General features: G+C 41.2%; 4 protein-coding genes across 4 annotated transcripts in view; all 4 read right to left on the reverse strand.

Annotated features, from left to right (window-relative positions):
- Nucleotides 1–13194: 13194 nt before the first annotated feature.
- CTBS (chitobiase) lies at nt 13195–33307 on the reverse strand. Its single transcript, XM_060232124.1, has 7 exons — nt 33001–33307; nt 28261–28399; nt 25818–26026; nt 20259–20430; nt 19628–19725; nt 17891–18052; nt 13195–14851 (listed from the first exon to the last, which is right to left on the reverse strand). Exons 1-7 carry the CDS (start codon nt 33136–33138, stop codon nt 14663–14665), a joined length of 1107 nt encoding a protein of 368 aa, XP_060088107.1. The 5' UTR covers nt 33139–33307; the 3' UTR covers nt 13195–14662.
- A 13356-nt stretch (nt 33308–46663) lies between these two features.
- Nucleotides 46664–54527, reverse strand: LOC132567352 (vitellogenin-2-like). Its single transcript, XM_060233028.1, has 10 exons — nt 54432–54527; nt 54191–54321; nt 53484–53622; nt 52942–53056; nt 51836–52016; nt 50410–50507; nt 49410–49501; nt 47726–47882; nt 47353–47514; nt 46664–47009 (listed from the first exon to the last, which is right to left on the reverse strand). The coding sequence occupies exons 1-10, from the start codon at nt 54525–54527 to the stop codon at nt 46891–46893; spliced, it is 1290 nt and encodes a 429-aa protein (XP_060089011.1). The 3' UTR covers nt 46664–46890.
- Nucleotides 54528–61757: 7230 nt separating this feature from the next.
- Nucleotides 61758–69270, reverse strand: LOC132567353 (vitellogenin-2-like). The gene is made up of 12 exons (XM_060233029.1): nt 69234–69270; nt 68930–69055; nt 68159–68365; nt 67199–67416; nt 66227–66324; nt 64625–64749; nt 64426–64509; nt 63972–64058; nt 63699–63885; nt 62515–62602; nt 62181–62366; nt 61758–61938 (listed from the first exon to the last, which is right to left on the reverse strand). Exons 2-12 carry the CDS (start codon nt 69047–69049, stop codon nt 61758–61760), a joined length of 1581 nt encoding a protein of 526 aa, XP_060089012.1. The 5' UTR covers nt 69050–69055; nt 69234–69270.
- Nucleotides 69271–69843: 573 nt separating this feature from the next.
- LOC132567354 (vitellogenin-2-like) overlaps nt 69844–71527 on the reverse strand; it is a 7471-nt gene continuing 5787 nt past the window's right edge. The window contains exon 7 of the mRNA XM_060233030.1: nt 69844–70051. Within this exon, the coding sequence (XP_060089013.1) occupies nt 69844–70051 (208 nt within the window). The remainder of the gene's footprint in view (nt 70052–71527) is intronic.

The following is a 71527-nucleotide window of genomic DNA, read 5'->3' on the forward strand; positions in this document are numbered from 1 at the left end:
AGACAGTGCTGGGAAGGAGCCAGTGGTCGTGGTGCATGTTGGCACCAACGATGTGGGGAAATGCAGTCATGAGGTCCTGGAGGAAAAATTTAGGCTGCTAGACAGGAGACTTAAGGCCAGGACCTCCAAGGTAGCCTTCTCAGAAGTGCTGCCTGTTCCACGTGCAGGGCTGGAGAGACAGGCACAAATTAGAAGTCTCAATGTGTGGATAAGACGATGATGTAAGGAGGAAGGGTTTAAGGTTGTTAGGCACTGGGATGCTTTCTGGAACAAGCGGGAGCTGTACAAAAGAGACAGTCTCTACTTGTCCCCAGATGGAACCAAGCTGCTGGCACTTAAAATCAAAAAGGTGGCAGAGCAGTTTTTAAACTAAATCTTGGGGGAAAGCCGACAGGAGATGAAACGTCTTTGGTTCGGGAGGACTCATCTCAAAGAGATGAAGGGTTAGCTGTTACTTTTCTACAGGGTAATGGATCAGAGTTGTCCACTGAGATGGTGACAAACAGTATGGAGTGTCTGCCAAAGTCTCAAGGTAGCAAGAGGAAGGTTACGGGCCTAACTTGCCTGGGAAATTGTAAATGTTTGTATACAAATGCTAGAAGTGTTCGAAGTAAAATTAGTGAGCTGGAATGTTTAGTGTTGGGGGAAAACATAGACATTGTGCAGATTTCAGAAACTTGGTGGAATGAGGAGAATCAGTGGGACACAGGGATTCCTGGATATGTTATATCAGAAGGATAGGGAGGGAAGGTTGGAGATAGGGTGGCTCTGTATGTCAGAGAGGGTATACAGTCCAGTAAGACTGAGGTCAAAGAATTAGATTCCCTTCTAGAAATGCTTTGGGTCAAAATAGAGGGCCCAAAAGGAAATTTAACTATGGGAGTTTGTTATCACCCACCAAATCAAAAGATAGAGAACAATTATAATATGATGGAAGGATTAAAGATAGTGGCTAAACGTAAAAACTGTGTCATAAGAGGTGATTTTAACTACCCGCAGATTGATTGGGTCAATATGTGTTCAGGTTGAGAGAAAGAGATTGAGTTTCTAGATGCTCTCAGTGACTGTGCTATGGAGCAGATGGTCACAGAACCTACCAAGGGTGGGGCGATCCTGGATTTGGTCCTAAGTAATGCCCAAGACTTGGTGAGAGATGTAAAAGTGATCACACCGCTTGGGAGCAGTGACCGTAACGTTATTGATTTCACCATTTGTATAAATAGAGAGTTGCCCCAAAAGACAAGCACAACCACGTTTAACTTTAAAAGGGATAAATTCTCTGAGATGAGGAGGCATGTGAAGAGGAAACTGAAAGGAAAGGTAAATGCAGTCAAAACCCTTGGGAAAGCTTGGAGGCTATTTAAAACTACAATCCTAGAAGCTCAGATAAAATATATACCACAAGTTAGGAAAGGCACAAACAGGTATAAGAAAAGGCCTGCATGGTTAACAAACAAAGTAATGGAACACAGGCTGTGGCAAATCAAATGCAAGACTGTGATCAGGCAGGCAAATAGGGACGATGAGGAGCATATTGCAAAAAACATAAAGACCAACAATAAAGATTTCTTCAAATATATTAGAAGCAGGAAACCAGCCAGGGAGGCAGTGGGGCCCTTGAATGACCAAGGGGTCAAAGGATTACTGAAAGAGGATAGGGAAATGGCTGAGAAGCTGAATGCATTTTTTGCCTCAGTCTTCACTGTGGAAGATGAGAAGTGTTTGCCCGCTCCAGAACCACTAATTTTGGAAAGGGTGTTGAAAGACCTGAGTCAAATTGAGGTGACAAGAGAGGAGGTCCTACAACTGATTGACGAATTAAAAACTAATAAGTCACCAGGTCCGGATGGCATACATCCAAGAGTTCTGAAAGAACTCAAAGTTGAACTTGTGGATCTTCTAACAAAAATCTGTAATCTTTCATTGAAATTTGCCTCCATTCCTGAGGACTGGAAAGTAGCAAATGTCACCCCCATCTTTAAAAAGGGTTCCAGAGGAGATCCGAGAAATTACAGGCCAGTCAGTCTGACTTCCAATACCGGGAAAGTTGGTAGAAAGCATTATCAAGGACAGAATGAGTAGGCACATTGATTAACACAAGTTATTGAGGAACACTCAGCATGAGTTCTGTAAGGGAAGATCTTGCCTCACTAAGCTGTTACAGTTCTTTGAGGGGGTGAACAAACATGTGGACAAAGGGGACCCAATAGATGTTGTTTACCTTGACTTCCAGAAAGCTTTTGATAAGGTTCCTCATCAAAGGCTCCTTAGTAAGTATCACACTGCTATGGCGATGCCAGCCTATCGCCTCCTGCCTCAGCGAGGGCAGCTAAATATACGTTAGTCTCTTCGGGGGTCTGATACGGTAGATGAGCAGGGGACCACTGCAGATTTGAAGTCTTTCCCAATCACACAGGCACCAGAGAACGTAACAGCAAACTATACTTTATTTACAAAATAGGCTTTAACTGGGGGATGGGCTAGTTTGTATCTTGTAGGAATAACATTTGCTATACAGTATGTCGGCTAGACCCTCAAGCAATGCTCTGAGATATTTCAGGGTACACAATTCTTCTATTAATCCACTCTCCTAAACTTTAATCCGGCTGGCCTCTTGGGCTTTGAGTGCCTGGTCCCTCGAGTTGTCTGGTTTGACAAGCCCCAGCTCTCCTGACTCCCTCAGACCCACGGCTCTCCCTCAGCCACCTTATAAACTCTTAGGAGCAGTGTATCATATGTCTGTGACCACTAAGGTCTTCCACTTAGACACTCTCTGTCACCTTCCTCTTCCTTAGAGGGCACTCATGACCTAGAGATATGCCTCACGCTCAGCCACCTGGCTGATTTCACAGAGTGTATATAGAGCTTCACTTTACACCAAGCCTCTCTCACACACTCTGAGTCCAACTCCCTCTTTCTGACCGTTTTTTCCTTCCTGACAGTTAACCTCTGAGCCGTTAGCTGTCACTCAGGACTTGAGAGTTCTGAGCACCCCTGGCCCCCACCTTCGGGTCACATGACTCAGGGCTCTCTTGAGTCCTCGGCTTCTCAATTAACCCTTTGATTCCGTCACAGTAAGCTCGAGAATCATGGAGTAAAAGGACAGGTCCTCTTGTGGATCAAAAACTGGCTAATTAATATGAAGCAGAGAGTGAGTATAAATGGTTCACAGTGGAGGATGGTAAGCAGTGGGGTGCTACAGGGCTCAGTACTGGGTCCCATGCTCTTTAACTTGTTCATTAATGATCTGAAGTTCGGAGTAAGCAGTGAAGTGACCAACTTTGCTGATGACACTAAATTGTTCAGGGTGGTGAGAACCAGAGAGGATTGTGAGGCACGCCAAAGGGATCTGTTGAGGCTTGGTGAGTGGCCGTCAACGTGGCAGATGAGGTTCAATGTGGCGTAGTGCAAAGTAATGCACATTGGGGCCAAGAATTCCAGCTACAAATACAAGTTGATGGGTTGTGAACTGGCAGAGACTGACCAAGAGAAAGATCTTGGGTTCATGGTAGATAACTCACTGCAAATGTCAAGGCAGTGTGCGATTGCAATAAAAAAGGCCAACGCCATGCTGGGAATTATTAGGAAGGGAACTGAAAACAAATCAGCCAGTATCATAATGCCCCCGTATAAATCGATGGTGCGGTCTCATTTGGAATACTGTGTACAATTCTGGTCACTGCACTTCAAAAAAAATATTATAGCATTGGAAAAAGTCCAGAAAAGGGCAACTAGAATGATTAAAGATTTGGAACATTTTCCCTATGAAAAAAGGTTAAAACGCTTGGGGCTCATTAGCTTGGAGAAACATTGACTGCGGGGTGACATGATAGAGGTTTACAAGATTATGCATGGGATGGAGAAAGTAGAGAAAGAAGTACTTTTCTCCCTTTCTCACAATACAAGAACTTGTGGGCATTCAATGAAATTGCTGAGCAGTCAGGTTAAAACGGATATATAACAAAAGTGTGGTGTTATAATATAGTGTAACCCAAGCAACTGTGCCCATGTCCCATTGCTCAGCAAAAGGCTGAGACCTTTCGCCTTGCGCAATGTCTCAAAAGGGGGAGGGACAGGCACCTCACAGTAGAACAAAAGAAATTCCCTAAGTACCAAAAAGGGGATGATGTGGAAGCTTTTTTGTTTAATTTTGAAAGAACCTGTAAAGATTTAAGAGTTGCTGATGAGGACAGAATGATTTATTTGAGACCTCAGATCTGTGGAGAGTTGAGTGAAATCTACTCTGAACTGAGGGATGAGGAAACTTCTGATTATCAATTGTACAAGGAAAGGGTCAGAGTCCGCTTTGGCTTAACAGCAGAGCAAAGCAGGAAAAAATTTAGAGAAATCAGAAGAAAGCCTGGAGAAACATACTCTCAACTAGGTTGTCGGTTAGACAGAGCCCTTAACAGATGGGTAGAAGGGAGTAAAGTTTCCACTTTGGAAGACCTGAAAAACTTAGTGGGCTTGGAACAGTTTTATAACCAAGTCCCCTCTCAGTATAGGTGGGTTCTGAGAGACAAGAAATTGAAGACAGTAGAAGAAGCAGCTATGATTCTAGATGAGATTGAATCAGATCTAGGGAGATCAATGTGGACTGCTCCAACTAAAAAACCCCGAGTCTGGAACTCTCCAGAGAAGTCTGGGGCGGGTAACAACAGCCCTGCAAAGCGGTCCAGTCCGCCTCCTTACAGAAAGACTCAGGCTGCTTGTTTCCAATGTGGGGGCATAGGGCACTATGCCAGGTTTTGCCCAGAAAAAGGAAAAAAGACCCCACCAGCTAAGACAGTTAAAATGGTGCAGAGTCAACAGAAAGAAGCAGAAACAAACCCCTCACTTCCAGAGAACACACCACCAGAAAGACCCGCTAGTGTTCTGAAAGTGTGGAAGGTACAGGAAAGCTTGGATGAGGAATATACTGAGACTGTGACAGTAAATGACAAGGAAGTCAAGGCTTATAGGGACACAGGGGCGCGTGTTACCCTAATACAGCCAGAATTAGTAAAAAGTCATCAGTATTTGCCTGGGAAAACTTACACCATAAAAGGCATTAAAGGACCTACATTTGAAGTGGCCCTAGCAGAAGTTCCTATCAAGTATAGAGAGTTCCAAGGTGATTGGATTGTGGGAGTCCTGAGTGACATAGGAACATCGCTTTTATTGGGCAATGATTTAGCTGCTGAGTTAAAGAGACAGCAAGCTAATCCTGTAAACATTGTTACCAGAAGCAGGCCAGAAGCAGCTCCTGAGGTGTGTGTACAGCAACCAGCAGAAGAAGAGGAAACAATGTTGCAGACCATCCCTGCTGCAGAATTCCTCAGAGAGCAGCAACAAGATGACAGCCTGAAGGAACTATGGCAGAGAACTGGGGAGATGACAGGAAAAGAAGGGGAGAGCATGTTTGGCTCTTTGGAACCCTTTGAGGTGGCCCAACCAGTGAGCAGAGGACACAGCCAAGCAACAGAGCAAGAAACCGTCCAGACCAGCGAGCCTTTTCGATCAGAGTCGTCAGTTGGCAGGTGTGCTCCTTTGTCATCCTCTCCCAAGACAACTAATGGAACTGTTGTCCAAGCTAGGAAACCAACTGTACAAGTTTTGAGCAGTATGGCTTCCCCATCCACAGACCAGCTATGCATCACAACTGATGAAACAGAATTGCAGCGGCTCATTCAGCAGAAGCAAGAACAATGCACCGCCGGAAGAATTGCCAAGCAGATGACGGAGACTGCAGACAACATGAGAAGATCGCAACGACGGCAGAAGCAGTGGTACGACTCCAAGTCCAGAGACAGAGAGTTCAAGTCAGGAGACAGAGTACTGGTGTTGAAGCCCAGGAAGAAGAACAAGTTAGATGTGGCCTGGGAGGGACCTTATACCATCGCCCATAAGGTCTCCAACGTGAACTATGTAGTGAATTTAAGTGAAGATGGTGAACAATGTAAAGTGTTCCATGTAAATATGTTAAAACCTTATTTTGACAGGGGTAATTTGGTTTTAATTGCAAAGAAGGGAGAGTGTGCGGGAACTGAATTGTCGGGTTGGGGGAAAATATCCCAGGAAGAGACCCTTAAGGAGGTTCAGTTCGCCCCTTCTCTTAATGGAGAACAAAGAGGCCAGTTACAAACAATATTGGGAGGGTACAAAACAATTTTTTCAGATGTACCAGTAAGACAAACCTAGCGTGTCACAAGATTGACACAGGGGATTCGAGGCCTGTAGCACTCCAACCATATAGAGTGACCGGCCCGAATGCCAAGTATGTACAGCAGAAGGTAGAAGAAATGTTGAAATTGGGTTTGATTGTACCATCAGAAAGTCCGTGGGCCTCACCTGTAGTCCTAGTACCCAAACCGGACAAAACTATGAGGTTTTGTGTGGACTACAGGAGGTTGAATAAAATCACAGTACCGGATGTGTATCCAATGCCTCGCATAGACGAGTTGGTCGAGACAATTGGAGCTGCCAATTTTATTACCACCTTAGATTTGACAAAAGGTTATTGGCAGGTAGCTATGGATCCTAAAGATCAGCAGAAAACAGCTTTTGTAACCAAAGAGGGACTCTTTGAGTTTACTGTGTTACCATTTGGGTTAAGGAATGCTCCCTCCACATTCCAGAGAGTAATTGATAAGATGTTAGTGGGACTGAAAGAATTTGCTCTTGCATATATTGACGATATTGCTATTTACAGTGCTACATGGAAGGAACATTTGCAGCATGTGGCCATTGTGTTACAACGAGTGAAAGATGCGGGTCTCACCATCAAAGCATCTAAGTGTCAACTAGCCATGGCCGAGGTTAAGTATTTAGGGCATGTGCTAGGAGGAGGTAAGATCAAAGCAGATTGGGGAAAGGTGCAAGCCATACATGAGTGGCCTAGACCCCAAACCAAGAAACAAATTCGAGCGTTTTTGGGCGTAGTAGGATACTACAGAAGGTTCATACCTGAGTTTAGCACGATAGCAGCACCGCTATGTGAGTGCACCAAGAAGAAGAACCCTGATCCAGTAAACTGGAATGCAGAGTGTCAAAAAGCGTATGAACATCTGAAAGTGGTTCTGACCACTGAACCAGTGTTGAGAACTCCAGAGTTTTCAAAGGAGTTTACCCTCTTTACTGATGCATCTAATGTGGGGGTAGGTGCAACTTTGAGTCAGCAAGGAGAGGAAGGACTGTATCATCCAGTTCTGTATCTGAGTAGGAAGTTATTGGACCGAGAGCAACACCTCTCAGTAATTGAAAAAGAGTGTTTAGCGATTGTGTGGGCAATAGGTAAACTGAAACCATACCTATGGGGAAGGAAGTTTACATTATGTACAGATCATTCTCGGATCTTTCACAGTTACACAGTTCACCGTTCCCTTTAACTCACTCTCCACCTCTAGCCAAGGTCTGGCCTCTTGGGATTGATGTGTCTAGTCTCACCCCTCGACTGGAGTCTCTCCTCTCAGCCCTTCTTGGTGTCTCAGACCCACATCCACTCCCTCAACCTCCTCACTAGATCTTTAGAGTTGTCTCCGGTGTCTGTGACCGTTCCGGTCTTAACTGACTCACACACACACACAGCCCTCCTGGCTGGTTTCGTCCAGCTGGCAGTCTCTGGAAGACTTCCCCGTCTCCGTCTCCAGCTTCTTCACAGGATCAGCTGCCCTCTCAGCCCTTCTGGCCGGCTCGAACTGACCCTCTCAGTCTCTGTCAGGCCCCAACACTGACAGACTTCTCTGACAGGCCTCCACTCTGTCAGACTCCAACTGACTGAACTCCTGCCTCAGCAGTTTCCCTCACTAAACTAACTTTTTTTCCCTCCCTGAGAGCTCAGAGCACTTTGCCCCCACCCTCAGGTCACCTGACGCAGCCCTGTGCGTCTTCAGTTTATGCTTAACCCATTGCTTTCCGTCACAGGATAAAAGGAAGTACTTCTTCACCCAAAGGGTGATTAACATGTGGAATTCACTGCCACAGGAGGTGGTGGCAGCTACAAGCATAGCCAGCTTTAAGAGGGGATTGGATAAAAATATGGAACAGAGGTCCATCAGTGGCTATTAGCCACAGTGTGTGTGTGTGTGTATGTGTGTGTGTGCGCACACACATATATTGGCCACTGTGTGACACAGAGGTCGTTTTCGCACTCACCTTCCGCCGGCGCGACCCCCCTCTTCACCACGCAGGATCTGCGCGGATTTCGCACTAAACGCTGCGGAGCAGCCAGAAAAGCCAGAAGCTCCCGTCGCAAAAGCCACGCAAACGCCAAACTGCTTTTTGGCGGTTTCAGTTTGAGAGGCTTTTGCGCCGGGAGCTTCCGGCTTTTCGGGCTGCTCCGCAGCGTTTAGTGCGAAATCCGCGCAGATCCTGCACGGTGAAGAGGGGGGTCGCGCCGGCGGAAGGTGAGTGCGAAAACGACCAGAGTGTTGGACTGGATGGGCCATTGGCCTGATCCAACATGGCTTCTTTTATGTTCTTACTGCTGACTCATGTTCAATGAATGGTCTACTAAGACCAAAGTCACATTTGCCTTTTTAGCCACCATGTTATACTGCTGACTCATGTTCAATGAATGGTCTACTAAGACCCCCAGATCCTTTTTGCATGTACTACTGCCAAGACAAGTCTTCCCTATCCTATTATTATGCTTCTGATTTTTCCTACCTAAATGCAGAACTTGACATATATCTCTGTTGAAATTCATGTGGTTAACTTTAGTTCAGTTTTACAGTGTATCAGTATCATCTTGTGTCTTGATTCTGTCTTCTATTGCAGGGGTGGCCAATGGTAGCTCTCCAGGTGTTTTTTGCCTACAACTCCCATCAGCTGCAGCCATTGGCCATGCTGGAGAGCTACCGTTGGCCACCCCTGTTCTATTGCATTTTGTGTCCTTCCCAATTTAGTATCAACTGCAAATTTAATGAGCATCACCTCTATTCTTTCATTCAAGTCATTTATAAAGATGAACAAGCCATGGCCTAGGATAGATCCCTGAGGCACTCTATACTCTTCAAGAGGATGAGAAACCATTAACTAGCACTATGGGAATGCAATCAGTCAACCAGTTACAAATCCACCGAACAGTAGCAGAATCCAAACCATGTTTTACCATCATGTGAACAAGGATATCACTTTACTGAAATCAAGACAAACTCTATCCACAGCATTCCTCTGATCAAAAAAGAGAGTAGATTTCTCAAAAAAGGAGATAAGATTAGTCTGAAATGACTTGTTCTTAAGGGACCCATTCCGGTCCCTTAAAAGTTCCCTCACATTTTAGGTTGCTGACTCCTGAACTAGGACATGGAAACTAAATAGCTTCCCTGGGTGCAGCAGGCTAGATGTGGCTTTGAATATTAATAAAGGGCATTCAATTACTTAGCTGATGGTATTTGTATCATTTGAAAGAGAACTTATGTGTGCTTATGACGACAGCTGTTTATATGGATAAGTGTAAACAAATTCCCCTTTCAGTGTTACAGCTCAGCCCAATACAAAAGTGACTGAGTGTGGGTGATAGCCTTTCTTCACTAACAACCAACGCTAATGACAGAACTGCTTTTTAGCAGCAAATAGGGCATTGCCAGTCCTGTAGTTACTGCTGAACTTCCGATGTGTGTGTACATGTGCAGGGTGCACAGAGAGGCTTTATTTGAAAGAAATAATAAAGAGCCAATCTGTCATTTCTCCCAAATAAAGCTCCCCACACACCTGAACAGTACACACCCCTCCTTTTTCCTCCCCTTACTGTGGGAATGTAGACTTCAAAGATTCATAACTTCATTTACACAATTCCTTTCCATCTGAACTCTTCCCTGTAATCTAATCCATTAAGAATTCCCAGTATAATTTCCCTCTCAGCAGTCATGAACTTGTGAACAGTCACATTGATATAAATGTAGTCACTTTACAGAGCCCATCCCTTGTTTTATTTTGTATTCTACTGAAGTCCCTTAACTCCCATAAAACATTCTTGAATCCTACTTGATCTATGAGCTTTTGAGGACAGACTATCCTGATGCATCTACCATCCTTGCACAACTGGGCAGTCAAATCCAAACCTAGGTTAACATACCTCAGTGATCTGACAAAGACCCAATCACTAATTCCCAACTTTCAAATCAATATTTTCAATAAAGAGACACAATAAACAGACATGTATGGTATTCTTCTATGAAGTTCATTGTTGTATTTTATTGATCTATATTGAGCAAGGGATCTCCTTCCTTATCTTTCTTGGGATACATATTTTAAATCAAGTGATGAACTTCAACGATAGCCATTTGTAATTTTTATTAAAAGTATTTATATGCTACTTTACTAGTGATTACTGTTCAAAACAGTCACATAATTTAAAATAACATCAAAATCAACAAATAGATACACATTACAAACCAAGTTAATAACAACAGATCAGTTCACTAGCAGAAGCATACATAACCATCATCAACCCCAAACCAAAAAGGTTAGTCAATGGCTTTTGTAAAACAAAAGTGCCTAATGGCACTAGACTGACCTCTCCAGGGGACAGAACTCCACAGATGTGAGGACACACATTACCAAGAATGGCCTATCTCTGGTAACTATATAACAGCCCCTGCATGCCCCATAATGGAAGACATCTACAATGCTTGAGTTTATGTGCAACTTTACCTACAGGATAACACAGGGCACCTGAGCAACAGGTACCCACCATGTCTGTTTCTAAAACAGGCATGGACATAATGTAACCCGAAAACATGGGCTCTGAGAAGCAACATGACAGGAAGACTTCACAGCTGACGTCCCAAATGCTGTACTCAACCTCCTCCTGTAAGCAGAGCTTCTTTTGTAACAGGAACTCCTTTGCATATTAGGCCACACTCTGATGTAGCCAATTCTATAAGAGCCCTGTAAGTTCTTGGAGGAGTGTGTGGCCTAACATGCAAAGGAGTTCCTGCTGAGTCCTAGTGGCTTACTCTCTGGGTTATAAAACTTCTCTCATGACAAGCTCCTGTCCTTTAGCTCTAAGACCCTTCACCTCTTCTATCATAAATAATTATCCCTTCTGGTAGACAGGTTTATGATTTTTTCAGGGATACCTATCTCTCTCTCTCTGTTCAAGTATTTACACCTGCACCCCAAAGACTTCTTCCAACATACGTATAAAATGTGTATCCTTGCACATTCTGTAACTCTGTTAGCTAAGAAAACTGCAGAGCTCACCCTCAAGCATATAGCTTGAATCCCCTTCTCTTATAGCATGCTGGCCATCACGATTCCCTCCATGGACATCTGAATGCAACTATTACCTCTAAAAATCCTATACGTCTCTGAACTTTTCCTGTAGTCTTGATTGAATGTAATATTTGATTGCTCCTCTTTGTGTGTTTAGCCAGTACTTCTCCAAATAAAGCAAATATTCTCTTTTAAATTGGGTCTCAGTTATTGAGAGTTTTCCTCCTGAAACAAAACTTGATATACATCAGGCCCGTAGCTACGAGGGGGCCTGTGGGGACATAGCCCCCCGACTTCTGGGTGAGGCCCCCTGACTGGATGCCCCAACCAGTCCCCGGGGCCTCTGCCATAGCTCCGGGGGCTGCCGCTGGCCCCACCAGCAATTTGGCCGGCTGGGGGCAGAAGCAGTCTCAGCCTCCCCCTGGAGTTAAAGGGCCAGCAGATCAGCTGTTTCGTGGGCCCTTTAATTCCAGGGGGGAGCTGGGGGTTGCTTTTGTTGCGGCTCCACCGGCTGTTTTCGTGCTTGGAAAGAAAGGGAGGGTTGTGGCCAGAGTGACAGGGAGGGAAAAGAAGGGTCTTCTCTTCCCTCCCTGCTGCTCTTGCGGCTGCCCTTCCTTCGTCGCCATTAAAATAGCTGCCCTTTCCCCTCCCTCCCAGCCCCGATCACAGCCACTTCTCCTGCCCTTTCCCCTCCCTCCCAGCCCCAATCGCAGCCACTTCTCTTGCCCTTTCCCCTCCCTCCCAACCCCAATCACAGACACTTCTCCTGCCCTTTCCCCTCCCACCTAGCCCCGATTGTCACTGCTCGCCCTTTCCCCTCCCACCAAGCCCCATCGCAGCGGCTTCTCCTGCCCCTTCCCCTCCCTCCCAGCCCCATTGCAGCACCTTCTCCTTGCCTCTTCCCTCCCACCCAGCATCAATCATAACCACTTGCTTGCCCCTTCCCCTCCCTCCCAGCCCCGATTGCCTCTGCTTCTTCTTGCCTCTGGTGCCTGCCTCTTCCCCCCCCCAAACTGTTCCCACGAGTAGCCCCATGCCTGCCACCTACTCGGAGGGCTACTCATGAGTAGGCAGCAGATCCAGTGACTGGGGCAGGGCGGAGCTGTGCTGCCTAGCCAGAAGGGCTAGGGCCGGCCCTGCCTGTCACTAGAGGAAAGGTCGTGTGGGGCACTGGGGGGCATCAGTGCCCCCCAACCTTCCAAATTCTGGCTACTGCCCTGGTATACATAGGTCCAAAAATCTTGCCTGCTTGCCCATTCTGCCAGTTCTGTCTCTCAAGCTAAATTCCTCATCATCTTGAGAGAGGCAGTTTGGGTAACAACTATCCACCCTTCCTCACAAAGTTACACAGAAAGGGTTCTAATGAAGATCAAAGAGAATGGTTAACTTTGTGGGAGAGCAGACAGTCCTTCCCCTGCATACCATGGGTTTTAAAAGTTACAAGCAGCACTCTAAATTGCACAAAGCTACCATCAGTCTCAAAATACTGTGACTCCATCTACGCACTACAAAGTCCTCATGTTTATTGGAAAACAATCTGAAGACTTTATATAACATGTGTGATGGAAGTTTTGTGCCTGTCCGTTTTGAGACCACAGTACACACAAGGAAAAGCAGCCTTAGCTCCCTACCCCTCCCACTATTTTTATATCCCATGGAGCCACTATTGGCTTAGGTGTAGCCACATAAGTATCGTTAACTTTACTATGGAGCCAACAGCAGATCCACAGAGTGGTTTACAAATGTGAAAACTGCAGGTTGGGAGAGGAGCTGATATTGTTTCTCCCTGTGTACTGTGGTTGCAAGCAGAAGAGAGCTGATGTGCCTCCATTGCACATGTGAGACAAAGTCTTTGTATTGTTTCCTAAAAAACATAAGGACTTTGTAAATGTGAAGATAAAGCCTGTGAAAAGCCCTTGCTAATACTCTTGCTGCAGCTGAACTATAGAAAAATATAGCAATTAGAATTTTTAAATAAGGATTCATTATAACGTATTTTCTTGTGTAAAAATAATGCAATGAGAAAAGGGCAAGATAAAAGATAAATTTCAAGATTTTTGGTGCCTTTAGTTATGCTTGTAAAGAAACTAGATGATGATGATAATGGATTTATACCCTGCCCTACACTCCGAATCTGACACCGATTTCGCACTCAGCTTATCCCGCTGTCACATTCCTCTTCTCCCTGCAGTGTCCTTTGGATTTCCCACTATCTACTCCGGAGCTGCAGCAAACATTGCGGTTTTCGCAGGGCAAACAGAAACTGGTTTTTAGTGGTTTCTGTTTGCCTCGCAGAAACCGCAATGTTTCCTGCAGCTCCGGAACAGTTAGTGGAAAATCTGAAGGACACTGTGCGGAGAAGAGGAATGTGACAGCAGGGTAAGCTGAGTGCAAAATGGGTCTGAGTCTCATAACGGCTTACAATCTCCTTTAACTTCCTCCCCACAGACACCTTGTGATGTACGTGGGACTGAGAGAGCTCTCCCAGAAGGTGCCCTTTCAAGGACAGTTCTGCGATAGCTATGGCTAACCCAAGGTCATTCCAGCAGCTGCAAGTGGAAGAGTGGGGAATCAAACCTGGTTCTCCCAGCCTGCATACTTAACCACTACACCAAACTTCCAAAACTAGATGCATTTTTCCTTTAGGCTTCCTTATTTGATTTTGTTGCATATTATGGATGTATGCTTGATGTCTGAATATGTAAAACTTCATTTTAAAAGACTGTTTTTAATTGGGGGGATATGTAACACAGAGCCAAAATATGTTGTATTCTAATACTCAAGAAACACAATCCAGGTTTTTACAAATCTGCTTGGCTGAGATTAACTCAGTTCTCTTTATACATGAATTTAGTTAAAAGCAGGGCTTTTTTGTCCAAAAAGCCCAGCAGAAATTCATTTGCATTTTAGGCCACACCCCCTGACATCACCATTGCTTCACACAGGGCTTTTTTGTAGAAAAAGCTCAGCAATAACTAATTTGCATATTAGGCCACATCCTCTGATGCCAAGCCAGCCAGAACTGTGTTTCTTTGTATTCCGACTTTTAAAAAAGCCCTGGTTAAAAGTGCCACAGCTCATATCCTTGACTATCATTACTAAAGGATTTCCACAGTGTTGCAAGACACATAATAGCAGTAGTTACCAAAGTTGTAACCAAATCTATATATTATGATTTAACACAGTCCTAAATAATCCAAACAGAAGAACCTTAGAGTTCATTGGCAATGCATATTCTGTGATTTCTTTCATCACTATCCATGTTTGCTTTCAGAAAGGTATTAATGTGCATCCCCAGAATTTATGCATTATATTTGCATTCATAACTTGACATGAACAACAATCTGCATTCTCCAAATTTTATATGTTTTTCTTCTCAGATGTGTCATTTATATCACTGGAATAAACACTGGAATTTAAAAAATGTTCATGTACATCAATTTCTGTTCACACTCTGCTGATATCATTTTGGTTTCAAAGCCTCCCACATTGCTTTTGTCTGCTGTTGTGCCACAGAACCCCCGAAGTAGTCAAGACAATCCCCATTCCACATCCCAATACCCCTTAAACCCCGCTCTTTCACATAACCTGCTTTTAAAGAAATACTTCTGGGATCATCATACCATACTTGATGTATAGTTCCATGTGAGTCCTACAAAAGAATGAAAGCACATGTTAAAATGCTTCTTTTTAATCACTAGAGTTTTTCACATTCATAAAATCCACAGAATTTCATGAGCTAGGCATGCACTGAGCATACTGGAAAATAAGACTCCCTATACTAGTTGAACTGTAATTTTCTGAAATATGAACTAAATAATGTGCTCAAGACTGCCATGAAATACCCTTTCTGCTTTAAAGACAAGAAGTCTTCGCTGGCACAACAGAAGGCACAGGAGGGGAACTTTTGGCTGCCCCCTTCTCCTCACTGCAACTGTTCTTCTGCATGGTTTTAAAAATCTGCATATGTCCCCCAACCTCTGGCAATAGGGTTTTCAGGTCCTCCTGGCCACTGGCAGGGTATGGGGAGTAGGGTGGCCAGATCTAGTCTGGGAAACTCCTGGAGATTTGCAGATGGAGCCTGGGAAGCACAAAGACTGCAGTGGGGTACAATGCCATAGAGTCCTCCCTCCAAAGCATCCATTTTATCCAGGCAAACTGATCTCTGTAGTTTGGAGATACACTATAATACCAGGGGATCCCCTGGCCCCACCTGGAAGCTGGTATCCCTATCTGGCAATGCCTTTTCAGCACTCAGAGGCAGCAGTTGGAGGAACAGAAAGGCAGGAGAGATTTGCCTCTGTCAAGCTGTTCCACTATAACAAATTAACCCAAAAAACCTCATCGTGCTAAATATATTGCTAGTAATTTCATATGTAATAAATATTATAATAAATTGCTCAATTATTCTGTTTCTTGTGTATTATTTGTAACAAATATAGCAATACAAAATTACATAATTTATTAATCTCTTATAACAATATTTTCCATCTACTCAATGTACGTTAGAACAGTTCAATAATTCACAACTTGCCTTGACATACATTACTAGTACATATACTTCACGATATGAATGCATCACAGACAGGGGCGACCCAACACCCCAAGGCGCCCTAGGCAGACTCGCTGCCTGGCACACCCCCCCCCCACCCCCGCAGCTCCGTACCTCCTCCTCCTCCCTCCCTTCAGACCCTTCCCAACCCCATGTCAATTTCAATGCCGGAACCGACTCTAGCGCCATGTTCTGGCTATCTAAAGCCGCCCCCCTCCCCAGCCAATCACTCAATCGTGGGTAAAACCACACCGTGGGACCGGGACATGCTTACAGTCTGTCAGAACCAGCGTCCTGAAAGGGCAGCCCACCGCTGCTGACTCCTCTCCTCCCCACTTCTTGGATGGGAGAGGAGTCAGCGGCAGCGGGCTGCCCTTTCATGACGCAGGTCCTGACAGACTGTAAGCACGTCCCAGCCCCATGGCACAGTTTTACCTGTGATTGAGTGATCACAGGGACGGGGTGGCTTTAGATAGCCAGAACGCAGCGCTAGAGCCAGTTCCGGCATTGAAATTGACATGGGGTGGGGAAGGGTCCGAAGGGAGGGAGGAAGGAGGAGGAGGCATGGCGGGGAGGGAGGAAGGTGCAGAGCTGCAGGGGGAAGTGAAGGGAATGGAGGGGCAGGCGGCGGCAGCGGTGGTGGCAGGGGGTGGTAGCAGCCAGCGGGCAGGGTAGGCAGGCAAACTAGGTGCTTGCCTGGGGCACCGGGAGGGGGGTGGGGAGCCCAATTTGGTGCCCCTACCCTCCCAGCACCCTACGCAACCACCTAGTTTGCCTAGTGGGCGAGCCAGCCCTGATCACAGAAAGATGCACCCTGGATATCGTTGCAATTTGTTTCGCAACATCTCCTGACCGTACCTAGCTCAAATGACACCCAACTTGCCTTTTTGGCCCTGGCCTGGTGGAATCACCTCCTCATAGAGATCCGGGCCCTATCTGATTTATGACCTGCAAGATGGAGCTATTCCGCCTTTGGTTCAGGCAGGGGGCATCTTTATTCCATCTGCTTATTCTGTTTGGCCTCCCCTTGCTGCAATGCTACTCTATTTTATTAGTACCATCTGACTATTATTTTCTTGGGCTGATAGCTGCTGATCTGTAGAATGTACCCTTGCCGCATGCAGTGTAATTGTTCTTTGGTTTTATTGTACTGTTTCTGGTTTTTAACTTGTAGGTTCTAACTGTATTTAATTTATGGTGTGATCCATTCTCAGCCCATTTATGGGAAAAGACGAAATATAGGCCTACAAAAATAAAATAAATAAATTTCATATTCCTCCCAACGGAATTTATTTAACTGTATAGTCCCCATTTCGAGTCTTCCTCAGGGGAATATATCACAATTCATCTGATGTTCTGAAGATCCGGTAATTAGCTGGTTCCTTCAAGGTCATCCCATCATGATCTTGTAGCATTCGGATTTATACAACCCTCTTATCAGCTGACATTTCTGTCAATCAAATACATAGAAAGACAACTGAAACTGTATGTGAATATTTGGGGGAAATATGAATTTGGCTAGCTCTATGGCCCTTCTGTTGCTCAGATGTTCTGGGTTGGTTGGGCTCTCTTAACAGCCAAAAAAGTAGTACTGTGTCACTTGAAAATTAGTAGATGATACACCTTGCTACAAGGGAACAAATAGTTTAAATACTTTATTTTTACTTACTGCTTTTACAAACTAAGAGCAAATCTCATCTCATAGGAGGAGAACCTTAAAGTTAGTTATCGTGTAACTTAACAAATAGTTTAAATACAAGATAAATAAGATCTGGCAAGCATTTATGAGCCCTCTTCGTAGAGTGTGTTTTGGTGATAATTTATCCCTTTTCAAATCTTTGCTCTTTTTCTTTCCATTCTCCAACTTTAAAAATATATATATTTAAAAAAATCAGTTTGTTGACTTATTCTTTCAGAAGTACTCTGAAAGCATGCACACACATGTGAAAGACCATAATGAGGACACCTAAGTTCTGTGTTGTGTAGCTGCACATGTATGATGGTGGGTTTTGGAAGAACTAATATAGGTTGCATAATTTTGAAGATGATGACGATGATCCACCAGTGTAACTATATTCACACAGAATAATATAATTTAAATTTTTAAAAAGTACATAAAGGTAATTTAGGTAACCTTACCAGATACTCAAAATAGGGAGCTTTCTGTTTCTCATCCCATAGAATACCCGATATAGAAGTATTTGCCTGATTCATTATTTTTCTATAGGGAACTTGATGTCCTGCTGCATCGCTGCATGGAGCTCCACGGAAAGGAACTTCTTTAATTGAACATGCATGGGCCTGAAGAAATGAAGCTTGTGTTACACAGTTACACTGAATCTTCAAGAAGAAATATATTTAGAAAGATAACTGAAGACAGATAGGAAATGAGAGGCAATTAATAGTTTCTGGCTCTCCAAATCCTACCCAACTTTACATGAAGGAGGTTTCATTGATTCCAAACAATTGCAATTTTTGCCAGGAATAGCCATCATTCATTCATGCAGTTATTTCAGAGAATTCAACAGACACTGTTCCTGAACTGTTGCAGAGGACAGTTTTGTGTGTTGTTCTCTCCCCACCCCCCCGCCCCCGACTAAGTTTGTAGAATCAGAATACCAGCTGGTATGTGCGGATTAGCAAACAGTTTCTGTTTACGACACGAAAACGTCGATGCTTGCTACGGCCCCGGAGCAGATAGTGTGAAAGCGGAAGGAAGCCACAATGAGAAGACGAATGTGAAAGCAGCATAAGGTGAGTGGGAAATTGGTCTGATAGATTTCCAGCATCAGTCATTTGGTCATTTCCACACTGGGTCTTTAGCACTTTTCTGCTATCAGGCAGAAGAATTTTAAGTGTGGTTCTACCTGATACCTAATAGAGCACTATATTCCCATTAATTCTGCAGCACTTTATAGTGAACATAAGTACTGTAATAACTGACCCTTCTCAGATCTGTCATCAGAAAGTCTTTTTTACCTGCTTGCCTACTTTTCCTGCTGTGCTCCCTGCTCTCCACAGCAGATTAATACAGGAGACTTGCTCCACAATGAGCAAATATGGAATACCTTTGGGGAAAGCTACCAAAAAAATTGCTCTTCCTCCTCCTCTTCAAGTGTGAAATGTTAAACATGTCAATTTTAGATAACTGCAAAGAGCTCTTTATTATACGGGAAGGCAGCATGGTATGACATAATTTCATCTGATGTCATAAGCAAAGCAAAGCTGTTACTTGGGCAGGAGACCGCCAAAGAAGACTCTGTGGAGGAAGACAATGGGAAACCACCCCTGTTTAATCACTTGCTTTGAAAGCCCCTTGCTGGGATCACCAAAAGCTGGTTGCAACTTGATGGCACATATGTACGTATGCAACAAATGTATGGGCAGGAATCCCATGTTTGCAGCCAAACACTCAGATCTGTTGTAAAGCTAAAAAGTCTAAACATGCTAAACTACAAGTAAGTCCCACCAGTGCAGCTTCTTTTAAATTAAACAATAGGAGTTAAGTGTGAAATACTTTAGATGTGAATTGTCTTAGAACTGTTTAAATAAAGAAGACTACTTAGCAAGCCCACTGGTAGAAAGAAGGCAGGGTCCAGGTAGATGGTCTTGTTCCATCAGCTGTTTGGCTAACTGAAAGGCCAGTGCATCTCTCCATATCTATTTCAGCTGGTAAGATGCATCTTCTGGCAGAAGCCATAATTGGGCAGGTCTGTCCTATTTGCTAAAGTCAGGGTCCTGTTTAACAATTGCAGCTATGGGGAACAGATGTACAGCATTAGGAGGAAAGTAAAACAGATTATTACAGCAAAGTACTCAGGAGCAGACTATTCAGAATCAGTGCATAACAAAAATATGTTTAGATTGCAGGCTTACCTTAGATAAGGACAGACAAGAATAATCATAGCCATACCACGGAACACCCATCACAAGCTTCTTTGGATTAATACCCATGTGAATGTAGTCATCATATCCTAATTTAATATAAAATGAAAAGTTACCTGCATTTTTTTTTTATTCCATGCCTGCAGCTACATTTGTAATGTAAGCAAATCAAAGGCCACTCAGGCAAACTTTCTGGATGTAACTACGTCTACAAGTCTCTTCCAAATGTTTCTTTTGGAGAAAAGCTTTATGTTCTTTAGTTTCCCATGTGACTTAAGCAGTAATTTACCCATGAGGGCAACACTCTACGTGGGAATAGATGTTAACAGACTCTACAGCAACTACATGACCTTCTAGCCAAAACAAGAAACACAGGTGATAAGTCTATTTTTGCAGTTAATTAAAATGCATACTACAGCTCTGCAAAACATGGCTTTCAAAGCATGACATCTTCATACAAACAAATCAAAGAAAGCAAATATATACAAATGCTTTTTATCTCAATTATGGAGTTTGGATTGTTGGCCGCAGGAATGGATAACTGTGAACACAGAATGTCAAATCTAGTCCTAATGGCACAAGAAATGGCTTTTCATAACACAGAACTGAAGCTGGTTCTTACCAGTTAAGGTCTGGTTATATGGAGAGTTGGCTCTCGCAATGCAGTCTGTCCATACCTGACTCTGCTCATCATAAGACATGACAAACACAAAATCACAGGAATCAGCAATCCCAGTATAGTTATAACATCTTCTGTCTATACATTTTGGAGACCAAGCTACATCAAAGGTCACCTGTAGGAGGGGAAGGGGGAAAAATCACTCAGATCACTCAAAGCAGAATAGGCAATAGGTTTCCACAGAATGTAGGATAAATTTATAAAGCTACTAGCATAAGTTTTCCAAGGGAGTTTAAAACAAGGGATTGCGGTTTAAGAATTATAATGAGCTTATGGCTAAAGTGGCAGGAGAGGGTTCTAAGAACTAAGCTGTAGACTTCAAAAAGTGTTCAAAGGAATTTTATGTTTATTATATGTCATTTTATTTTTATTACATATTCCAGGCAGTCAAATTTAGCAGCAACACCATGCCTGCCGTTCCAATAATTCCAAAAACCACTACCTGTTAATTTCTTCAAAATTGATTTAATGTGTATAGCCTGGAAATGCTACCATAGTAAAAGAACGTTAGAAAGTATGCAGTGTTTTACTTGATAGCGAAGGAAATGTGTACTTTTGCTTGTGATGCACGAAGCCAAACGCAGGCCACCAGCTATTTAGGCTTGAAATTATATGTGGCTTTGCTGCCTAGCTAGATTACAAAACCAGAGGAGGGCAGAGCTGCTGTCAAGCACCTGGTGGACCACAACACATAATTTGATAACTGCTTTATACTTAATGGATCACCAATCACACAGGCCTGATCTAAGAGCTGAGCTTACCAGGATGAACATTTGTGATCTCATCACATTATGTTATAATTGTGTAAATATGGTGATGCTGTTTGTTATAACTAATTTTTAAAATTTAAAAGAAAATTGGTTAAAGGGGAGCTTTTATCAAAAATTTAAGGTTGCTCATTAGATACCCTGAACATTCTATACTGTGGCTTTTAACTAAATTGTATTTTCAATGGTTTTGCTAAAGTATACCGGTTTTGCTAAACTGCTGAAATGCCTTAGGAATCCCACAGAATCTTCCAATAAGAATCTGACATTCCTTAGCCATTAGAAGTATTAACTAGTTCAGCAAAACTAGGGAAAATGTATTCGTATACTGACTACATCTATTGTGAACAGTTTGCCAGCTTTTTAGGGTTGCCAGCCTCCAGATGGGGCCTGCAGATCTCCTGCTTTTCCAGCTGATCTCCAGCTGGCAGAAATCAGCTCCCCTGGAGAAAATAGCTGCTTTGAAGGGGGGGGGCTATGGCATTATACCATGCTGAGGCTCCTCCCCTCCCCAAGCCCCACCCTCTCCACCCTCCAAAGTTTCAAGGTATTTTCCAATACAGACCTGGCAACTCTAGTGCTTTTTTTCATTACATTTCAATTTTGCATAGGTGTTTTCCACACAGGAACAGGCTTGAGTGCCAATACAGAACAGTGGCAATAGCTTTCTCTTGGCAAGTTTTCTCTTAGGCCCAGTCTACCAACAGCCATTCTCCCTGCCTCAGCCTCCGGGCCTTTTCAGGTTTGGTTTTGTTTTTTAAATCAGCAGTTGAATATCATTATAATATTGCACCAATTTGTGTATTGTATCAGGTTCTCCAAATTCTTGGTTTTTGTGTTAATATAAAGTTAAATCCCAGTCCCCTTTCATTGAGCAGAGATAAGGAAAGACATATCTCTGCAATAAAAGACAATAGAGGCTTACTTTAAAATAAAATAAACCTTTGAATTTAGGGAACCTGATACATAAATTATTATAACATTTATAAAAAAATGAGAGATTGGATTAGATCAGAGAAAGATAGAGAAACCCTGGGATACATATGAATGTACCCAAATACTTTAGGTGAGCAAGGAGGAAACCTGCTTTTCAAGAACATCAAGCCTGGTGCAAATAACCTGTGTGGAAAAGTCAGGAGAGCTGAGGGCAGGACATGGAGGTATGCAACATCACCAATACCACTATATAACCTGGAAGTGACAATGGGTAGCTCTAGTAATTGCCAGAAACAGTACAGTTTTGCCATAGAATTTGAGGCAATTCCTGGAGTTATCCTGGGTTATACTGGCAGTGATATGGTGACAATGTTGAAGCTAGTTTTTTTTTTCTCTCTCTCACGGTCACTCAGAACATTAATGGACAATGGACATTGGCAGTGAAAGGCCTCCCACTATAGTGAGAGATTGGATGTGCCTACATTTATTTGAAATAAGGACACCTAGATATTTGATTCTTTTCTCATACAAAAATCCTGATTTTTGCTGAAAAGACTGAATTTGTTCCATCTTCATATTCTTTGTCAGAAATTTTGTTTTGTGGTAATTGATCTTCAATCCTGCCCAGTAGCCAAATTGTTTAATCTTGTTTATAAGACAGTCTATTGAGTCTATTGGTTGCTCTAATATAAAGACTAGGTCATCTGCAAAGGCTCTGATTTTGTATTGTCATCTTTTATCACAGTTCCCTCAATACTTGTATCTTCCCTTATTTGGTTATTCAGTATCTCTAGAAATAAGATAAAAAGTAAAGGGGACAATGGCTTCTGGTATATTTTGAAACCTCACCATATAGGCAGCTCTGTCTACTTTCAACTGCAAAAGTCTAGAATCATGTATGCTCTGTTCTTTTTCCAGATGTTCCACCTTTGGATGTTTTCTGTCACCTGATCATCTAATACTTTTAAGGCTTTGTTAGTCTCAGCCATCCGTCTGCTGTTTTCCAAAAGCTCTTGTTTAATCTCTGCCATCTGTTCACCAATATTGTCTACTTTACTAGTCAGCTGTGCTGTAGCAGTCATTAAGGTGCTTTGCATTTCTTTCATATCTCCCTGCATAGTCGTAAATTTCCCTGGCCCAGGTGCAGCACTAGGTGAAAGAATTGGGTGGCTTTCTTCCCGATTTTCTTTTTTTGACTGTTTCTTTGAAGCCAATCACAGCTTTATTTTCCATTCTTATTAGAATAAGCACACTCACAGCCACAAGTCCAATAATGCCTCTTCAGAGTTTGTTTTGGAACTCTGTGTTCCTGTTTATAACAGATAAGCTAATCTCCACCAAGCAATGCCCTTATTATGCAATAGTTTTAAAAAGAAAACAGCCTTCTAGCTTCTATCAACAATTTGTGGAAGCCACAACAATAGTAAGAATAATAGTAAACAAAACTTTTTAGCCAACTACGCTTAATAGTCAATCGGCAAAACAATTCAGTTCACAGCAACAAAAACAATTCACTATTACAAGTTCTCTAGCAATGATAATTCTGTTAAAATCCAAGTCACTACAACGTCTTTCAGCAACTTCAAATTTCAGCAACTTTTGTAATCCAAGGCTGAATGCCCTATTTGTAATCCAAGAGTGAAATCAAGAATTAAAAATTAAACAAATAATCCAAAAAAAGGAAACCAGGCACTCCCAAAGAAAAAAGCAAAAAAAAAAATAGAAAATAAGAAAAAGTATCCATATTTGGTAATGCAAAAAAAAGAAGGATGAATAAAAAAAAGAATCCAGAGCCAAAAATGTTTAAACCGTGTCAAAAATATTCCAGCCACAGATAAAAGGAAGGAAAAGAAAAAACGAAAGCAAGGTTAAAGGGTTATGTCCATAACATCCAACAAGAACAAATGAAAATCCTCTTTGGAAACTTGCAGAAACATTCTTCTTCCATCCAAAGATCCTGCTATGTCTTATAAATCAGTATAAAATACCCACCAGCATTTGAAAGTCAGTTGGGGCTCTTATAAATTCATTCAGAGCACTTCAGTTTAAGCTTCAAAGTACTTTTAAGCCAGCTGTCCTTCACATCCATAGAAACTTGCAAGCAAGCGACTTTCCCAAAATCCAAAACTTTTTCTCCCCCTAAAGGGAGTTTAAAACAAGTCAGTTAAATTCAGCCATCAAGTCTCTTGTACAACTAAAGATTGGTTTGATTCTCCTCATGCAGGTGTTGTAAATGTTACCAGGAAAAGCAGAAACTTTTACAAGCCTTGAAAAAGAAGGAGAGAGAGTCCCCCCCCCTTCTCAGTCTTTTGCCTCCACTTAAAGTCTGCTTCAGTCCTGGTTCTCCATCTCCCTGCTTGTCAGAGATACTGCCATTCACATCAATAATATGAAGAAGGAACACTTATAGTGATAGCAAGATTGATGCAGCTTGTCTTGGTATTGCAGAGTTTTTAAAGTCCAGAGAGCAGAGTGCAAGAAGAAGAAGAGAAGCCGGCAGTCAACCCTCTTGCCATTTAAAAATGGCAATCAGAGCGATGAGGCTAGGAGCAAGTGGGATCAGGTGGCAGCTGCCTCCTCTGACACCCCCGTTCTACCGCTCAAGCACCCTGCCTTCTGGGACCCTTCCTGGGCCTCAGAGTTGTGTCGTCCTTTGGGGGCAACCCCTCAAACGGTCCGATTTAAAAGCGGCTCTGGATGCGCAGGTCCAAGCCGCTTCTAAACGTGCGTCGCCGAAACCAGAAGTCCCCCTTCTTGCATTTCATGGGCCTTTGAACCTGCTGTTTGCAGCTCTTTTCCCTTAATAAACTCATGTATGTTTGTCTGCACTGGATAAAGTGGGATAAAATGGACCACAAAAGTCTATGGAACACTGGTTAATCTTTAAAGATTCTTGTTTATTTTGTAAGTCCTTCATTGTGATATATAAATGTTTTATGAATGTAAAGACTGTGGCCAACAGCAGATAAGATTGAGAAATGGTGGCGACTGACAGATGGGAAGCTACAGGAGTCTGAGAAAATGCATTCATAATCACAATCACTGTTTTTGACAACTGAAAATATATGTAAATGGTTTAAAAACTAATAGTTTGTAGGATGCTTAACTATGCTGAATGCAAACAGGGGTGGCCAATGGTAGCTTTCCAGATGTTTTTTGCCTACAACTCCTATCAGCCCCAGCCAGCGTGGCCAATGGCTGGGGCTGATCGGAGTTGTAGGCAAAAACATCTGGAGAGCTACCGTTGGCCACCCCTGAACTAGCAGATAGCATGTGAACCTACCCATCCAGGTGGTTGAGCATGTCTGTCAGCAAGCTCACTCCCTATAGTTACAAAGAGTGCAACTGCAAACCCCTGCCCCCCAGCTTCTCTAGAGACTAAAACAAAACAGAAGATTGGCTCCAACCAGATTGTCTGCTAGTGAAAAGGGGAGCCCTTTGACTATCTGAAATGGCTATGCTGGGGATCATGAATCCTGCATTAATGAAAGCAATGTTAGACAGAGGTAGTAAAAAGGGAAACTGAGGAACACTGGTTGGATCCAACCTGGTGTTTCTTCAACAAACAAGATGGTGAACTATAGCCATTTTTCTTGTCTCTTCCCCCATGAAAGCCATTTTACCATTGGCCTCACCCCCTATAGCAGCCTTCTGTGACAGCATGCACTGCTCTTTCTCAAAATTATTCAAAAAGTATCCACTTGCTCAACAATGCTTGGGATCTTTTCATTATCACATCACATTTCATAATGTGGACATAAATCTATTTTTGTAGAACAGTTGTCTGTTTTATTTGCACCTGTGATCCTGGGATTTCTTTGTGAAAAGCTTCTGTTGTTTCTTTAACCAAAGCTGTTAAGGCATAGTATTCTGCTGAAGACTTATTAACTATTTGTTCAATATCAATGTTGATTCCATCCATATATTGCTGTTTGGCAAGCGCCACCTTCTGATCTATCCAAGCTGCTCTGAAGGCAGGATCAACAATTTCCTTCACAGGTACGTCTCCTAAAGAACCGGTAAGGATCAGAGATTACAAGGTTTATGGCACTCCATTCCATTCCTAAACCTCTTTACTCAGAGGTAAATCCCACCAAGCTCAAGGGGACTTACTTCCTAGTAAGTATGCTTAGAATTGCAGACCCACCAACTCATTTAATTATAATCAGAAATAAAAACTACAGCATCAATGCTACCACTCAACCAATGCAGCCCATCCAGCCAATTAATAAGGCACAGGACCATCACAATGCAGGTGATGTCTATCCAGCTGCAGTAGCATCACCAACCTCTTTTATCAGATTGGAATATGTGTATTTCTCTAGATCTCCTTTAGGTCTTCTACAAGGAAAAATATTCCTAGAAAAAAATTAGTCATAATAATATTGGAATTCTTTTATTTTACTGATTCTATTTTATTCTTCACTTCCTGTACATTTCGTTGTTTATATTCAGTGCACAAGGAATAAAGCTCTTGTTCTCAGGGTGCATTTCTTTAGTTTTATCTTGTAAGATGACTGTGGTAAATAGTTAATAACTTGAGAAATAATCATTATTTCATTCTTAACCACCATGGAAAATTATTCTTTTTCTTAATTGAGTCATGTTAATTTAAGCTGCTGCAATATATCTAAAATGTTTTTAAAACATTTTAGCAGTGTATGCACATTTACATGGAAATTTCAGTGCAACCAATCAGCATTTGTCAAACAATGCATTTCAGATTAGGTTCTAAGGATGTGATCTACAAACCTTTAAACTAAAAGTAATTCTGTTGAGATTGAGACAGTGTGAGAACCCAAATTCCACTAGTGAAGCAAATTACCTTGATGCCTTTGCATAACTAGTAAGCATTAAAATGTAAACTTAAATGAACATATTAAGCATATGTTCTGCACTCAGATATTTTCATTTTAGTGGCTTTGTTACTGCTTTTTATTCTGTTGGATTTCATTGGTGATTTTAAAAATTACCACTGGTGGTTCTAGAGCAAGAGTAGGTAACCCTCAGCACATGTGGCCTGCCAGACCCTTTTTGCTTGGCACACAGGATGAGTTCTTCACAAAAGCAACCACGGTAAACCTTCAAGGCACTGGCAGCACCCTACTGAGGCCAATAGTGTGGGAAAAGGGATGGACAGCTTATTCCATTGAAATTGACTCCTGGACTTGTGCAGCCAGTCCAAGGCAATTCCCTGAGGCAATGGCACTGCTGTTCCCTGTGTCTTGCCAAGTACAAACCTATATCCAGTTTATTAACTAAAAGGTAATGGATGGAAGGCTGAGTCAACCTTGAGCTGTCTAACTGAACCCAGCTTCCACCAGGATTGAACTCAGGTCTTGAGCAGCGCTTGGACTGCAATACTGCAGCTTACCATTATGCACCACAGGGCTCTTAATTTATGAATTACCTAGAATTTATTTTATAAACTATCTAGAAATAAAACATAAAATACTTTAAAAAGTTTCCTGTTTGTATTGAAAAAAGAAGATAGATGTTGGTCCACAGCACAACTAAAAACCAAAGCCATGTAAGAGAGCCAGTTTGGTGTACTAATATGCTTATTTTCAGTCCCTCTGGACATGAGAAAGACAATTTGGATCGTCAGGCACAGTATCATGTTCTGGGTAGGCAGCTATGCAGCTTCCTCCAGGTGGGATCCTAATTTGTGCCTCAGTGAAAGTCTTTGCATCACCTGGATGGGACACAGAGGAATGAAATAGCCATCTTCAATCAACTGTATCAAATGAGGCTTTCCTGCCTGGCAGTTAGGTATGAGAGCCAGTTTGGTGCAGTAGTTAAGTGGGAAGACTCTTATCTGGGAGAACCAGGTTTGATTTCCCACTCCTCCACTTGAAGCTGCCGGCCTTGCCTTGGGTTAGTCATAGCTATCGCAGGAGTTGTTCTTGAAAGGGCAGCTGCTGTCAGAGCCCTCTCAGCCCCACCCACCTCACAGGGTGTCTGTTGTGGGGGGAGAAGATATAGAAGATTGTAAGCCACTCTGTGTCTCTGATTCAAAGAGAAGGGCGGGGTACAAATCTGCAGTCGTCTTCTTCTTAACAAAGTGGTTTGTGTATTCTAGACCTACTACAGTTTCTGAACTGCCCCACATGCAGAGCAATGCAGCAAAGACAGACTGAAGTCCTATGGATACTTACATAATAATGGATCTTACTTCCAAATAACCATATATAGAATTTATACTGCACACAAACATCCATTTAACCCTTATTATAATGTACCTTTTAAAACAACCCTGGATCCTCTTGAATGAGCATAACACATGAGCTCAGGGTCATATTTTCCAAAAGTTGCCACAGTTGTAATTTGTGACCAGTCATAGAACTTCCAAGCCTTGCCACCAACCTGAAACACAAAAACCTGCAGGGGCATAGCAGGAATAATGTATTTACATTAGCAGCCTGTATTTCATTTTTCCCAGCTTCACATAGATGACAGGAAAGCCCATCAGTTACCCAGTTCTATCTTTCTTAGCATTGTATAAGTCTGTCAGGAAAGACCCCACTACACAGTCTACACAGTCAAAGTCAAAGAGTGCTCCTAAAATGTAAACAGTAGATTGCCATCATAAAATGGATCTAAACTCTAGAGCTTCAGCTTGAGGCATTTATTCAGTCCAACAGCTTAAGGGGATCTACATTAAATATTTTTGTATGACAGCACCTGTTAGTTCAAATAAAGCAATACTACATTGAAAAACTTAACTGAAATTTGCAGGTAATTTATACTACAAAGAGGTGGGCAGCCATGTTGGTCTGAAGCAACAGAACAAAGTAGGAGTCCAGTAGCACCTTTAGGAGTAGGAGTCTAGCAACAAACTTTTATTCGGAATGTAAACTTTCATATGCATGCACAGAAACTTTGTTGGTCTTAAAGGTAATACTGGACTCCTACTTTGTTTTACAAGGATGGGTATTATTAATGTAAACCTTTTATTCATTAGTAACTTCAAGACTTATTGTCGTGTTAGAGTGCAACATATTTTGCATGCAACCATACGTTTTCTCCAGCTTTGAGAGGAAGTGATTCTGAACAGAATGATTGCAAGAGAGGGAGCACAATATATCTCCCCTGCAATTGCTCCAGATCTTCTCTGGATCCTCATGGCTTCCCTTTCCAATGAATTCCAAATACCTTTTCCCTAGACTAAACCTATATTTGGAACATTTGCAGGAAGATAAATCCCTCTGCAGATATTATACTGTATTCTGTCTAAATGGTGTAAGAATCCACCAGCTGTGTTTTGGAATTGCAGTTTCCACAATGTCTTTATCAGGGGTGTCAAACTCATTTGGTAGGATGGCCTGATCTGACACAAATGGGACTTTGTGGGGCCAGGCCATGTGTGTCATAAAATGTAACGTGACGTAGCAAAGATACAAACGTTATAAAGGACACAGACAAACACAACTAAAGATATTGTTTTTAACTTAAAATACAAACATGCCTAAAACTCTTGCAATATTTTGTTTAAAATGAAAAAGTTGGGGGAATAGTGGGATTTGGTAATGCAATTTTTAAAATAAAACTTCAAGAAAAGCACAAGAATCACAGCAGAAATGAAAAATATAAAATGCTCTGAGCTTGGGAAAACACTCCTGGGTCTACTCAGATTGGCAATGGCTCTTCAGTGTAATATCCCCCTTTGTCTGTGGGTTCCCAGGTTACAGTACTCACTAGGTCTGGTCTATTGAGCGGCTCAAAATATCAACCCTTTATTTGCAAGGACACAACTCCAGGAAGCATGAGCTTCAACTGTTTATAGGAACACTGACAGTGAAACTGATATCCACTCAATTGAAACACAATGCAGCATAGACGAAGTTCCAAGGAAAACATGAAATGGATTTTCCATTAAGGTCTCTGGGCCCCATCTATTGGCAGAAAGAGCAGAGAACTTTGTCAGCCTTGGAGCTTCAAAGGGGGAGGACAGGAGGGGAAGGAGAAAGGAAAGAGCCATACAGGCCTGATTAAAGCCCTAAGCAGCTGGTTCTGGCCCATGAGCAAGACATTTGACGCCCCTGGTCTATATTGTGTGAATTTTCTATTTTCCAGAGTTCATGCGGGCGAGGCAGTTGGCCCCCTTCCTGGAACACAATGACCTGGCAACAGTGATCCATGCAACGGTCACCTCGAGGCTAGATTACTGTAATGCCCTCTACATGGGGCTGCCCCTGTGTCGAACTCGGAAACTGCAGCTAGTGCAGAATGCAGCAGCCAGACTGCTATTGGGCCTACCCCGGTGGGAACATGTGCAGGCTAGGCTGCGGGGGCTGCATTGGCTGCCAATTGTTTACTGAGTTCATTACAAGGTGCTGGTTATTACCTTTAAAGCCCTATATGGCCGAGGACCTGCCTACCTTAGGGACCACCTCTCTCCATATGTTCCCCAAAGAGCACTACGATCCAGTTCACAAAACCTTCTGGAAGTACCTGGGCCAAGGGAGGCCAAACTAAAAATAACTAGAGAACAGGCCTTCTCTATAAAAGCACCCCAATGATGGAACCAGCTGCCGGAAGAGGTGCGGGCCCTGCGAGACCTTAGCCAATTCCGTAGGGCATGCAAAACCGCCCTCTTCCGGCTAGCCTTCCAAGATGGAGCTTGAAATAAACATCATGCCGTCATTAACATCAATAACTGAGATAGCAGTGATTAGACTATTTTAGATTGATTTTAGACTGTTTTAGATTATGTAAAAACTTAATGGTAAACTGTGAATTGTATTGGTAAACTGTAAATTGTATTGTACAACTGTTTTATTGTTTAACATGGCTCTGTCATGCCTTGTAAGCCGCCCTGAGCCTGCCTCGGCGGGGAGGGCGGGATATAAATAAAATATTATTATTATTATTATTATTATTATTATTATTATTATTATTATTATTATTATTATTATTATTATTATTATTATTATTATTATTATTATTATTATTATCCATATGGAAAAGCCACACATTCAAAAATTGTTTTCTTTATTTAAACTTGCCATCATTCAAAATTGCTCACTCCCAAAGCCGCTTTTCTAAAAAGAGAAAGTTACAAGATTTTGTTACATTCATTTGCATTTAACATGTCCTAACATACTTAGCACTGTCCTGACACGTTTAGCCCTGTGCAGAAGTTACATTTAATTCTGGCATCAGGAGTCCACCAACTGTGCATTTGAAGAATGCAATTCACATGATCACTGTCTGTATCAAATGAATTGGGCAGTATATGGATTTTCAATGCCAATGCAGTGTCTGTTCCGGAAAATGGAAAGTCTACAGCTCAATTCAGACAACAGGGCAATCACACAAATTTCATTTCCCAAAATACAAATGAATGTAGCAATTCCTCTTTTTTTTTTCTTTTTAGAAAATCACCTTTGGGAGTCAATAACTTTGAACAAAGATGATGGGGAGTTTAAAAAAATATAGACAATTTTTAAATCTTCTAAAAATTGTAAAGAGGGTAAAGCAACTGTATCTTTTTCTCCATTCAAAATTGCACACCCACTCACATATACATGAGCCCTGAACAGTGTTAAGTTTATTTGCATAGACAGACTGATGTTCCTCAGATTCAATACAAAACAGATAAGGCAACTTTTTAATTATTAGATGCCTGTTAAGCAAAAGGCTAGCAAACTCCAGTTATTTTTAAACTTTTGCATATTCTTTGCAACTGTCTTTCATAGCACATATAATTTGACATATTCATTTTAGAGGAGTCTTTGGTGTGTGTTTTTAAAGAACCTGACTAACCATAATCACACACACAGCTTTTGTATTGAAATAGCACTAGCTCAGTACACATGAACAGCTAATCCCCTGCCAGAATTAATGATTAACAACAACAACAACCGTATCTCAAATTACACAAAGACTGAAAGGACTTCCAAAGGGCTCTTTGGCTCCTTCCTTCCCAACATTAATAGCAACAAAGGTTTTACCTGAGCTCTCTAGTCTGCACTTCAAGCTTTGCTTCATTTTTCAAGCAAGGCTTTAGATGCACAATAAGTAATAGTCTTTTTCTAAGCCTTTTATTGATACAACTGTTTTTTAAATTGTTCTAATTCTAACCTGCTTTGGCTGCTGGGGGAAGAGAACGGATGGAACATTTCAGATACATAAATGCAGAGCTTTTTTGAGCAGGAACGCAGTTCCGGCTGGCTTGGCACCAATGGGTGTGGCCTAATATGCAAATTAGTTCCCGCTGTGCTTTTTTTACCAAAAAAGCCCTGTGTGAAACAATGGTGCCATCAGGGGGTGTGGCCTGATAAGCAAATGAGTTCCTGTTGGGCTTTTTCTACAAAAAATGCCCTGCATAAATGCACACCTCTATTATTCTGAATACTAGAAACAAGAGTGTTATTTTAACATTTATGAATACCGTACATAAAGAGTTATTTTAACATCTACGAACTTTGCTTTTGCAAGCACACAAAACCAGCAGAAACCCCGCTGTGCCTCAGTTTGCTTGGGAAAAAGCTGAAGGGCAGAGTGACTTGTGGCCTTGTAATGGAGAGCCACGTTTCTGCGCGCAGGCAGAAATTTAACTGCTGACGCTGTCACCCGCTACCGTACGAAAAGGCGGAGAAAGCCGAATTTCCACCTAGCACAGAAGCTCTAACAGCAGTACTAGAGCCCCGAAATGCTATGCCAGTCCGCACAAAATATCAGGAACCAAAAAAAGGAAGGGCTTAACTTCCCACGACGTCAGTAGCGCCCACACTGTGACTACGGATTGGCTAACCGGAAGGTTCTGCGCACCCTCGCCAATCCATGCATCTGACCAGGAGAGCTGTTTTTCGAAAGCTTCAGCTGCAATAAATTTGTTACTCTTAAAATTGCTGCTGGACGCTTTATTATTTTCCAGCAACAGACTAAAACGGCTAACTCCTCTGAATCTCTTGCCAATCCCATCCCCCGTGGTCTCTCCACGCCCAAAAAACCCGGGGCCAGCTGCGCATGCGCACCTCGAAATCCCTGGTGTCCGAGATGGGGTTGCAGAGCGAGGGGAGTTCGCAGGGGCAGATGCTGCTGCATAAACGCAGGTGAAGGAGGAGCGCCATGGAGAGGCGCGCGCCGCCCTGGCTGCTTAGCAACCGCTTCATGCCGAAGCCTTCCTTTCTTTCGAGTCAGCTCCTTCAGCGCCGCTGCTGTTGTTGGGGTTCAGCGTTCAAGCCTCCAGAAAGGCGATGGACCCAATTGTGCTGCCTCCGACCCCGAGAGCTCCCTTGCTTATTGATTTTCGAACGTAAAGGAGGGGGCGTGGCCCTGCCCGGCTGCGAGAGGGAGCGCGCTGGGAAAACAGAGGGTTGAAGTTCGAGTGAGTGACCTTTGGAGTTTTGAGTCAGGAATATCCTTATTTTTCGACAGAAAGTTAGAAAGTTCGGTCTTTGAAAAGGTTCCCTTTGAAAAATAGGGCTCTTGCACAAATCAACTAAAAGAGGGCGAACTCTAGCAAAAGCAAATGTGATGTCACAATGCAGGCGCTAGGGGAACGGGAAGCACGTCGCTCAGACATGGAAACAAATGCAGTTCCTTAAATGTATTGGAAACAAACTAGCCAGGAAATTCATATGCTGTTACACCATAAAGGTCAGAAAGCGTTTCAAAAGGGGCTCGGAGAGCAGTTCCAGAGAAGCTGCATGGATTCTTTGCATCAGTTTTTATTACAGAAGATGTCACCACAACAGTTTAGAGGGAGAATATTTGAAGAACAGCCGAATATTTTCATTGTTATAATGAATGCTGTAAATTTCCCAGAAAATTTTCATTGAGATTGCAGGATAACAATATTTTAAATGTTTAAATGAAAGAATGGTGGGCTTCTTTAGAAATAATTGTCAGATCTGAGAGTAACAAGGCATTGGGTCCAGATGGCATACACCAAGAGTTCACATAAAATTAATGAACTCCAAACAAAAATGTGCATTTAAAAATCCTTCGAATGTGATTTAAAAACACCAAACATACAAATATGCAACTTGTCACTATAATTGACTTCCTTACCTAATTAGTATCGTTGAGGATCATACTTGATCCAGATCTGAAATACTTCTGCTGCTCAACAGTACTTCTGTCTTTCTAGTTTGCATTTTAGTTGTTAAGTTCCATTAAGTCCATGCATCATTCATCCCGGGCACTGAATCAGGACTTCCACATGTGAATATAAGATAAAACGGAGTCATCAGAACCCTAAATCTGAACATATGCATGATGCAGTCAAGCTGCAAAGGAGACATTGCAGCACCCCTTATATGTCAAAGCCATGACATAGACCTGAAGTTTCCCTGTATTACCTGGAGCCAAACATCAGAAAATGCTAAAACAACTGCAATACAAACCACTTCCCCTGAATTCCACCTCAACAGAGCAATCAAAAGAATACTATGGCCATTGTAACAAAAGCTGCTAAGAGATCTAGGGGGGTGGGGGAATAGGACACACTTTGCCCACCCATCTCCCACTGGAAGTTATCTACTAAAAGTCCTCCACCAACACAGTTCCAAAGGCAGACTAGAAGCAAAAAGGAATTAGCAGGGCTAACCTTTAGGAGTTCTTTAGAGAGTGTTATCCTCATGAGTGTGTGGTGGATGTTATAAACTTTTAATAAAGAATCTCATTAAGGACTCTTCAGTCAGTGAATATGAAGGACAAGTCCTATTGTGGACTGAGAACTGGTTAAATTCTCAGTATCATAAGAACATAAGAGAAGCCATGTTAGATCAGGCCAATGGCCCATCCAGTCCAACGCTCTGTGTCACAGTGGCAAAAAAAAATTATATATATATATATACATACACACACACACACACACACACACACACTGTGCCTAATAGCCACTGATGGACCTCTGCTCCATATTTTTTATCTAAACCCCTCTTGAAGGTGGCTATGCTTGTGGCCGCCACCACCTCCTGTGGCAGTGAATTCCACATGTTAATCACCCTTTGGGTGAAGAAGTACTTCCTTTTATCCGTTTTAACCTGTCTGCTCAATGTACTTTTATAGTTAATAATATAGTTAACACCTGTATCAACGTACTTTTATAGTTAATGCATGTTTGCATATAGACATATTTGCTAATCACATGGTGGAAGTACCTTCATGTAAACTTGCTCTAAATTGTGCCATAGACTATTGTTAGGAGCATCAAATGTTCGTTGTTAAAGCTTCTAATGTAACACTGCAAAATGGAAATAAATTATGAAGATGTCGCAAATATGCGACATCCCCATCTAATTGTTTGCTTTGCTTTGCCTAGTTTGCTTTGCCTAATTTTTTTTGTTTCTGCAATACACTTGTGGGAATATGTAGGTGAAATAAACAGAGATTTTAAAAAGCAGTCTCAGGAAGTCTGGGTTCTGCAGAATGAAGTCAAGTTGCCTGATTATGGTAAACTCCACAGAGCCTCTGCTAGCCACTTTCAATTTTGCTAGCTTGCTTTTCCATTTTAAAGGCTGAGAATACAAAATTCTACAGCTAAAACTGAGATGTGCTTAGATAAAAAAAATGTATATTCTTGGGATGTGTAAAGTGCTCCTCAGTTCCTAAAAATACTGACAAAAAACAGCTCCTTCTTCAAGCATTAGATTCCATTATTTGGAGCCAGGCCATGCCAGTGGAAGTTTCCAAACCACTGTTTTTCAAGTGTCTTGTCTCCAAGCCTGATCAGTTAAACAGGATATATAGAAAATGTTTGCATATATGAGTGTATAAAATGTTTTGACTGTTTTGCTAACCTATAGCACCAGAAATTTCTGGGATAATCCAAGTCAAAGCAAAGGTCACAGCATCTTTAGCTCTACAAATCCACTAGTTCAGTTTGTTTATTTCAGTTTTATATATCCATCTATAATGTTATATTCTTGCTCATATTCTCCACAGGTTTTTCCAGTCATCCAGAAAGGCACTTGAAACTGTATGAAATCATGGTGGTGCTGGTTAAGCTTCTATTTAAATAAACCACATATATTTAGATAAACCTCGAACAGTAGCACCACAGTAAAATGTATACCTTGACCATGTGTTCGTCGTAACAGAGTTCCTCATTGCCATTTTCTTGAGCTTTTAATAACAAAGCACTCTTCATGCATGGTAATCAGAAAGCAAAATAGACTTTCTGTAAAAAGAAAAATGTTGGCTCCCATCCATGTACTAACCAGGTACTGACTAGCACGGAGTTCTAGGTGCCTGTCTACTGAGGTGATGGGGATGCCCTAAGAGAACTTAAATATACTCAAGTGCTGCCTGAGTACTACTAACAGAAAGAGATAAGTTTGTAGTTTTGTTTTTCCTTTGTCTTTTAAGATTACCAAGGGTGGCTTTAATAAGCTAGTGCTGGAAGTGGAGTTCAACAGGGAATTTAGTCATATTGAAATTGGGTGGGCTTTTACCACAAATGGTGTCAGCTTAATAGTCTTCTGGATAGGGGGCTATTCTGATGGTCCAGAGGGTAGTCATGCTGGTCTGTAGTAAAACAATTAGATTTTAGTCCAGCAGCATCTTAGAGACCAACAAGAATTTCAGGGTGTAAGATTTTCAGAGTCAAAAGCTCCCTTTGTCAGACATGAGTAGAGATCTCCATTTTTACTTATATCTGATGAAGGGAATTTTGTCACTCGAATTTTGTCACTCATGCCCCAGCACTCCTGTTGATCTCTAAGGTGCGCCTGGACTTGAATCTAACTATTTTTATATTGTAAACTTTTCTAAAACAAGAACAAAAGGAATAGGTTCTCAGTACCCCAAAATGAACCAAACAACAAAAGCAGCCAAAAACAGACGTATAAAAATGCATCTTAACATTAATGTTAATTAGAGAAAAATTATTTTTAGATACATAAATTGCAACAATGTTTTTATTTACTATTTGCTTTTATCAGCTTAATTTATTTTATTGTAAGTTACCTTGAGTGCTTTTTAAAAAGAAGGGTGAGGTATAAATCATACAAAAGAATGAATAAGAAAATCTCAGGGTGCCACCTGGAACAATTAAAACTGACCTGGGTAATGGAAGCATATATGTAACTGGTGTGAAAGGCTGCTTTATGTTACAGCCTGATCTCAATGACTACCGTATTGAGGTCCAGTTTGTATGGCTTCATAGGAATATTTTGCACCAACTGTTCAGATATTTGACTGAAAAACCTCTTTGCAAAAAATATTTGGAAGATTCAGACCATGCACAAACAAACAAGGGCTGATCTAAAGGAAAGCCTTTTTTGTTGTTGTTAAAAGGAAGGTTTTAAACAATGTGATTATCGTCCATGGTTTTAAATATTTACATTCATCATATCAATTTTAATTAATGAATTTTCTTTCTCTCCCCATCAAGGAAATGGAGTGGAAGGTTTGACACTGGGCAGTAGTTGGCTGGCTCAGCAGGATCTAAAGATTTTTTTTTTCTAAGAGTGGTCCCACCGCTGGCTTCTTCAAAAACCCTGGGAATGTCCCTGAGCTCAGGGACAAGTTGATAACTTTTCCCAGGGGAACCCATATTCCATCACTGCTGGCTTTCACCAGCCTTAAAGGACATGGGTCAAGGAGGCAAATGGTGGACTTCACAGCTACCAAAGTCCTGTCAACCTCATCCTGGGAGAGTCTGCTGAATTGGTCCAATACAGGGCAGAAGACGACCAAGGGGCCTCCAGTGCATATAGTGTGTCAATAGTGGCTGGTAAATCTTGGCAGAGTGACAAAATTTTATCTGCGAAATAGCTCACAAAAGCCTTACAGCTAATTGCCAATTTGCTGTCCTTTTGGTTTTCCTCTGGAAGGGAGGTTAAAGACCAAATTATCCTAAATAATTGAGTTGGGCATACACTTGTGGATGTAATGGAATACACCCAGAATTCCTTCTTAGTGACTTTCAGTGCCATCTCATAGGTCCTCATAAAAAGCCTATAAGATGTTCTTGCACCTTTATCATGAGTATGCCACCACACTTGCTTTGTCTTAACTCCTGTTTCATCCTCCATGGCACTGAGGTATACCAGTTTTGGCAGGAGAACAAAGACGGCATCAGGGAGTCACCTTGTTGATGGCTTCAGAGAGTCAGCTGTGCCAATCCTTTACCAGTTCATCTAATGAGTCACTAGAAGGCATTGGACCCTGCAGAGCATTCTGAAAACCAATTAGATCCATAAGTCTCCACAGGCAAACATAAATCAGCTTTCCACTTAAACAGGGAGGGGTTAGGATACTCATACAAGCCTTCAGGACCAAGTGGTCATACCATGGCACAACCTCAGTATAAATCTGCAATTCTTCTTCTAGATCCATGTTTGTTATCCCCATTGCAAAAATCAAATCCAGCAAGTTGCCATGGACAGCACCAGGCCTATAGTCTGGGAGGAAGTAACACCATCTGCATGGACGCTGAAGTTCCTCAGAACGAAGCGCCTAGGGTGCTCCAACATCCAGTGCAAAACCACCTCCAGCAAGCTCTACAGGGTATCTGCTGGTGCGTTAGGTGGTTGGTACATCAGTCAGATAGCCAAATTCTCCTTTGTGTCCAATGGCAGGCCAACACAATAAATGTCAGTGATTTTTGGTGTGTGACTGGCCTGAAAGAGAAAGACTTTTGGATAAATATCACCACCCAACCCCACCCTGTAGTCTGAGACTGATGAAGAAGTGAGAAACCTGGGGAGCCAGTTGATTCAGGGCGACTGTCTCATCTTCTCACAACCAAGTCTGTGTCACACACACACCAGGTCAATGCAAGGTCCATTGCTGAACTGGCTGTCAATGGAAGCATTATGCATTGCATAGACTCTTCCAGTTGTGCCAAATCAGTCAACTATAACAATAAAAATAAAAACAGTATACATTGTATGCTGTAGAATCAATTTATCTCCTTCATTCATGCATATTACCAGCCATATTGGAAGAGTATTTTTATTATTCATAGCCTATCATTCTGTATCTTATTATACTATATCCAACAGTAACAGATAAAATAAGATTTCTTCTACACATGCCACAATCTCAATCAGAATCAGGTCCACAGATGCCTGTGAAGGATGGAATTCTCAGTTCACTTGTGATCCAAAGGCCTCACGCTGGCCAAAAGTGTATTGTGTTAATCAATCCAAAGTTTCATTGAAGTGTTTTTAATACTGCATCTGTGTAATAGCTTGAAACATAAATGTTGATGATCCATCTAATAGCAGCCACATTTAATGTAGTAATCTTACCAGTGATACCCAAGCAGAACATAGTCTTCCAAGAAGACAACTGAAGCCAAACTTTGAAAAACAAAAAAATAGCCCACAAACTAGAAACACTGATTTTGCACTAGGGCTTGTTCCGGGTGGAGAGACCTTTTGCCCCCGGCGCTTATCTCAGAGCTGCGAGTTGGTGCACCTCTTTTCCATGGCAAGCAGAAACCACTTGTAAGAGGATCTTGCTTGCTGCAGAAAAGCGGCATGCCAACTCCCAGCTCCAGGGCAGCTTGTGTGAAAATGGAGAGAAGTGCTGGGAGCAAAAGGGCTCTCCTCCCAGAACAAGCCTAGTGCGAAATGGATCTCAATTTAGATTCCAGTTCCAAAAAAGGAGACATCAAAGTCTGCAACTACTGTCAGACCATTGTATTAATTTCTAATTTCTTTAATTTCTCATATAAGCGAAGTGATGCTCAAAATCTTACAATAGAGACTCACTATATATGGAACAAGAAATGTCAGATGTGCAAACTAGATTCAGAAAAGGGAGAAGCACTAAAGATCATACTGCAAATTTATGCTAGTTACTAGAACATATGAGAGAATTTCAGAAGAAAATCAGCTTGTGTTTCATCAATTCCAGCAAAGTTTTTGACTATGTGAATCATGAAAAATTATAGCTGGTTTTAAAAGAAAGGGGCAAAACTACATATGCTGGGGATCTAACAGTGAAATTAGCCATAAAACAGCCACTAGGTGGGGCAATTGGATCAGAACCGCAGCACTGGGTCCTCCCATATATTTCCTCAATCAAAATCACATATACTGGCAAATTGGTATTGATCACAATAGGGGGAAAGGCAGCAGTATATATTATATATACATTTCACCTAGCATTGACAGAACTTCTTCATAGCTTCATTATCCTAATATATGAGGAAATCACATTGGAAAGATTTACCATGTGAGAAATTCACATACAATTGTGTGCCACCCTTCCCTTCACCAGTCAAAGTCAGTGATGGTGACATGGGATTTCACCCATGACTCGCCTCTTCCATATGAATTCCTCATGATATACATTGCCTGACTAGCATGGATGCAGCCACAACAGGAAACAATGTCTATGCTGTTCCAATCATAACGAGGCTTAACACAAGCAACATGAATATAAAGTGTACTAAAGAAATTAATTAATAGATTTGTTACAGTTGTAGCCACCAGTGTGAATAACCTTGCTGTAATATACGCTCCTGCTACTTAGACTGGGATTGAATCGTACAAGAGCAATGGTACAAGCTATAGATATATAGAGGAAAGGAAAAACATTTCCAAGGAAGCCCCTGGAATCTTATGTATTTTTCATATTTAAAATATTGTCATAGGCATAAAGAGAAAACACTTTTATGAGAAAGAGGATTAGAACTGTTTGTATCAGGTCTTCACAAATACTCTTAATGTTTTCCCTAGTCACATGATGCCCTTTCTCCATGAATAGTTCCCACATGACTGGGAAAACATTTAATTGACTGAGCCATATGAATGGAACTGATCATGTAGGTTTTAATATTTTGAAGATAAATACCTTTCCCCCTCTTAAAATTCTAATGACAGTGTTGAGAACCTGGTGTCAATTAGGAACACCAAGCAGGTGTTGAAGAGTTAAATAATTTCTCCTCTTCCTATTGGAACCTTGATCTGAAGTGGATCTGCAGCATGTGCAAATTTATCTTTTACGGACAGATGAGATGGAGATCAATGATCTTTCTCATGTTACTTTGGACCACTTGCACGTTACTGTGTCTGTAGCTGTGTCAGTTTCTAAATGCCTCTGGTTTGACTAAATTATTTCTCCTACTAATGGATTTGTGAACTGTGGAATCTTGCCAATGGTGAAGGCCTTTAGGTGGTTATATACAAAGCCAGTCAACTGTAAACTGTGTTTACTTTGCACAAAATTGGCTATAGCTGTCGCTAGAGGGAAAACAGGCCTGGTTTCAAAGATCACAATGCAGGCAAGCATTCAGAGTTCACAAAGAAGAAAGCAATCCACAGAGATCTGAAAGAGAATTTTCCAAACTCCGAGAGAGCAAGTATAATTGCTTTTGGTGGCATGGCATACATTTATAAAAGTATTAGCAGCTGGTAGATGTCCTGGCAGCGACCTCTTGAAAAACTTAATGCTGTCTGATACTTCTGCATTGCCCATTGTCTTCACAGCAAACACCATATCTTCATCATTTACTCTGGACAAAAGCCATGGGGGGTAGAGTTCCACTGCATCTGTATTGTTAATGCTGACAACCAGGGTCGGCGTGTGGGAGTTGGCGAACTAGGTGACGGCCTAGGGTGCTGGCTGCCACAGGAGCGCCTCCCTCCCTCTGGCACAATCAACTGCGCCCCCTTTGTTCAGTAGGATCTTCCACTGCTGCCGCCCTCTTTCCTCCCTCTCTCCCTTCGCAGTGCTGGAAGCCAGCGCCGCACTCCGCTTAACCCGCGCCCCCCCCCATTGAGCCTAGGCTGGTCCTTACCAGCTTCAATGTGGCTGCACATGACTTCTAAGCCTTTGAAGGGCCCGCGATAGGAGAGTTCACTCCACCTCATTTCCGTTTCCAGCAAGGAGGGGGAGCAAACTCTCCTTCCACATGCCCTTCAAAGGCTTAGAAGCTGTGCGCAGCCACATTGAAGCTGGTAAGGACCAGCCTCGGTGGCAGCAATGGCGGGGGGGAGGAGTGCAGCCTGGCTTGCAATGCTGCAACGGAGGGAGAGTGGGGAGGGTAAGGATCAGCCTGGGGGGGTGGACGACAGAGTGCAGGGAAGCCTGGGGGTGGGCAAAGGGAAGGGGGAGAGGGTGCCTGCTTTCTTCCCAACTTTCTGCCCACTGTCTTCCCGCTCTTTGCAAGCCTCGGCAAGATCGGGGGCAGGGAGCAAGCATGCTCAGAGCCAGTGGCTCTGAGCACTCCCGCTGTCTTCCTTGGCAAGGTGGGGGGGGGGGGGGTGCCTGGCTCTCTCCTGCTTCAAAGCGGGAGAGGGCTGAGAATAGGGGGGCCCGCACATACCACGCACAGTCTGATGATGTCATCATGACACCGTCGGGCCGTTAATAATAATACAAATTTATTATTATTATTATTATTTGTAGAAATAAAGGTGGTGGATCTCATCCAGGGATTGTTATGCAGCTGCACCTACTATTCAATGGACAAGGTGGGAAGGAGGAGGTGGAACTATAAGAAAGGTTCAGGAGCTGTGCTCCTGTGAGCTCCCGCTGAATCTGAGGCCTGGTCCAGTCTACATTCAAATACTGCATTACAATCATATTTGCTCTGATCCTTCAGAACAGGACTGTCATTTAGAGGATTTACAAAAAGGATTTTTAGGATTACAATGGCACACATTGAAGGAGCAGCCTGCTACAAGACAGACCCACAGAAGTTAACAATTGCACTGGCTGTCACTTATAGCTCACAACTTAAAACTTCTGCATGCCATCAATGATCTACTGCCTCTCCTGGATAAGGATATTTCTCTTTCATAGGCCTGGGTGGTAGGCCTTGGCTTGCTCACAGACAGCCCTCTTCCAACTTAAAATAGCTTCTTACCAACAATAATGGACCACCAAGTAAAGGCACAAGCCCAGGAACTAGCCTAGATGCAATCTTTCTCCATGTATACACTCAGGCAATACTATTACAGAACTTATTAACATTAGGCACAACATTCTGGACTCATCCTCACACACATCATCCAATTAAATGTATACCATCATGTGCCAGTTTGGTGTAGAGTTTGGTGTAGTGGTTAAGTGTGCGGACTCTTATCTGGGAGAACCGGGTTTGATTCCCCACTCCTCCACTTGCACCTGCTGGAATGGCCTTGGGTCAGCCATAGCTCTGGCAGAAGTTGTCCTTGAAAGGGCAGCTGCTGGGAGAGCCCTCTCCAGCCCCACCCACCTCACAGGGTGTTTGTTGTGGGGGAGGAAGGTAAAGGAGATTGTGAGCCGCTCTGAGACTCTTCGGAGTGGAGGGCGGGATATAAATCCAATATCTTCTTCTTCTTCTTCTGCCAACAATACTCTTCTAGCATGAGTCAGTCCCTGTGTGAGCTAATTAGTTAACACACACATCTGACATTTTAAAAAACAAACAAACAAACAAACAAACCCTGCAACATTCAGAAACCAGTATGAGAACAGTTTTACCTCCCTAGACATCCTGTTGCAAGTCATAGAATCATTGTTTTACAAGAAAATACTTCAGAGTATACAATGTGAAAGTGCTGAATTAGAACTCCTCATGAAATTAAACATTATCTCTCAACCTAGCCTAAACAGAAAGCTGAATTTCCCTACTCACTATAATTTCTAACAGCTCAACAGGGAACCCCCCCCCCATTTTAGAGATTTCAGTTGGTTCTTCTTAAAATGTTGTATCATACTGTAGCCCTTTACTTACGCTAATCAGGTTTTCTTTTGCTTCAAATTCCTGCTTCCCTTGATTAGATGTGTTGATCATACTTCATTATACTTTATTTGTTCCCCATGTTAGAAGAAAATTTGTACCTTCTGCAAAAATCTGCAAAATGATTTTCTTCTTATAGTCTATGAAGAAATGAGCTCTGACTCTTGAAAGCTCATGCTGGGATAAATTTTGTTAATTTCTAAGGTGCCATTGGGCTTCTGTTTTAGTTTATGTTCTGTGCCTGTCTTCATGTAAAAGAGTTTATGACTCAGCTGAGAATTCAGGACAGGTCAGGAGAGGATGATGACCTCTTGAAAGTTCCTCAGTGTGCAAAATCACACAAATGTATCAGCCAGCTTACTCAGATGGAGGGTGGGCAAATATGAACTTCTGCTGTTTCATTACTCTCAGACAATACTAACATTGATAACTGTCAGAGCTTTGTTTAATCATAGTCTCTATTAGAGGAAAGGAACCGGAAAACATAAGAACTGAGGAGGAAAGACTTTGGCTGGTTCATAGTGCAATTCAAAAATTGCTGATTATGTGCTATACAAGTTTTAGTTCTGCAAATCTGGTTGGAATTTAACTTGTGCTTCATTACCTGGTGCAAAAGTTAGTACTGTGATATCATCACACGTGAATCTGCCTTATACTGAATCAGAACATATGAACATATGAAGCTGCCTTATACTGAATCAGACCCCCTGGTCCATTAAAGTCAGTATTGTCTTCTCAGACTGGCAGCGGCTCTCCAGGGTCTCAAGCTGAGGATTTTCACACCTATTTGCCTGGACCCTTTTTTGAACACTGGTCCTTCAGTCACACTGTCAACTTTAACTGACAGGAACTTTCCAGGGTCTCAGGAAAAGGTTGTTTACATCCCATTATCTGATCCATTTAACTGGAAATGCCAGGGTTTGTACCTGGAATCTTCAAAGCAAAAGCTCTGCAGCTGAGCCACAGGCTTTCATATACAAACGGTTTCTTGCACTCTCAACACACACTTGCAAATTGCTCTAAAATTATAATATTGTATTAACATAGCCGTGGGAATAAAGGTTGTGTCTGTTGAACCGGAAGCCCACCAAAGGGACTGCTGTAGCAAAAAGGACCCAAAGAGCCAGACAAGTTTCAATGTAGAATGCTATAAACTCCCATCCTGATAGATCTTTAAAACATCAGATTTGATGGGGGGTGATGTACTAAAGCCTCACACGCTTGTTTATACAAAGTTATCATAGTTAGATAGACAACTGTTATTAAAATACTAGTGGCCAATCTCTCTTGGCACTTGTGCCACAAAGCAGTTCTAAAGAATAAGATAACCAGTGTGACTCATATTTACAGCTCATATATAGTCCCCTGCACCTGTGTGTGATTTTTGCCTTTAGTCTAAACAGAGTTAGTGAGCAAAGTCATGGCTGGGGCACCACAAACTTCTGCTGTTTGTGACATTCATGTGACCTGTTCTGAGGACTGACCACCCATGAATATCCAACAGGTGGCTCACAAACTGGGTAACAGTCTCTGGTAACCCTGCCAAATTTTATTCAAGGTATAGAAAAAAGTTTTCCCAATTTAAGGAAAATATAAACTGTTTTCAAGTTTTAAAAGGATGGTCCAAATGGAAATGTTATATTGTTTTTTGGGTTTTGTATGGAATGCCCTAGCTGCGCTTCACTTCCAGCTCCCTGGTTTAGAGTTATACTCTCAGTGAATCTAGAAGTCCCATGGCGCAGAGTGGTAAACTGCAGTACTGCAATCCAAGCTCTGCTCATGATCTAAATTCAATCCTGGCGGAAGCTGGGTTCAAAAGATTGCCATCTCAAGGCTGACTCAGCTTTCCATCCTTCTGAGGCCGTTATGTCACCCCATGGGTCAGTAATGACTCGGTGCTTGTACAGGGGACTACCTTTCTTTACCTTTACCTCAGTGAATCTAGAACCACATACTACAGTTTAGACTACAGATCTCAATGGTTTTCTGCATGGCTTTCAATGCATCTATCACTATCTGGATTAATGCAAATCCATTGTGTGTTTTAAGCCTCCAGATATATTATGAAGCTTTCCTAATTCATTTGTGTGCTTCTCAAATGGATGGGGATGGCATTTCTCCTTCATTTAAACCAGTAGTAACATCTGTTCTCCTTCATTGAAACCAGTAGTAACATTCCCATCCAATAGGGTAAGGGAATTAATATAAAATGATCTTTTAAAAAAATCTGTTGAATCCATTAATAACACAAAAGATATTTTAATTTTTTTTAAAAAAATGGTTGGTAGGGTGTGTTATTTTAATTATAGCAGGATTCAGAAAAAATATAGGGAGTCCAGCCAGCTTTTTCACTCCATCTCATCCAATTCCCTTCCTTACTACTCCCTCTGCTGCAGGTCCCATGGTTTCCTGCACAGCCTTTTTGGTGGTCATAGTGGATCTGCTCACCAGCAGAAAAGTTGGTTGGATCCAATCCATATTTTATCATTCATTCTGAAGTCTCCAAGTACACAGTCTATAGAGAGGCGTGGGAAGGGATTTTTTTTGCTGAGGGAACACAATGGAATGGAGTTCTGGAACCTCTTTATGGAAACAAAATTCTCCAAAAATGTTTAAAAGTTCATGAGGGGCACACATATGTTTCTCTTTCATTTTTCTCTTAAAAGTTCCAGCACCTCTTTTTCCAGAAAAAAAGGCTTGGGTGTCAGAAGGGGGAGCCAGCATCAATACTGATTTTCTTAATGCTAAGAGGAATGAATGAAAAACAAAAAAAAATGACACGATTTCTCCCAATGGAGATTAGATAGCTTTGTGTAGGTGGGTTTGGGTGCTTATTCCCACTGAGTTAGGCCCTATTGATCCTGTTATTTAATCTCTGTTGCAGATATTACTCATAAGAAAATACAATCCTTCATGCCACAATTCTTGATGAGGTTTGAAAGTATCCAATCACACATACACAACAATTCACTTTTACACATATATAATGAAATAACAAGCCAGCATTTTTTTTCCTTTTGAATGCCAGTGTTTATTAGGAAATCATATGTTTCATTAATAGTTAACCTTGTTTCTACAAGGATATGGTTAGACTTTCTTTACAAGGTCAGACTTCTTCAGGAAGATTTAGTAAGACTTTTAAAATACTTAAATTAACATTTGTGCAGCTGCCTGGAATAAACATCCTGACTGCACACAACAGTATAGATTTCTAATTTGCTGGGCCAGAAACTTATGAGGCACATCGTCGATTTTTACAAGAGCACAATGTGTGAACTTTGACTGAATGCACCAGATCTTCAGACTTCTGGTCTAGTCTCGCCCGTGTATCAAGTAAGTTTGTTGTGGAACCTGGAGACAAAGGAATGAAGAAGTTATTAGAATGGAAAACCTGAAAGTTGAATGAGTGCTTTTTATATCTTCATCTGAAATGTATTACACAGGGCAATTTCACTTAGAATCAGCAGGATGCATGTCCAATTCAGGATGGAACCCTAAACCAATTATGAAGGAGTACTGAGTAAGACTACTTAGGACTGGACTATCAGTGTGCACAGAACTGCTGTTAACCCATTCACGTGCATCCAGTGGCAATTTATGGTGGTGATGAACTACAAAATTTTCTGTTGCACTGTGGCGAAAACAGGAAAATGCGATTTGTAGTGCCAAACAAGTAGATATTATATTGACTTACCAGCTGGCAGACAATGCATGGCAACAGGAATGGAGACGGTAGCAGTTGGTAAGCAGCCCTCTTTACACTGTAGCACAGACTCAACACTGAAACATTCTGATTGTTGACCCAGGTACTCGATCGTATGTTCAGGTTTCACATGTGAGTACCGCAGGTTGCAGTCTGCAACAGGATAAACAGAATTCTTTCAATACCAGTTGAAAGACTAGAGGCTTTCATATAGTACAATACAAATGAACCTACAGTTTTACAATATAAAATTAACTTAGGTTCATCCCCTATTATTTATTGGCATTTCTAGAATGACTGTCTTAATGTTGGTTAACGTAGCATGGAAATAAGTCCAAAAAACAAGTTATCAGAGCCTGCTTACCTCCATCACAGGGTCCCTCAGTGTGCACCCAAGACTGAACAAAACCCAATGCATTTTTAGCTATACGTCCACTTGGAGTCTGGAATTCCTTTTCACCATCAAATTGACCACATAGCCCCTGTAGTTGTTCTTGCATTGTGTTGGAGTCTACTTCAATCTTCATGAAAACAAAAACAAAACTATTTGGTGTTTTGCTTACAGTAACAATGGAAAATAGCTTATATGACTATGAGCTTGTTTTGCCACACAAGAGGTAGACAACTCATAAAAAGACTTTTGCCCTGTGAAGGCATCTGGCTTCATTATGGTGCACATAACTGTTAGGTGGATGTCAGAATGCCATCTCTTTGCTGTTCTCTGAACTGAAAGGTGGTATTCTGGCCCTGGCCACAAATGCAACTCCTTGCCATTGCATTGCAAAGGCTTGCCTAGAAAGCACTGCAAGTTTGCAAGTCCATAGGTGAAATTTTCTCACTGCATCCCTGATACTTGCAATACCCTGGAATCCAATGCAGATGTGTCTTACATTTGCAGAATGCCACTGAAGATGGCAATGTGCAGCCCTATCCCCCCCAAGTTCTTGCTGCCTCCCCAGAATTCACTTTATGCCCCATGTTCAAGATGACTAGAATAAATTATTGTAGGTAACCCAAACAAGTAGATATTATATTGGCTTACCAGCTTGGGGAGGGTGGAGGCCAGAAACCATTGGTGCTCTAATCCACCCTGAAACTCTTTGCTGGATTCCAGTGGCAAAAAGTTGGACAGCAGTCCACAGTCTGATCCCTCCTTCTACCTGGGAAGCCTCTTGCTGCATCCCAGCAGGGCTGTGGTGAGAGCCTTCCCTGGTGGTGGTGAGGAAGACTGATCCCTTCCACCCACCATGTCCCAGCAAGAGACTTCCTGAGTGGGGGGAGGGGGGAGCGAGGAAGTGATCAGCATCCACAGCCAGCTGGGAGTCCATGCTCTGATCTTCCCAAAGGTCCAGACTGAACAACTTGGATGTATTTGTATGCTGTGCACTCAGTGCCAACCCAACCACTGGAGAACTTAGTAAAAGGGAGAGCTTTTTATCTTCAAGATGTGGTTTGGGAGTTTATAAAGAAAGACTTATAAAAGCAGATACTACTCAATGTAGACTGAAGTTTTGCAGCAATATTATTCAGCTTAACAAGAAAGGAAAGGTCCCCTGTGCAAGCACCAGTCATTTCCGACTCTGGGGTGACGTTGCTTTCACATCGTTTTCACGGCAGACTTTTTATGGGGTGGTTTGCCATCGCCTTCCCCAGTCATCTACACTTCCCTCCCAGCAAGCTGGGTACTCATTTTACCGACCTCGGAAGGATGGAAGGCTGAGTCAACCTTGGGCCGGCTACCTGAATCCAGCTTCCACCGGAATCAAACTCAGGTCGTGAGCAGAGAGTTCAGACTACAGTATTGCAGTACCGCTGCTTTACCACTCTGCACCACAGGACCCTCAGCTTAACAAAGAACAATACCTAAATTCAAGTCAGGTTGCGTTGATTTTAATGAGCAAAGGATTTGAGTGAATTTTCCCATCATTTTTCATTGTCAGCTAGGGCCGGTCATTTGTTCTGATAATATGACAGGAAAGCACAGATTTGCTTTCTAATTTGCAATCATTTTGCAATCCTGAAAATATTCACTGTAGAGAGAAAAATACCGTGATATTGTGTCCATCATAGTAGCAAGTTAATTCATCATAAGCCTTCAGTACAAGTTGACCATTTTTCTCTGTGATGGCAATGGTTAAACCTGTAAAATAAAAGTCCAAAATGATAATTTATCTGAAAAAAATGAGGGAACAGACAAATCAAGCTAATAAAAATGTTCCTTGGATTAAATAATTGTCCCTGTTATATTGACTATTCCTCTGTATCCTGTGTATAAATCCATTCTGAGGTCTCTTTTTAGTAAGTGAAGAGATATCAATAACCTGTTCAGATTTGTGAAAACATTTTAGCTATTCTTTTCTAGCCTTCAGTTGGAAGATGACTAAATAGTGTGATTTTCTTTTTCAATGCAAGCTCTCTTCTACATTTATGTAGAGTTTTGGTTTCTTGTCTCCCAACAATCCTGCTTAAACCTTGGCACTTACTGCTTAGCCTGCAGCTGCTTCCACACAGGAATCAATGTGGACAGCAGGATGCCCCCTCTGCTTCTGGGAGTGTTTGCACAATAAGCCTCCTGAGGTTTTCTTCTTTGAACCAGACAAAGGGAGTAACATCCTTTAATCTAGCTCAAGGGAAGCTTATGGGGTGACTGAAGGCAGAGTGTCTATGTTGATGCTTTACCTGCAGTCTGAATATGGTGGGAAACCAAGTCAAACTAAGCCCTGCAATCCCCTACTTCTTTTAGTCATTCTTTTAGCTTTTTTTGTTTTACTGCTGAGCTGCGATTATGTGATTATGTTCTTATGTTCGAAGAAAGAAATTGGAAGTGTCAGGCTATTAGGGGGCCCAGCACAATTGTCATTATATCAGCACTTTTGTGTCAGTGCAGTAAAGGGAATGGGGGGGGGGGGGGAATCACCTACAGCAAGCAACCCAGAGTCAGGGCATGCCTACTCCCACCTTGTTGTTTCTACAGCACAGACATATTTTCCTACCCCTGTGTGGAAGCAGCTTCTGAAATAAAAGGTAACAGCTAGGCCCTTTACATACCATGTCCTTCAAAGCGATATGGAAGAGATGATAGAGGCACTTCAACATGATCAACTTCTACTTGATAGGCTCCTTCTTTAACTGACAATTTAATTTCTCTGATAAGAATAAAAATAAAAAGGAGAGTCAATCTGCAGTGATCACAGGTTATAGTTTTGGAATAAGAATTCCAGTAAATTCTGCTATTATAGTTGACCATGACATCTCATTATCTTTTCCAAGTATTATTCTGCTTGCCAAAGGAGACAAGACAGCTATCCTGTTATTACATGCCACTTATAGTGAGCTGGTTCCCGTTCATTTAGTAAGAAATCTTCCATTGGAGGAGAGACTCCACAGAGAATTTCTACTCTTGATGGGTTCAGTTAGCACTTGGATCCTAAGCCTCACTTGTGCAGCACTGTGATGGCATTCCTCAACTGCATAGTTCATTTCCAGGACTGCCAACTTACACAAGAGCAGCATTGTTCAGGGAGCTGAAAACCTCAAAGCACCAAAGGAAAGCACTGTGCAGTAGAGGACTACCTCACAACAGACAAGCAAGGGCAAAAGCAAGGCTTTTGATCCAAACCCAGGGCTCTGTCTGTTGTACTGCACTGCTATAGATTACTCAGTGAAATTGTTCAGTTTGACAGACCCAAGGATGTAACTCAAGTCAAATCACTCCCCTGCACAATCCAGTTTAAAAAAAAAAAATACTGAAAAATTCCAGAAAGCCAAAGAAATGTTTGATTATGTTAAGAAACTTCCTAAAATGCAGCAACATGCCAAGATTAAAGACAGTAACAAATATATCATAATAGTGACTTGAACTGACTGGATATACATGAGAATGCTGTTACTCCTCAAATCAGTTGGAGTGATCAAATTGTGGGGGTTTTCTTATTTATTTATTTACATCATTTGTTATCCATTTTTCCTCATTGAAACTCAAGAGAGATTAGACAATACAAGGAACACAGTACAGTGCATACCATGAACAGTAGAATAAAACTGCATTACACAAATAACAATAAAACAGAAACTGTATAATGCGTAACACAAACCCTAACTCTATATACCGATTAGAAAACCAGATGTTAGTTACAAGATGCTGAACTACAGAGGGTATAACACATCCAGTAAGAAACATGGAATAAAGGGGAGGGGGGAAAGGATGCCTAACAATTTCACAGGCAATTAAAATTAAAACGTTATTACTTTTATAGAAATGGTCTTTCTATAGAAATCTATTTTAATACACCCCTATTCACTCTTTGCAAATATCCTCCTGACCAGCTCTATTTTACACATTCTGCAAAATGTGAGAAATATAGGAACCTTTCTTGCATCTTACAGCCTCTGCATTAAGAGGCTGGAACTTTTCTTCACATGCTTTCACCGAACTGGATTATTGTACTGATGTAAAAACATTAGCTCTACTTACGGGCCATTACTAGCAAATATAAGGTCTTTTGTGATATCATGGGTGGATCGCTGCATCATCATCACAGAGAACTGCTTATAACGATTCTTAGCCAAGATCAGAGGGCAGTTTGGAACCAGAAGGGTTTGGATTTCAGCTCCAGCAAAGGTTGTAAGATTGTTACGATACACTGAACAAATCCCTAATAAGAGGGAACAAAATGTGAGTGTGTGCATTTGTGAAAGAGTTTCATGGTTTGATTGTTCTTAGAGCAACTAATGAACAGTATACATATTTCAAGGAATATAATTTAATATTTGTGGTCACGGAGCAAAGTGTGCACATTTTATAGACAATTTTTGTAAGAAGATCATTTTCTAGTAATTTTAACATTTCCCAGTCTTTTTTCCAGGACAAATAACGTTAACTGGTGGGCTTTATATTCAGCAGTAAATTAGATTTTAAAATGCATTTCTGAAATGTCTTAATATGTTAATGCCACGGTATTGTTAGATTTCAAGGAACACATTGGACATCATTATTCCAGCTAAGAAAAATAAGCATTTTAAAACTGGATCCCAGATCTTGAAGCATTCAATGTCTTTTTTTACACTCGTAATAATATGACATTGTGGGAAAGGCTGGTATATGTGAAATACATTTCCTAGATTATTTAAACATATACACATATATAACATGCATACATATATAAATAATATAAATCAATGGTCCCCAACCTTTTTGGCACCAGGGACCGGTTTTGTGGAAGACAATTTTTTCACGGACTGGTGGGTATGCTGGGGTTTTTGCTGCCCATCCCTGCCCCACCCCGGGGGTCGCTAAATGTGGGGTAGGTGAAATTCACTGCTGCACTACCCCTTCCACCTGCCTGGGACCAGGGCAAATGAAAGAGGTGGTGCTTCAGACTGAGGCTGTGCTGCCTCTTTAATCCTCCTGGGACCCAGGCAGGTGAAAGGGGTGGTGCGGTGCCTATGTCTCATTCTGTGATCCAGTTGCTAACAGGCCACGGACTGGTACTGGTCCGTGGCCCAGGTGTTGGGGACCCTTAAATGAAGAGAAAATATATTTTTAAAGGTAACATTATATGGAGCTGGTAAACCACTGACCTTTGTGGGTACGACCAATTATCAAATCTAGAAAGCTTAGTTGTTGCTCGACTGGGTTAAGCCTATCCTCAGAGAATGACCATGGAAACTGAACATTTGGAAAAATGGTGGTTGTCTGTAAAGGAATATGAAAACATTAAAAATTAAGTACAGCCAATGTTCCTTCAGCACTATCTTTCTGTTTACATATCTGACAAACATAAGGATGTAACTCAAACCAAACCTACATTCTGTGCTACCCCCTCCAGCCTCCTCATGCAGTTTTCCACTTCATCGCTATTGTATCATCTTGTATTATTGGCCAATTAAATAATATTGGCCAAGTTGCACTGTGTTCTATGCCAAAAATCATAGCATCCTCAAAACAAACAGATACATAATATATTCCAGCATAGTCACACATGGCTTCATCCTTTCACATTTTGGAAAAGCAAACAGACAAGGTGCAAAACAGAAAAACGTTAGGGAAGCAGAACTGCGATATTCGTTTGAGTTTGTACTTTCAAATCTGTCACTATGGAAGTAACATCAAAAGAACTTACACGTGAAGTTTTGAGAATTACATCATACTTTTCTGAAGTTCTTGCAACTGTAATCATCTTAATCTGGTCATAGGGGTTTCTTTTCTCTTCCAGTGAGATGCCAAGCATGTTAAGCATTTTCAAGAAAACGCAAGAAATTCTGGAGGGGAGAAAAAGCAAAAGGCTGGCCATAGTCCCCAAGTGTAGAAAAGACATTTTGCATGAGCTTAAACAGTTATCTCCAATGAAGTCTCAGGCACAAGGTAAAATAATTTGTTTCTCTCTTCAGCCTGCCCATCTGCAGGGGAAAGAGGTGGGGGTGGACTAACATCTTGTTTTCCACAGGGCTTTTTTTGTAGCAGGAACTGCTTTGCAAATTAGGCCACACACCTCTGATGGAGGCAATCCGCCAAGAGTTTACAGTAGACCCTGTAAGAGGAGCTCTGTAAGCTCTTGGAGGATTGGCTATATCAGGGGGGGGTGTAGCCTATATGCAAAGGAGTTATTGCTTCAAAAGAAGCGCTGGTTTCCGATCCCTCCCAGTTACTTAATTGTCCTCAAAAGCATGTCAGAGTGCTGGCAGCAGGCATGGGAAGAAACAGCAGCCAGGCAAAACTAAGACTGCACATATGCTTCCAGTCATAAGCGTGAAAAGATCAGTTATGACCTTTGATATTTTTAATGATATATACTATAAATAAATGATTTAAATGTATACATTTACTCACTTCTTCTTTATTTCATGAGGAACTTTGGTATATTCAACCTTCATTTGCAAAGCTGGACGATGATCAAACCAACCAATCTCAGCTAGTGCTTTAATTTTATATTGGCTTTTCTCGACATTTTTCCAAAAGGCCTGTAGGACAGAGGAGGATATTGAGAAGTTCATTAAGTGCATCATTCAATTTTGAATGTGCTTTTGGACTTGCTGCTCTCTGACAGTATATGGGATTTTTAAAGACTCACCACTACTTTGTACGGGTTCAAAAGTGCACCTTCCATGAAGGCTATTGGTTTGTTTGGTTCTGAGATCCTTGACAGAACTACTTGTATCTTGACCATAGAAGTTTCGAAGTCTTTATATCCCATAAACAGGATGCCTTTTTTTGTACCATTTGCATAGATGACACGGTAAACAGCAAGCACCGATGGTTTTTTATGCTCTCTCAGTGAACTGAGCTAAAATGAACAAAGACAAAATTATTTTAGATTCAACACCTCTTAAAGTAAGTGCACAATTAAAACTAGTTTCAGTTTAAATATAGCTATCCATGGCTTTAAAACTTCTCATTAAAAGGGCTTTTCAGTGAAAGCTTGCCTTTCTCAAGACTTACAAAAAGCCATTCCTTTCAGCACTTAACGCAAAACTTCTAACTATCAAGGGACTCAGCTAATAGCTAAAAAGATGCTGATATTTAATTAAAGTAAATATAGAAATAAAAGTTTTAAAGCAAAGGAAAACTGCCATAGATACGTCTTCTTTCAAGATGAGCAATATCCTATGTGAAAAAATATCAGTTCTTAAATACGTAAGGTTGGATACAATGATCCACTGGTGGAAAGCACTGAATCATCATGAATCATTCCTACTTTCTCCTCCCTAAAGGAGTAATTTCTGACTCAGGAAGGTTGATTCTCAAAATGCAACACCCACAAGGAGTATAGGCTATGTAGGTCAGTGAGCTGTAGTGAGGAGTGGGAAGGATGCAATATCATCTTCCCTGCTCTTTCATCAGCAGAGCTCCACTGATGGAAGAGGGAGAAGGTAACAATTTCACCACCTCCTTCCTCCTCCTAACACTCCACCAACCAGCATGGTTACATGGATCCCATAACCCAGGAATCATTTTTCAAGGGATCAGAAGGGACTGCTGGGGAGGCAGTAGAGAAGACCATCAACTCTTTCACAGATATCCAAGATCCTTGTCCCATCTTTTTATTTCTTATATTTTTACACCGTGCTTCTTCTGTGGAGCTCAAGGCCAATGCACATGTGGGACCCTCTTTTTTCCCAAAGAGACAGTTTAGTATAATAGATTGGGATCAGAAAGAGTGACCTGGTGAGCTTCACAGCTAAACTACTATCCTGATACTTTAACCATTTTGGCTCTCCACATGAATCTCTGCTCACTTACGTCATGACATGAAGCTCTTCTCCATAGTCCTTTGCCATCCAAGGCAAGAATAATGGATAAGAGCTTTCTCTGTTCAACAACCATTCTGAACAATGTGCTGGAGAATTCTGGAAAATTGAATAGTTTTAATTGTCCTTTAGAAGAGCAATTGAAACTATTTAAACAGAATTTTGGAGATTTGCCTATTTTATTCTTTCTGCTTTTATATTTTAATATTAGTAACCATTGCTAATTATGATGCAGTTTTTTAAAATCAAGGAACATAAGTGTCTTATCTACATTTTACTGTAAACAGCTTGGATAGTCTTACTGCAGGCCCGTAGCTACGAGAGGGCCTATGGGGGAACAGCCCCCTGACTGCTAGGCTGGAGGTTGGGGCCACTATGTGCCCCCTGAAAAAAATCACGGCCCCCCAATTCTTCAAATCCTGGCTACGGGGCTGTCTTATTGGGTTCAAAGATAAAGATAATGAACAAATCAGATCTGATTATCTAGTACTGTTTTCTATTTATTCCAACTACAGCAGATCTGCAAAATCCTATCAATGTTGACATTTGACAAAGTGAAATTTTGAGACTCACCTCCAAACTGCTGCTAGAACTAGAGGAAGACGAGCTGCTGCTGCTGCTCTTCCTGCTGCTCTCACTGCTGCTGCTGCTGCTGCTGGTGCTCCTGCTCTTCCTGCTGCTCCTACTGCTGCTCTCGCTGGTGCTGGTACTGCTGCTCTCACTGCCATGGCTGCCTGGTCTGCGATTACTGCTGGCTGATCCATGTTGTGCTATTTTCTACACAAATGAAAATGCACATCCTCAAGATTTAAAATAACTTGCAGAATTATAAAGAGCAGTGCAAGCAGACCCTTACATACTCTATGAACAAGGCAGTTTCTCCTGCAGTCTATGGTATACATCCATTTATTATTCAGAATGTTTTGTCCTACACATTTTGATGTGTGAGACGCAGCCATGCAACCTGCAGCTGCTAATTTTAAAAATATTTGTAATTGTTCATTAAATATAATTAATACATCCAAAATATCAAACATAAGAATTTAAAACATATAGACAAATAGTTTATATCACAGTTCATTCACATTTCATCAGGCACCATCATTTATTTCCTGCCCCAGTCATGTCCCATTTTTCACAACATATATTTCTTTTCATACTCTTAAGGCTATTCAAAAGTTGATAGTATTTTGAGAACATATCTTTTCTAACATCTATTGATATTTGTTTGAACTGACATTTCTATGCTGCTTTGATTGTAATGTATCTTGCTTCAACTCAAACTCTTTAACTGATTATACTGTAGCATAAAATCTATTTAGTTTCTGCTTTACTGACTAATTTACAAGAAGACATATTTTGATTTATTTTAACTAGAATTTTAACCTCTTCCTCTGGAATTTTTCCTAGATTCCAGTCTGATAGTGATATACAGAGTTCATGAAGTATCACAAAGAAAGCAAAGTTTCCTTCTGATTAACCCAGACTATAATCATTCTGTATTTAGAATTCAAATTACAAGCAACACATATGTGGAAAGACATATTTCCAATTTACTTTTGATTAAAATGTTAATACATATAACATAATTAGAGTAGAATCTACAAACAATTTCCTGAAAATTTGGTAGATACTTATCTTTGATATAGGAGGACGCTGAAATAGGAAGGCATCACTGACATTTTAATCAGTGAACTTTCCCCATCCATGATAGTTTATTGGTGCTTTCCAAAGCAGAGTTATGCATTTCTAAGTCAACTGACTTCAGTGGACTTAGCAAGATGTAACTCTGTTTGGGATGGCACTGTCAACATTTTCCATACTTTAATATTCTTTTTAAAAAAATAGTAATTCAATTAAAATTAATATCAACCAAGTTGCAGTGGATATGAAAAAGCAACAATATTTACCAGAAAAACTCAACATTTGAATTACAAATATATGTTTTAATTTCCTCTCATGCTACATTCAGATTTCATTTGGTTCTTTATATTCCTCATTTATTCTTTTCAAGAATAAATGAGGAATATTAAAAAATCTTCAGCCCCCTAAATTAAAAATCTGTAAAAAATTCAGCCTTCCTTAAATTATGCCTATTATTTATACCATTGAGAGTACAATTACCCCTGCTTGCATCAATGGGAAGCTTGTTCCATCACATTTTTCCTGCCAATAGAAGGATGAAGGTGAAGTGGTTTCACATTCCCTCCACTTATCCCCTTGTGACCTTTTTTCTGCAACCTTTTGAAGTGTATCAACTGCACTTATAAACTATTTTTTACTGTAAGTAAACCAACTGAAATTCACTCCCTTTTATCACATTGAAATGGAGGAAGAAACCTGTTAAAGGACTATTTCTGGTGTTGTTTTCATGTCTGACTATTTCAGTTTTTTGCTGTGTCCACTCAGACTTCTATCAGAGCATGTAACAAAGTGGCTGAAACATATTACCTTCAGCTGAAGATGTGGTGTAAGGTGGATGTCTTCTGGGTTTTCCTTAGAAAACAATAAAAGCAGAATGTTAAAGAACTTTTTGCAATGGCATTCAGTGGTCAAACTTAAAAATAGGGTGACAAACTGACACCATGATAAATGAATGACATTAATTGGCAAATAGCATGAACAGAAGCACCGGTGTTCCTGAATGTCAATCTCTTGAAAGTCCTGCCAGAAAAATATGGGAATTAAGAAGTAATATCTAAACTCTTTGCATAGAAAAAACAGCTGCTTTATCTAAGGCTAAAACAAAGTATGTTTCAAAAACATTTTCCTACATGTTGGAAAGTGGAGAACAAAGAACAAACTTCAGACTCTTCTGCTTCAAAGTAACAATGTATCCAGTGCAGCCTTTCAAGGTAACTGATCAATGGCACTAAGGACTCTTCCTGACTGAAGATGTTTCAGGCAGCAAGATTAAACATATCCAAACATTCAGCACATTTCGGAACACAATTATGCCTGCAGTCAGATATCAACCCAGAGGATTAGTGGGCTTAGCATAGATGTTCACAGTCCAAAAGAAAGACTATGATGGCTACAACATCCAATGTAACCTTGTACTTATCTGTATGTGTATGCGGCTGTCTCCTACACTTCTCATTTCGTGCTACAAAGCCCAGCCAGAATAGCTCATCCTGTGTAGACTCAACCTTCATCCAGAGCAATTCCATTGAATTCCCATGCTGGCATAAGTGATTTAAGGACTGCAGCCTGGCACCTCTAACAGCTCATGCCAGTGTTTTCTTTTGTGGCTCAAAACCCCTTGCATTATAGTACAGTTGAAATAGCCAGGGAAACACTTCATCTTGTTTCCAATATGTGCTAGCACAGCAAGGCTTGTGTTTAGGCACAAAATTTACAGAAAGGGCTCTTACACTCCAAGTGCCGTGGCCCGGGCTTATCTGGCAAGTGGGTGGACTGGCTCTCAAGCAGGCCAGCTGATGGATTGCTCTGGGTTCCAGAAGACCCATGGTGTGCACTGTTACATGAAAGGAACATTGCTGTATATTCTTGCATGGCTCTCATCTTGACCAGGTGAGAAGATCTGCTTTTCACTGCAATCCGCTGGAACTAGTTAGCTGAGTGCTGGGTATGAACCCCTTTTCCTGTTCACCATCCCAAACAATACCAATTATACTTATGACAATTAAAGCATTTTTACCCCTCTAGTGGATTTTCGGCCCTTCTCACCGCTGCCCCTTTCATCGTTTCTGCAGCTGCTGCTATCACTGCTGCTACGGCTGCTTCGACTGCGGCTGCTGCTGCTGCAGCTGTCACTGCTCTGGTCACTGCTGCGGCTGCTGCCACTCTGGTCACGGTTGTTGCTCTGGCTATTGCTGTATCTGACAGTACTGTCCCTGTCTCTGCCCTGAGAAGAGTGTTTTGGTTCACGACGACCTGCAGACTTCCACTTGTTGCTGCTGGTTTCCCCACTGTCGCTGCTGCTGCCGCTGCTTCTGCTGCTGCTGCTGCTGCCGCTTCTGCTGCTGCTGCTCTTGCTCTGGCCACTGCTGCTGCTGCTGCTGCTGCTGCCTCTGCTGCTGCTGCTGCTGCTTCTGCTGCTGCTGCTTCTGCTGCTGCTGCTGCTGCTGCTGCTCTTGCTCTGGCCACTGCTGCTGCTGCTGCTGCTGCTGCTACTTCTACGCCGGTCATTTCTGTTTCTGGGAGATCCATCTTTGTCCCCGCGCCAGTTGCTTCTGTCGTTCTCATTGCTACTCTCACTAGTATCATCACTACTGCTGCTGCTTTCACCTCTCCTTTTGTTTTTCTTCTCAAAAGAGGAGGAGGAGGGGGAGGAGGAGGAGGAGGAGGAGGAAGAGGAGGAAGAGGAAGAGCTGGAGGATGAAGAGGGGCGGGAGGAGGAAGAGGAGGAGGAGGAGGAGGCAACAGGTGGGAGCTCACTAGGGCGAAGCTTTTGTTTCCTTACAGATGATGACTTCTTCTCAGTTTTGATTGGACTCTGCTGCATTATTAAGAGTAAAGCACAGGGTGATATAAGACAATTGAAAAGCACCTTGGTTTAAAAAATAAATATTAATTCAGTGACATTGTATTTGACCCTTTCTTTTCCTTACCAAGGAAACAAAATTATTAAAGTGACTATATTTAATATGTTTGAATTATGTGTGGCTATTACAGCTGCTATAGAGAACGTCTTAAACAGAATAAAGATGTCCATCCATTTAAACAGAAACTCTAAGTGAAGGATCCTGGAACACCTGATGGGTGGCACAGTCCTATAAAAATGTTTAATCTTGGCAAGTTGTATGATGCTCTTATATACCTTTTGAAGTTTGAGGTCCACTTCAGCTTGAGACTCTCTGCTTAGCAGTTCCATTGTTTTGTCGGGTATCCTGTTACCTAGATCGACCTCCAGCTCTATCATCTGAGCTTCAGCACATGTAGAGTCTAGAATTCACATACATACATTCGAAAATGAGCATGATTTCATGCGTGCTCATAAGAATATGAACTGAAAGTTTCATTTACATTCAATACCTGGTAAAATGTCCATTGTAAATTCATGTTCTCCAGTTATCCTTTTCATTACTTCTGTTAAAAATGCGTTCTCCCTTCCTTTCATGTTTGTACGCATAGACAGTTCCACATAATGCAATGGTTTGTATATAGCTTCATCACTGAACGTTTCTGTTATTGGCATCTCAGCACTAGCAGATTTCTTGAGTTTTTTCTCAGAAGTAGTCTTTTGCTACAATGAACATTTTTTGTCAGTTTTGAGAATTACTCCAAATTGAATAAATGAAACCAAAGAATAAAAGTTTTAAAATTGCCTAGAGACCCTAAAGTTTGTTTGTTGGGTTTTATAAGTACATACATACCAACAAAATATAGATCAGCGGTGCATGACGTAATTACAATCACAAGAATGATTATAGCTAGTAATCGAAAATTTCCAATGTTTTTAATATTTAAAAAAATGGGTAGCCAAAATATTGCACATTGTGAAATTGGCAAAGTTAACAGAACTAATGCAATTGTGTGATGGAAGGCCTTATTTCACTCAGAGCTGGCTACCTTTCTGGAATAGGGGATATCATTTAACAGCCAATATATATAACTGTGCAGGGTGGTTGGGTTTTTTTTTTCAAATAGATGCATAATTGTGGAGCTAGGGGCTAAGATATGAGAAATAATTATCTGAAATGACTATTTTATCTATGAGACAGAAAAGTATGAGTTTGTAGGTAGGTAAGATGGTATTAAGTTTAACAAGTGGATAGGTTTGGATACATGTATGTTGTGAAAGTGGCTAAGTAGATCAATTACGTTATTAATATTATTGTTAGATCAATTATTATTGTCAAATGTTATTAATATTATTGAAAGTGGTTAAGTAGATCAATTATGTTATTAATATTATTACTTGTTAGATCAGTTATGTTTTTAATATTGATAGTGACATGTCTGTTTTGTATTTGAAATAATTATATACTAGATAATTTTTAAAAAAAAAAAAGAAGCTAAACCAAAGTAACATGCAAAGAACTCACATATACAAATAAAAGTTATATAGTAAAGGGGCAAGTTGGAAGGATTTCAGGGGCATGTCATTTTCCCCTTCCCCAGTATTTTGTCTTTCTCCTCTCTATAGTCTCTACTCTTTTTCTGTTTCCTTCTCTCCCTCCTACTCAGGCACTTTCCACACATGAATAATAGATATTTACTGCCAAGTTGTCTTCTCTTGAAACTCTTTCTTCTGACACGAAATGTTCATCCTGGAGACTGGCTTCTGATTTTTTTGAAACAAGCGGGATCTTCTTCTCAACATTGGGCTCTGCTGAATTTCTCGCTACCAAGTATGAGTCATGTCTGCATGGAAATGCAATGATTTAATATTATAAATATGGAACATGATATGTTGAATTTTAAAAGCATTCAAGTCAAGGATACAGCATTTGTGGTTCTGTGCTGCACTGAAGCAAGACACCATAGCTCTGTGATATGATGCAGACTTTTAATGTATAGCTTCACTCCTTGACATGTCCAGTTAAAAGCATTATGAGTAGAACAAAACAAGAGCAAAGATTTTATATAAATTAAGGTTACTGTACTTTGCTGCCACCAGCTCAGTCTTCTTGCAGACTGGAGGGAATCCAATCTTGTAGCTCTTATCTTTCACGTCTATTGTTATGGTTGCCTTCAGTGGGACATGTAGAAGGAAATCACCGCTAATTTCCATAGTTCTCTGCCATTCATTTGCAACAATTCCCATACTTATTGCACCATGACCAGTAACTCTAAAACAAGATGGGAAGGGATCTCTGTTAGAAAAGCTTGAATTGTAATTAACTGTGTTCTTTTACAATCAGAATCCCCCATTTTACAAATAAAACTATGACAATACTTTTAAAAGAATAGTAATATAAAATTCATTATTTTCCTTACGCAGCATTAATGTCAACTGAAAGTTTTAGTGTGGCCAGTTCTGATGGATGGAAATTGGAATCCACAGGAGGAGACACCACTGCACGCACTGCAAAAGATTAAATAAGAAACTGACAAAAATGAAAAGAATCACATGTAAAGGTTGAGGGCTTTCCTAACGCATTATCAGTGAACCCAGACCCACACCATAAACAGTAGAACCTTTGTATTTATTCTTAAAATGTTCATGAAATACTTGGTGGTCAATCCTCATAGGATTGTTAGTGCTATGGGAAATAACACAGAGTTAATCAGTATAAGTATTTTGGATGGTATAGCAACTCTACGTTCCTCTGTCCACAAATAAAGCAGAGCTATGTGCCCTAGGATCCAAGCATCACCAGGGCTAAAAGGGTATTAACCAAACTGTCATGTGAGCCATATGTGATCTATGTAGCTAGGGAGAGGTCTTGATTATGCTTGTAATATGCCTTAGTAGATCAAAAGTAACTCAATTGATTTTAATAAAGTTAGGTTCATATGAAGTAAAGTAAGCAAAATGCCACTCCTTCCCTGTCCTGTAAGGGTTAGAACTGGGAGCAGTCCTTGCTGGTGGCCCACAGAGGATAAGAACATTATGACATGCTAATAGAGAAGGTGAGGCTGGGTGCCTTATTAAGGATCCATTACAGTGTTCATTTCATGCTACATTTGCCTGGGATCACTCCATCCATGCACTATTAATACAGAGAAAAGTATCCTTGTAACATAAGAAACATGCAGCAAAGAGCAATAGAATTGTAAGTGACATTTGATGGAGGAAAATGCCATCTAATAGCAGCCAACTTATGGTGACCTGGAGGGCTTTCGAAGCAACAGACATTCAGAGGTAGTTTGCCATTATCTGCCTCTGCAAAGCAACCCTATAGTTCTTTGGTGGTTCCCCACCCAAGTACCCACTAGGGCCAACCCTGCTTAGCTTCTAAGATGAAGCTAGCCTGGACCATCCAGGTTAGGGCAAGTGACATTTATCTCTGTGTATATGCAGTTGACTAGATGATATCGTTCTGATATTTGAGAGAATTTAGCAGTAAAGCAAAATCATTAAGCTTTGTAAACTTGATCTGAGTTTTATCATTGGCTACAACCACCTCCACTGCACAGTATTCTCCCAAACTAGTGGAAACATTTATCTCCAGGCTTACCATTTGCTGAAATATCTGCGATGAACATGCCAGTTGCACCTACTTCCAATGGCATACCAAGATTGTTAGGAAACATGCGCCGAATCTCTGGAAATGCCACTGGACTGACAACTTGGCCTGAAATGCCTTCTTGGAGGTTTCTGAAGACCTTATTAATCAGTGGCTGAAAATACTCTTCACTCAGATTCTGCAATAGGGGAAAGATGCAGTAAATTGGAAACCAAGCAGATCAAATTGTTAATCAGATCATGAAAACAAACAAACCACTACTACCTTAGGTTTGATGAGATAGGCAATTTCTTTGTCAAACATACTGAAACTAATAGATTGATCTTGGCTTTCAGGATATACTCCTGGCACCTGAAAATCAAGGGGGAAATATGATTTAATATTAGATCTATTGAAATAAACATAGAAGTAAACAAAATAGCAGAAATTATCTGATTATTTATGAAATCAAATAATTCTAAGCATACTCCACTTGCAGCTTTTCGCATTTTCTTAAAGAGGACCACTCCCCTTTGTGAGAGTCACAATCTTAAAATGTAAAGACCATTGTGAGACCAAGTCCTTTATTACAGTTTGTCCTTGGTGATGAAAGATGGGGGAGAAACATACTCTTAAATCCAGGGTTTTACCACCATAGCTTGCTTAATAAAAACCCTAGCCATAATCCCACCGACCATTTTCCTATGGAAGATGTTACTCAAAGAATTAATTTACATACCACTTTTTCAGCCTTGCTTATCTTCTGATTAAAGTGGCTTCGTCCCTTCAAAAGTTCATCGAGGATACCACTATTTAAACGAGCCTGTGTTTTTAGAGAACATAATAAGAATCAATAACATTTATCATTTGTGAAGCAATGGAGCAGCGGAATATGACTCTTAAACGTTTAATCTAGAGTACATCAATGTAACACAGACCTCAAACAGATTAGTTTTTCCACCAGGAAGCAGTAGTTGTGTGGTTAACATTGTACTTGAAGGGAATAGATTTTTGGCAGTGCTCTCTGTGATAACTTTTTCAATAAATCCAATTCCTCGTTGGCCTGTAAGAAAAACAGAAATAAATCAGATTTTTCAGTACTGAAATGGAAAGATGAAGCCTATGCTATTATTCTTTTAAACTATTTTCTCAGGAAGCTTGCAGTCATTCATGCTTCTATTGATGGAGTCCAATGTTGACTCAATCCTAAGCATTCGTGCTAGAATAGCTTTGTAGATATATTCAGAAAATGACTAGCCCAATGAACATTTTAGCTGTCCCCCTTTCTCTCTGCTAATTTTCCTGTTGAATTTTTAATGCACTGGTTTATTTCTAGATATTTCTGCTCTGTTTTAATTCTATAGCAACTTTTTTCATCATTCTGTTCTGATAGCTGTACTAAGTCCCTCTCAATGGGAGGGGCTGTGGTTCATATTAGACCACCTGCTCAACATGCAGAAGGACCCAGGTTCAATCCTTTCAATGCCATTTAAAAAGAATCAAGTAGCAAGATAGCTAATCTGATACCTATGAGAGCCATTGCCAGTCTGAGTAGACAACATTGGCTGTGATGGACCAATGGTATAAGGCAACATCATGTGATATAGTAAAGTATAACTCTTTCAAGTAAATAAATATAAACTATTAATATTGTTTAAAGTTTGTTTAAAAATCTGTTTTACACTAGGCTTCTTTTACATATTAAACTGTTAATGGTATTTCTTACTGTTCTCTCTGCTTTTTTGATCAGTTCCGCAGGGCCTGCAAGACCACCCTCTTCAAATTAGCCTTTATGAACAGCTGAATTACAACGAAGGAAATCCGCCATCAGTACTAACTAGAATAGCGTCAATGATAATATAGTTTGTTTTAATTAATGCTCTAACTGGTTTTTAAGGTTAAATTAATGCTCAATTTTAATGTTTTAATGTTTTAATGTAATTGTTTATTAATGTACCACTGGTCATTGTGTTGTTTATTACTGTTCTATTTATTAATGTACCACTGGTCGTTGTGTTGTTAGCCGCCCTGAGCCTGCTTCGGCGGGGGAGGGCGGGATATAAATAAAATTTTACTTACTTACTTACTTACTAGTGCTTTAGCTGCTATTGGTGCAATAATTTAGTTTTATTGTACATCATATGGGCCTCCTTTTAATGAAAGGCCAACACATAAATATTTTAATATATAACCCTTCCACATGAAACAATAAGGTTCCAAGCAAACATGAAAACCAGGCAGTCTATTGAATGCCCAGTCGGCAATCCTGTGTTGCTGGAAAGCTGCTTTGGGCAGATCATATGCTGTGCAAGGCTATTTTAGGTGAATAACATTTTTAAAATTGTGTAAAACAGATACAGTGTAATGATATCATTTTGAACCAGAAAAGCAAAATGAAGAAAATATTTAGACAGGAAATGCCCAAATGTGTGTTACAATCCTTGGTGCATATTTCCTATGAACAAGTACATTACAAGATTCAAAAGAATGTGACTTATTTGGTTAAAAAGCAGGCAAACAAATAATTATTTTCAACTTACTGTCATAGAACTTAAATATATTCGGTTTGCTGTAATAATACTGCATTTTGAAAGACCGGACCTTCAGAAGTTTAAGGGCAAACTTGCAAGCAGAAGACCTAAATAAATTCAAAACAACAACAACAACAGTGAAATAAAAAGCAACCTAGATTCTTATGGCAATGAAAAGATGCATTATGTCATCAACTTTGCATGATTTAGAAACCATTTTGTCAGGCACATGAAATGTTACCCTCCTTTACATACATAGCACAGACTAACATTTTAAGCAGGTGAAGCTTTGGCTCTCTTTATTAGACTTACTATGTACAATAAATCAGTTGTTCATTACCATGAATGAGCCAAGACACAAAAAAATGGCAATAAGCATCTGGGATACCTAAACCTACTCTGTCCAAACCTCTGATGGAATGATAGGCTCCTGCCCCTTGCCTGCTTCTGTGCTTATGTGGAATGAGTCAGTGGGTGAAGCGAGTGCAGCTGGCCATTACTGGTTGTGATGGAAAGTGCTGTCAAGTTGTAGCCAACTTATGGTGACCCTGTAGGTTTTCAAGGCAAGAGATGAACATAGGTGGTTTGCCTGGCCATTATTACTGAATGGAAAAGATGGTATATGTTCAAAGGAGTGGCCCAAAGTAGTAAAGCTGCAGTACCGCAGTCCTAAGCTCTGCTCATGACCTGAGTTCGATCCCAGCAGAAGATGGTTCAAGTAGCTGGCTCAAGGTTGACTCAGCCTTTCATCCTTCCGAGGTCGGTAAAATGAGTACCCAGCTTCCTAGGGGGAGGGGGAAGTGTAGATGACTGGGGAAGGTAAACCACCCGGTAAAAAGTCTGCCATGAAAATGTTGTGAAACCAATGTCACCCCAGAGTTGGAAATGACTGGCGTTTGCACAGGGGACTACATTTACCTTTACAATAAACAACAGCAATAATTGTTAACTTGTGTGATGAACAGTTGCATCTCTACTTACACATCAGCATACTGTGGAACCCGGAGACCAGCTACCTCAGTCATGTGAGAGATTACAAATCTCTGGAATTGGGCATCATTATCATTGGCTGCCACTTTAGCCATTGTTACTACCAGAGGGAGAGAAATATTCATTTCCAAGAGGCTGACACAAGCCATTATTCGAGCCAAAGTACAATATTCACGCTCCATAAAGGCTACAGTGAGAAGCTCTTGTCCCTAGAAGTAAAGAAAACATTTCTTAAGTGTCTGTTAAATTGCCTAGGTGTATTTTTATCCATCAATAATTACATATATTGCAGGATGGATTACACAGCAGAAACAAACTGATTTTTATGAAGATTTTAATTGTACTGAGAATACTGTTAACAGTTTTGAAACAGAGTGTATTAGCAAGGGTATATGTATCCTGTGTGGCTGTCTTATTACACTGCTCATGGAGAATCCAATAACTGACACATAATAAATGCACTTCTGGTCCACTGAGTCTAGCACTCTGTGTTCTACACTAATCAGATACATTTTCTTGAGCACCTCTTCAGCACAGAATAATGGAAACAGGCCATCTCTGCACCATGATCCGGTATACTACCTCTGAACACAGAGATTCCATTTTTTCCTTTTATGACTAATATAACTGATAACACCTATTCTTCATTATTCTGTCACAGAACTGTAGCTTTCTGTTTTTTAAAAACCTGATTCTCAAGGTTGCAGGGGAAATTATTAAAACATCAATCGGCCCCTTTTAAGTGCAGGGCAAGCCCTCTGAGGACAGTTACAGCGCCAGCTACATCAAATCCAGGTGGTCAGGTAAACTGTGAATGTTTGTATTGCACTGAAAATATCACAAGAATAGTTTCTTGGATCCCTAAACACACTGTGGTTACTAAGTTTATTTGCTCCACAGGGCACATACTTTGAACTTCATAAATATCAAAGGTGCCTTTATTAATCTTACCTTCCTCGGATCCATCCTGGCTGCCTGTCTTATGGCCAAAACAGCTTCCACTTGAATTTGGTCTGAATATTTGTTACGTTTAAACAGGACTTTCTCGAGGGGCATCATGCTGGTTCCATGAGCCGCATTGGCAAGGGACTTCAAACATAATATAATTTCTTGTTCATCTCCACTTCGGAGTGCCTCTGCTAAGCGATCATGGAAATGCTACCAAGAACAAAAGAGAGATGCAAATAAGCATACAAACTATTCCTCATACAATACATGTCGCTGCCTTTTTCAGTGACAAAGTAATGAATAGTTGCATGTAAATGCCAGTACTATGATCATTGGTTGGGTGTATATGCTGTTTCAGAATATGCTGTTATGTTCTGCAGTTATGAAGACCCTGGTGGGCTGGAAGAGATCTTAATATCATCCCACTCCATTTACACATAATCCCTCTGCAATGCAATCAATATTTATTAATAAACTAAAGCCCTCATTTCAAGCATGCAATTGATCATTTCCAAGGAAATAACAAAATTAATTCCATGATTAAAATTAAAAGTTGTATCCTTCTACAGAAGCCAGTAACATTCCCTGCATCTAGCCAGCTGCCTCTTCCTTTACATTCTTATAATCAGTATTAGTAATGACTCTGATGGGCATCTTTGAAATTAATAGTTTAAGTTTTTTAATTGTCATTTTCTGCTAGAACTGAATAAAGAAACTATTCTATGTCTCCAGAAAATGAAATATATTAAATTAGCCTGAAGCAAGGACACACACCTTGAGAATTTCTTTGGCATGAGATGGAGACTGAGAAAGACATCTGGAAACCAGAGCTCCATGTGCCAGGTTAGCTGCCATGTTAAGCCAGTAATTTCTCCTGATTATGGGGCTCTCCATTATTTCCTGTTCAAGTGAAAAATAATGAGAAAAAGTAAATGCATATGGTGGAACTTGATGGAAGATTTGTCTTGTTATAGGTGCAACAACCATTACTTTGAATTGCATTCTGCTGACTTCCTTGTAAAGTGACTGCACACAATTTTATTTTGATACAACAAATGATGATGTCACATGTACTCACTGCTGCCAATGAAGCTGCACGTTCACTAGGGGTTGCAAAATGGAAGGCTATGGGAATAAACCGAAGTAGTTCAGAGAAGCTCAGTTGGATGTCATGGTCACGGATTGCAATTTTGAGGAGCTCCAGTGAATTATCACTGCCTGCCATAGCAACTACATGTAGCAGAGCAAATCTGCAATGAGCAAAAAGGAACATTTAAGTTGCATTCTTTGCCCTCCTTCACAAAAAAAACTGATAAGATTTGGGGGCCAAGCCTGAGACTTTATTGCCCAGGTAGCAAAGGATTTAGGCTTGGTACCAGTCAGTATGCCAGAATATAATGCAGCATAAGAGTCAGCCAACATACCTGGCATGAGGCTTACTTGCAACCTTCCTTAAGACAGTGACCAGGTCATTAAGACTTCCTCTACGGACCAGTTCGACAAGCTGTAGATACTTTTTAGGAGTTTCTGCTTTGTTGCCTGCTGGGTTGCTCTGGTCTAATTCTTGCATTTTCTCCATAAGCTGTTAGATTCAATAGAAGACAACAATAGCTAGAGTATATTCATTACAACCAATCAGAACAAGTCCTCTCTTGCTGCCTTTACAGAAAGTGGAAACACTCGGTGTGTTAAACATTCTCTACCTGTTCTGCAATGTTGCGGGTCTCCATCACAGTAACTGCCATCCGGGGCTGGTCTGGAAATTCATAATAAATGTTTTCACGGCCCTCATCCTGAGCTTGTGGCCAGAGTGCTTGTTGTTGTTGTCGTTGCTGCTGCTGCTGCCGCCGCTGTTCAGGATTATCAATTTTCACCCCAGTCAGAGTCAGCTCTTGTCTGGAAGGGAACAGGAAACCACAGATATCATGAAAGAGTAATGGTTTGATCCTAGATTACCTTGAGAAAATCAAGAAGACCTCAAAGCAGCTAAGCCAACAGCAGGCAAGAACAGGTGTATTTGTCAGTCTACATGGCTGAGATTGAATAGATGCAATACTGACCCACTCAAAGTTCATGGAAATGCAGCTATTGATGTCATAGAATACAGGCTGTATTAGAATCAGTAAGGGCAATAGCCAAGCTACCTTTATCTGTCCCCAACGTCAGCTTTCCCCACTTCCATCAGCCTCTTCCCAGGTAAAGTCTGGCCAGGCAGAATGGTGGCTGGCACTGGGTTGGGCTGTGTAGCCCAAGTCACACAGTGGCTGCCACTGGGCCAGGCCAGGCTGGACTGAGTAGTGCTGTGACTGGCATTGCCAGGACAGAACAGACCAAGTTATGTGACTAGAGAGTCTCTGGTGGTAGCTGTCAGGAGACATGACAAAGTGAGGGGGGTGCAGGAACTTTCCCAGAGCTATTCTGGTCTTTCAGTTCACTCCTGCTCTCCCCACCCCCCCGCCCCAACCTCTCAAGGTTCTGCTTTACAGAAATCAAAGCTCGGAAGGCTTATTCTTATGCTATGAAGCAGCTGCTGAGGGCCTAAAAACACATAAAATTTCCCCCTGGTCCTCCTGGGGTCTACATATTCAACTGTTTATTCCATGTCAGAAATTTAAATCCAGGCACACATATGCCTATTTGGATTGGGATGATGCCCCCATTATACTGAGCAGAAGCAGCCCCAGGGAAGCACTATTTGTTCCATTGTAGAAATCTATGTGGACTCCATCACAGCACATGTGGCAGACAGCACCTGAAGGGCCATTCCAGGTTGAGTACATAGCTGTGGAGGGGTAAGGGGAGGATAAAGCCTGATCTGGTCCTGATCTGAATTGGGTCTGTGCATGCATAAGACTAAGTTCTCAGCGTAAAACTTGTAGTATACATTTGATCATGCAGACCTGAGGTGGACCTGAGGAAAAAGCATGATATCTAGTTAGGTTCTTAGTGATCACTCTTTCAATAAGGGCTTTTGATGCATTTACGGAACAAAATACAGCATAAAAGATGTATAATTTGTATGGTAATTATATGTTCTCTCAGCATGTTAACAGTGAGCAGCTGATTTCAAGGGGGGGCATGTAGACAGACAAATACACCTGTTCTTGCCTGCTATTGGCTTAGCTTCTTTGAGGTCACATAAGTGCTGGTTAGCATTGGTCTATTCAGTGCTGCTATATAATTGGAATAAGACAGAACTGGGATTTTACAATTTATGAGCAACTTCTGTTCAGTTTAACTGTACACATGTTATTGTTTACAGGTTTTTAAATGATGGCTTGTTGGTTAAGCAGTTGGTTAAGCTTGTTGGTTAAGCAGTTAAGGCACACAAATTATACCTACTATTATATTTAGTTAATTACTGTATTTAAA

The sequence above is a fragment of the Heteronotia binoei genome, chromosome 2 (assembly GCF_032191835.1).
Source record: "Heteronotia binoei isolate CCM8104 ecotype False Entrance Well chromosome 2, APGP_CSIRO_Hbin_v1, whole genome shotgun sequence".
NCBI lineage: Eukaryota > Metazoa > Chordata > Lepidosauria > Squamata > Gekkonidae > Heteronotia > Heteronotia binoei.

Bases quoted from the DNA above. Each gene is read 5' to 3' on its own strand.
- CTBS (XM_060232124.1), bottom strand. From the start codon at position 33,138: ATGAAGCGGTTGCTAAGCAGCCAGGGCGGCGCGCGCCTCTCCATGGCG. The intron at 26,027-28,260 runs GTACATTATAAT...CCGGTTCTTTAG, and splicing joins ATCCAGGGTTGTTTTAAAAG to GAGACGTACCTGTGAAGGAA. The intron at 20,431-25,817 runs GTGCAAATAAAA...CCCCTCCTACAG, and splicing joins AAGAAATCCCAGGATCACAG to GTGACCTTTGATGTAGCTTG.
- LOC132567353 (XM_060233029.1), bottom strand. From the start codon at position 69,049: ATGGAGAGCCCCATAATCAGGAGAAATTACTGGCTTAACATGGCAGCT. The intron at 63,886-63,971 runs GTAGTAGTGGTT...CCCCTATTGCAG, and splicing joins CCTATCTCATCAAACCTAAG to AATCTGAGTGAAGAGTATTT. The intron at 62,367-62,514 runs GTAAGGAAAATA...ATCTTGTTTTAG, and splicing joins TCAGTTGACATTAATGCTGC to AGTTACTGGTCATGGTGCAA.
- LOC132567352 (XM_060233028.1), bottom strand. From the start codon at position 54,527: ATGGTCAAGATACAAGTAGTTCTGTCAAGGATCTCAGAACCAAACAAA. The intron at 53,057-53,483 runs GTAAGTTCTTTT...ATTCCTTTACAG, and splicing joins TAATTCTCAAAACTTCACGT to ACAACCACCATTTTTCCAAA. The intron at 47,883-49,409 runs GTATTTTTCTCT...GTTTTCATGAAG, and splicing joins ATGATGGACACAATATCACG to ATTGAAGTAGACTCCAACAC.